Source organism: Bufo bufo, chromosome 4 (genome assembly GCF_905171765.1).
Source record: "Bufo bufo chromosome 4, aBufBuf1.1, whole genome shotgun sequence".
In the NCBI taxonomy this organism is placed as follows: domain Eukaryota; kingdom Metazoa; phylum Chordata; class Amphibia; order Anura; family Bufonidae; genus Bufo; species Bufo bufo.
The window spans coordinates 548,406,821-548,478,909 of record NC_053392.1 but is presented as its reverse complement, the minus strand read 5'-3'; positions in this window follow the sequence as shown (position 1 = coordinate 548,478,909).

Below are 72,089 nucleotides of genomic sequence, written 5' to 3'. Positions count from 1 at the left end.
ATGTACCTTTGCCAGAGCACCAGGTTGCCCCCACGCTGGGGATCAATGCATTGCTGCTCCCAATGTGCAAGGAACAGCTTTGCATAGCTGGGGGGCAAACCTGGTGCCCATGGCGGTACCTTTTACTTGTAGGTAATGATGGCCTTCAAAATAAAAATAATTATGTTCAAGAATATGTTTCACCCCTTCTACTATAAAATCAATTTGTTGCTGTTTAAAATTATCCTGAGATCACAGTATAGTTTTTAAAGCAGAGATCCCTTGACTATGATCTATTATGGTATACAATGATTGTATATCCAAAGTTGCCATTATCCAATCGGATTTTACTTCCAACTTCTCCAACATCTGGTCACTTGTGTCGTATCCTTTAAATATGATCTCATATCTTTGACTAGTGGTTGTAACCACATATCTAAATATTTGGACAAGTTGGAAGTCAGGGACCCAATCCCCGATACTATGGGACGGCCTGGGGGGTCCACTGGGTTCTTGTGAACCTTGGGCAAACAATAGAATACAGGGAGTCTCCCTGGTGTTCCCATTATAAAATCAAATTCTTGCTTAGATAAAATCCCCACTTCCAGGCCTCTATTACAATATTCTCCTAATTCCTTATTGTATTCCACAGTGGGGTCCACTTCTAATTTTTTATAGGTGGTTGTATCTAATAATTGTTTAAAACATTTGTCGTTGTATTTATTTGTATTTAAAATCACAATGGCTCCGCCTTTATCGGCGGGGCGAATGGTGATTTGTTCTTTTTTCTGAAGTTCTTTGATTGCCGTTATCTCTTTATTTGTTAAATTGTGATAACCTCTTTTTTTCTCTTTGACTCTTCTCAGATCTGTTTCAACATTTTTCTGAAAACTAGCTATTTGGATTTGTTCCTAAGGTTTGTATGTAGGAAGTTCTCGTCTTTCTGAATTTCAGTGGTAATAGGATTTTTCAAAAAAGATTTATGATTATATTTGTGTGTCAGGGTTGAAAAACTGGTGTATTGCACCAACAAAAAATCATTATTGGTCACCCACAAAACAAATAGCCAGATTCCTAACACTCTCCCTCGCTTCAGCTGCCTGCTTCCTGTCCCTGCACTACTCAGAGCTGATAGGTGGTGCTACACGTGATCCAGCTTGTATAGAGGCTGGGTCACAGAATGCACTGACCAATCTCAGCCATGACATTACTAGGCTTGGCTGTGATGGCTTCCAAGTGCCCACAGCTTAAAAGCTTGTTGATTGGCTGCCCTGCAGCCTTTCAAAAGCTTTATTTAATGCCTGAACACCGAACCCAAACTTTTCCGGCAAAGTTTGGTTTCGGATCCGGGTACCCGAACTCGCTACAGAGTTCGCTCAACACTAATCAGGACCTACAAAACATTCATAAAATCAAATAATAAATCAAAGGAAAAAAAATACAATAAGGGCAGAGCCATATCAAAATATTGCAAATATTTAACATATAATTCTGTATATAATTTAATCTTAGAGCTGGTACAAACATGGGCCAGCAACCCCAGGGTAATTTGAATTAAAACTTAACTTTTTTTTTTTATGTTGCTAATTCAATAATAAATATACACAGCAACATTAGAAGTGTGTATATCGACTAAGCGGCGTGCTATAGTAATGGAGCTGTCTTACCATCTCTGTCTATACGCAGTAGTGTGGGGTATTCCGGCACACAGAGAGAGGTAGAGGGTAGTCACAATTTGGGTCCTAGGACAAGATATCTGTCCCTAAGTTGCCCTACTTGGCCTAGTCTGAACTATAGGTCCACCTAAGTGGAGCACCTACCCCAAAAGGGTGGGTGGTAAATGTAGTGCAGGAAGCAATGATGAGACAGTGGTGCAGCAGAACAGAAGCAATTTGCAAGGGAATTGCATATTTTTTTTAGTTTTAACAATTTATGGCCCATTGTGGCGGGCGCAGCACTATGAAGTGTCTTTTGAGCTGTGGCATTAGAAGAATTTTGGTATCTCTGACTTTTAGTCTAACCAGACTGTCTATTACTCTGTAATTTCTCTAGCACCGTTCTATGGAAACAGTAGCTTTAAAGAGCACATCAAATGCTCAAAATAACTTCTTTATTAACTTCAACTTTTCTTCATATATAACACTGCCGCCTCCGCAGCAGATAGTCCATGCACATATAACACATGTTGAAAAGATATCACAAAATGGAAGTATGCATAAGATGGTGGTTCAACTGTTCAATCTTGTCATTCAACATAAAATCTTGGATATATTTCTCTCTTGAGTATCTGAACTCTCACTTTAAGTTATTTAAGCACTTTATGATCTTTCTGAGAGGTATATCTGAGGTCTAAATAATAGTTCACTTGCTGAATTTGGTCACAATTTGCAGTATGCAGTTAGCAGTAACTATTTGCAGATTGGTTGAGTATGATCTGGTATGGTTGTATGCAATTTGGATTGCAATATGGAATTGGAATTTGGATTGTGAACTTTGTAGTTTGCAATTGCATGGAATATGCAATTTAATTTGGTGGAACTGTAAGTAAACACATATAACTGGTTCAGTATACAGTTCTAATCACTATATTAACAGTAGGAACATTATATAACTGTTTTAAATACCTATTTTGGCCTCTATGCTTCCATAAAACACAGGTCTTAGTGGAGTGAATGTCTGTTCAGCTTCTCTCTGAATAATAATGATTCCAGCAGCTCCTTCTAGAGGAATTTCCCACACAAGCTGTGTGTGAGGCTGGCTGTGATGGGCCAAGACTCCTGCTGTGTGTGAGGCTGGCTGTGATTGGCCAAGACTCCTGCCCAGCAACAACAGTTTAACTCTATACTTTCTGTTGTTTCTGCTGTGTCATTGAGCATACCTCACATCCATATAATAACTCTTAAAGGCATATTATTTTTTCTGCTTCTGTGAACACAATATATATAACAGTTATATGACATTCAAACATGAAGTCACTGTAAATAACTCTGCTTTTGTCTTTAACACACAAACATAGGAACTGTATTAAGGTTATTGGCAGGTCTAGCTGTATAAACATATAAGCTATGTTAGCATCCTAGGACAGGTCTTAGCTGGCCAGCTACACACTTTTTAAAAAAAAAAATATTTCCTCTGAGAACCCCTTAACTGACATCCTTATGATAAGCCATCAATGTTAAAGTCCCATAAACCTCTTATATATTTAATTTTATAGAAACATTTGAACTAAAAACCGATGAGCAAGATTAAATATATTGTTCTGTTGATTGTATTACAAAATAAAAATATAAATTAACTGTAATATACATTTTTTTATGGAACCTGTGCAAATTTATGACAAAAAGCATTTTGTTAAGAACCCTAAAGCCACACTTGCACAGTCCCTGACAATCAGGGGATCCATAGATGTGTTAATATAGCCCAATTCTGCAGCTTGCCTTTATGGCTACATCCTTGGAAGTGATTATCATGAACTTCTTGGAAACCTTCTTGCAGCACTGAAATCCTGGACTCTTGGTTTCCAATTCTACTAATGTTTTCCTCCTGTCCAGTATGTGTGGCTTTTTCCCAGATTAACCAGTTTCCTAACTCCAAAAACATACTGTTGGATTAGTTGGCTTCCTATGAAATTAGCCCTGGGGTATTTGTCAGAGATAGGAAACTTAGGTTGTGAGACAAAATGGGGACAGTGACCAACGTGAATAGTAACAATCTCTGTACAGCGCCACAGAATATTTTGGCACTATAGAAGCGATTTAAATTAATTAAAAATAGTGAAAACCTGTGTCGAAAGGGAGTCATTGTAAAATCTGCACACATGCATAAAGAGCTTGAAATCCTGAAAAATTTCCCTGGTGGGGACCACATGGGTGAGACACTGGGGCTTCTCTGAACAATAGCTGTATTTACAGCTTTCAGGAATATAGCTTTAAAATACCGTACTTTTCGCTTTATAAGGAACATCTGATGATAAGACACAGCTAGGTTTTTGTGGAGGAAATTAATAAATAAAATATGTTGAACCAAATGGTGTGCTTTTGGTGGGTTTTGAACTAATGGGAGGTCTGTGGATGGCGTACTGTTATGGGGGATCTGTGGATGACACTGTTATGGGGATCTGTGGATGACACTGTTATGGGGATCTGTGTAGGACACTTATAGGGGGATCTGTAGAGGACACTTATAGGGGGATATGTAGAGGACACTTATAGGGGGATCTGTGGAGGACACTTATAGGGGGATCTGTGGAGGACACTTATAGGGGGATCTGTGGAGGACACTTATAGGGGGATTTGTGGAGGACACTGTTAAGGAGATCTGTGCAGGACAGTGTTATTGGGAGGATCTGTGGAGGACACGGTTATGGGGATCTGTGGAGGACAGTGTTATAGGGGGATCTTTGGAGGACACTTTTTGGGGAATCTGTGGATGACTCTGTTATGGGGGGGATCTGACCCCATTACATTGGGCTTCAGTTATAGCAGCCCAGCCATCACATATAAAGTGTATGCAGCAGTCCCTAGCAGTGCTGCTTTTCTAAACTAGCTGTAATTTCTTCTCTGCAGTACTCATTATGCACGCAGCGGGCTGGCCGGTAGCGCACCTCAATCACTCAGTCACACTCCGGCCCCGCCCACTTCATTAATGACTGCGCCAGGCCCTGCTACTACCCTAATAGCACCCCTGTTTGCATGTCACTGGCACATCGCAGGCCGCTATGCCTATGCTGCACAGCACGGCCTGCGATGTGCTGGCCATATAATACTGCTCTATACGCTTTATAAGACGCACGGCGACTTTCCCCCCACTTTTGGGGGGAAAAAAGTGCATCTTATAAAGCGAAAAATACGGTATATATAAAAAATAAATTAGATAAACATAACAAGTAATTCTAGTGATCAAGACTTGAGCAACTGAACAACTATGAAGAGGCTCATAGAATGTAAGTAATGTAACTGGAATGTAAGCGTAGATTATTGGGGGCATGGGGGAGGATTCTCATAGCTACTTTTTATCTTGTAACAGCTTGTACTACTGTTATTGCCTGTTATCAACTTGTGCTGCTAGTGGAAAGTACAAGATGCTAATCAATTCTGATGTAAAAAGAACACTATGGTAAGGTCACTGGCTGAAAAGTCCCTAATTGTAGAACTAGTGAGCAATCGGACAGAAATTATTTTATTTTTAAGAAAAGGTCCATTTTCTTGTTTATGATATTTGACTCTACTGATTTTGTTCAGAACTCTATAGTTTTTAAAAAAGTATTTAAAATATTGATCAAGATTTTTTAGTCCATATAATATTTGAGGCCAGCAGAAAAAAAAATTATTCTCGGGGCCCAAATATTATCTTATCAATAAAGCCTAAGAAGTTCTGAACCAAAGAAACAGACCCTAGAGGCAAGTAATTAGCTCCAAAGTCAGCTTCTAATGTTTTTCTCCCTTGGACCTTTGATGTCCTTCATGCTATCATAGACTTTTTTTTTCTTTTTTTTTATTGAATAATTGCAATAAACAAAGCAATACAAAGACTAATCTGGACCAAGGTCCAGAAACATGTGTGTACATGATATCCAAATATATTCCAACATAGTAATAGTAACAATTAGGACACATCATGCAGAGAAATATGCAGTAGGTCATCCTGAAAATGAAGGTCTATCTGGATGCAGCAATAATAGCATTAGTCAATATATGAGTTGAGTACAAAGTTTGTATAGAGGAGCACCATGATTCCCAGACCCCCAAGAACTTGGAGGAACATCCCCTATTTTTGAAGACTATATATTCAAATGGAATTATTTTGTTCACCAATGTTTTCCATTGACTCATGAAAGGGCTTCTATCTCCCATCCACCAAATCGCTATAGCTTTCCGTGCTAAAAATAGAGCTTCCCGCACGAAGACCCTGGTGTAATGTGAGTAGGTGGCCTCGTCTGGAATACCAAATAAGCACGTCATAGGTTCCATGGGAACAGGAAGATTCGTTATCTGAAGTGAGGCAGCCTATCAATTCTACAAAGTCGTATTGGAGAAAGATAGCTTTGGTGTATGAGGCATAATTGTATAAACTTATTGTTTATAGCAGGAGAAACTAGCGTAGGTGATTCCAAAACATCACTGTCTTCATCCCTGAGGTCCGGGATCACGGCCCTGCACTTATTAATGACTGGTAGTTGGGCAGACTGCAGTGTAGTACCTAATAAGTAAATATATATAGCGGAGATTAATCCTCGGGGGCACTGGGAACGGAATATCCCAATCAATGGATAAGTAGATATATTTATTTGATTGCCACTAAAGTGAGTATTCAGGACATGCCAAAGTTGCAGGTACTTATAAAATGCTGTTCTGGGTAAATCAAAGTGTGTACGTATGGCATCAAGTGTGCTAAAACATTATCTTGATATACATAATTCAGAGTGCAGATACCGTGTTCTTTCCAGAATTAATATCCGGATAGGGAAACCAGAGGCGGGAACATAGGGTTATCCCATAGGGGAGTCTCAGCTAAGCTGCCCTGGAGTGTATGGATTCTTTTACATTCTCCCCACACCTGTATGGCCAGCTTATGAATTGGTAGACCCAGATGTGGGAACAACTGTGGCCTTTCCAACACTGGCCACAAGGACCTGAGGTTTAAATATGTGGCTAAGTGAATCTCTGGATTAGCTATCTGGTCATAGGTAGATAACCATGTCTTCAGGTGCCACAACTGACCCGCTAAATAATATAGGTGAAAATCAGGTAAGGACAGTCCCCCTCTCACTTTGGGACGGCATAGGTTGGGCATGGACAATTTAGGTCTGTTAGAGCCCCAGATAAATGGAGATATTATCGAGTTAGGCCTCCTGCACACGACCGTTGTGTGCACCCGTGGCCGTTGTGCCGTTTTCCGTTTTTTTTCGCGGACCCATTGACTTTCAATGGGTCCGTGGAAAAATCGGAAAATGCACCGTTTTGCAGCCGCATCCGTGATCCGTGTTTCCTGGCCGTGAAAAAAATATGACCTGTCCTATTTTTTTCACGGCCAACGGTTCACGGACCCATTCAAGTCAATGGGTCCGTGAAAGAACACGGATGCACACAAGATTGGCATCCGTGTCCGTGATACGTGGCCGTAGGTTAGTTTTTATACAGACGGATCCGAAGATCCGTCTGCATAAAAGCTTTTTCAAAGCTGAGTTTTCACTTTGTGAAAACTCAGAACCGACAGTATATTCTAACACAGAAGCGATCCCATGGTGATGGGGACGCTTCTAGTTAGAATACACTATAAACTGTGTACAAGACTGCCCCCTACTGCCTGGCAGCACCCGATCTCTTACAGGGGGCCGTGATCAGCACAATTAACCCCTTCAGGTGCGGCACCTGAAGGGGTTAATTGTGCTGATCACGGCCCCCTGTAAGAGATCAGGGCTGCCAGGCAGCAGGGGGCAGACCCTCCCCCCCTCCCCAGTTTGAATATCATTGGTGGCCAGTGCGGCCCCCCCCCCCTCTATTGTAATAATAGGTTGGTGGCCAGTGCGGCCCCCCCCTCCCTCTATTGAAATAATTCATTGGTGGCACAGTGTGCGCCCCCCCCCTCCCTCCCTCTATTGTAATAATTCGTTAGTGGCACAGTGTGCGCCCCCCATCGGCCCCCCCTCCCTCTATAGCATTAACAACATTGGTGGCCAGTGTGCGGCCTCCCATCTCCCCTCTCCCCCCCCCCCATCATTGGTGGCAGCGGAGTTCCGATCGGAGTCCCAGTTTAATCGCTGGGGCTCCGATCGGTAACCATGGCAACTAGGACGCTACTACAGTCCTGGTTGCCATGGTTACTTAGCAATAGTACAATAGTAGAAGATTCATACTTACCTGCTGCTGGCTGCTGCTGCGATGTTCGTGTCCGGCCGGGAGCTCCACCTACTGGTATCATTGCTAAATGAACTGTCACTTACCAGTAGGAGGAGCTCCCGGCCGGACACAGACATCGCAGCTCCCAGGTAAGTATGAATCTTTTACTATTGTACTATTGCTAGTAACCCGCTGCCACCAATGATCGGGGGGGGGGGGGTAGATGGGAGGCCGCACACTGGCCACCAATGTTGTTAATGCTATAGAGGGAGGGGGGGCCAATGGGGGTGCACACTGTGCCACCAACGATTTATTACAATAGAGGGAGGAAGGGGGGGGCGCACACTGTGCCACCAATGAATTATTACAATAGAGGGAGGAAGGGGGGGGGGGCGGGGGGGGCACACTGTGCCACCAACGAATTATTACAATAGAGGGAGGAAGGGGGGGGGGGCGGGGGGGCACACTGTGCCACCAACGAATTATTACAATAGAGGGAGGAAGGGGGGGGCGGGGGGGGCACACTGTGCCACCAACGAATTATTACAATAGAGGGAGGAAGGGGGGGGCGGGGGGGGCACACTGTGCCACCAACTAATTATTACAATAGAGGGAGGAAGGGGGGGGGGGCCGCACTGGCCACCAATGATATTCAAACTGGGGAGGGGGGGGGGGGTCTGCCCCCTGCTGCCTGGCAGCCCTGATCTCTTACAGGGGGATATGATAGTACAATTAACCCCTTCAGCTGCGGCACCTGAGGGGTTAATTGTGCTGATCACGGCCCCCTGTAAGAGATCGGAAGCTGCTAGGCAGCAGGGGGCAGTCATGTACACAGTTTGTAGTATATTCTAACTAGAAGCGTCCCCATCACCATGGGAACGCCTCTGTGTTAGAATATACTGTCGGAAATGAGGTTTCACGATTACTCATATCCGACAGTATATTCTAACATAGAGGCGTTCCCATGGTAATGGGGACGCTTCAAGTTAAAATATACCATCGGATTGGAGAAAACTCCGATCCGATGGTATAAAAGGGACTCCAGACTTTACATTGAAAGTCAATGGGGACGGATCCGTTTGAAATGGCACCATATTGTGTCAACGTCAAACGGATCCGTCCCCATTGACTTGCATTGTAATTCAGGACGGATCCGTTTGGCTCCGCACGGCCAGGCGGACACCAAAACTACTTTTTTTTCATGTCCGTGGATCCTCCAAAAATCAAGGAAGACCCACGGACGAAAAAACGGTCACGGATCACGGAAAAACGGGACCCGTTTTTGCGGACCGCAAAAAAATACGTTCGTGTGCAGGAGGCCTTAAGTTGATGAAAAAATGCCTTAGGGACTATATATGGGGCATGCTCTTGAATATTAAGACACTTGGGTAGTATAATCAACTTGATTAAGTTGATGCGGCCTGAGACTGATAAAGGCAAGCCACTCCACACCCGGAATTTGTCCCTACTATAATCCAGAAGAGGCTGGATGTTAAGGGTGTGAAAGGATGAAGCATCTTAGGTGATGACTATGCCCAGATATTTAAAATTGGATACAACGGGTAATTCACCGCTCAGGCCTATCCAGCTAAAGTCATACAATGGGAATAAGCCAGATTTGGGCCAGTTAATCCGTAGCCCAGAATAATGGCCGAAAATATCATTAGTGGGATGGCTTGGGGGAGAGTGTCCTCCACCTCAGATATGAAGAGCACCATGTCATCAGCATAAAGTCCCATTCTATCTTCCCTCTCCCCCAGTCGGGTACTCCTGAACTGTGTCACTACGAATGTGTATGGCCAAGGGCTCTATTGCCAGAGCAAAAAGCAGTGGGGATAGCGGATATCCCTGTCTAGTCCCCGGACCCATATGGAAGTGCAGATGCCATTTAACAGAATATTGGACCTTGGGTGCTTGTATAAAATAAATACCCACTTGATGAAATTAGGTCCAAAACCAAAGCACTGAAGAGTAGATAGTAAGTATGGCCACTCCACTGAATCAAAGGCCTTAGCAGTGTCTAATGACGCCAATGCCCACCGCTGTTTCTGCCTAAGACCAATTTGAGTTATCACCTGCACTCTTCGGATGTTGTCGGTGGTGGATTTCCCTGGCATGAAGCCGGATTGGTCAGGGTGGATTATACTCAGGATATGTCTAGCCAGATGAACAGCCAGAATTTTGGCTAGAATTTTGTAGTCTAGATTCAGTAGCGAGATAGGTCTGTATGAGCCACAGTCAGTGGGATCCTTGCCTGGTTTAAGGAGAACTACAATAGTTGCATCATATAATGATGGTGGTAGAGTGTCTTTCACAAAAGCATCTTGATACATTTGAAGTAAAGGGAGAGCTTACGCATTGCATATCTGGCGTACACCTCTACCGGCATGCCATCTTGGCCAGGGGACTTACCTGTCGCCAATGAAGCAATAGCGCCAGTAATCTCAGTGGGTTTTATTAGGGCCTCCAACATTTCCACAGCCTCATGCGACAATTTGGGAAACTCAAGTTCCTAAAGGTATTCTAAAACCTCCTCTGAAGTATATACCCCCTGTGCCCTATACAAGTCCTGGTAAAACTCTCTAAATCTCTGGGCAATATCTCCATTGTATACGGATAATTGCAGTTGAGGCCTGGTTCTGGTGTACTATATGAGCCAAGAGCAACCAATAAATATTTACCCTTCTATGTATCAACGACCTAATATCAAAATAATTGGAACCAATACTCAAAAATATATGGATCAAAGTTTTCACAAACCGTAACTCCACCACTGAATATACATTCAAATAATCATAATTTTTATTAAATATTTCAAAATTACAAAAATCTGGCTTCACATAATTAAGAACATTTAAAATCTCATAGGCTTCAGGTGTATGGTAGTTTTAATTCATCTATATAGAGTGCAAGTGCAAAAATATATATCCAAGGATAGTATAATCAGTGCATGTATTGGGTGTTACTCTGACCACAGTATAACGAGATCCCAGTACCAGTATTACTGACACTTAGACCTACACGCACACAACATAACACCATGCTATATCTAACAACCATGTAAAGTTAGCATAATACACAGCAGAATGACCCAAATGTAGACCACACCACCGTCAGACCGTACCCCAACGGTACGGTCTGGCGGTGGTGTGGTCTACATTTGGGTCAGTATGCTGTGTATTATGCTAACTTTACATGGTTGTTAGGCATAGCATGGTGTTATGTTGTGTCCTATGAGATTTTAAATGTTCTTAATTATGTGAAGCCAGATTTTTGTAATTTTGAAATATTTAATAAAAATTATGATTATTTGAATGTCTATTCAGTGGTGGAGTTACGGTTTGTGAAAACTTTGATCCATATATACACTCACCTAAAGAATTATTAGGAACACCATACTAATATGGTGTTGGACCCCCTTTTGCCTTCAGAACTGCCTTAATTCTACATGGCATTGGTTCAACAAGGTGCTGATAGCATTCTTTAGAAATGTTGGCCCATATTGATAGGATAGCATCTTGCATTTGATGGAGATTTGAGGGGTGCACATCCAGGGCACGAAGCTCCCGTTCCACCACATCCCAAAGATGCTCTATTGGGTTGAGATCTGGTGACTGTGGGGGCCATTTTAGTACAGTGAACTCATTGTCATGTTCAAGAAACCAATTTGAAATGATACGAGCTTTGTGACATGGTGCATTATCCTGCTGGAAGTAGCCATCAGAGGATGGAATACATGTTCTCATTCTGTTTACGCCAAATTCGGACTCTACCATTTGAATGTTTCAACAGAAATCGAGACTCATCAGACCAGGCAACATTTTTCCAGTCTTCAACAGTCCAATTTTGGTGAGCTCGTGCAAATTGTAGCCTCTTTTTCCTATTTGTAGTGGAGATGAGTGGTACCCGGTGGGATCTTCTGCTGTTGTAGCCCATCCGCCTCAAGGTTGTGCATGTTGTGGCTTCACAAATGCTTTGCTGCATACCTCGGTTGTAACGAGTGGTTATTTCAGTCAACGTTGCTCTTCTATCAGCTTGAATCAGTCGGCCCATTCTCCTCTGACCTCTAGCATCCACATGGTATTTTTGCCCACAGGACTGCCGCATACTGGATGTTTTTCCCTTTTCACACCATTCTTTGTAAACCCTAGAAATGGTTATGTGTGAAAATCCCAGTAACTGAGCAGATTGTGAAATACTCAGACCGGCCCGTCTGGCACCAACAACCATGCCACGCTCAAAATTGCTTAAATCACCTTTCTTTCCCATTCTGACATTCAGTTTGGAGTTCAGGAGATTGTCTTGACCAGGACCACCCCCCTAAATGCATTGAAGCAACTGCCATGTGATTGGTTGACTAGAAAATTGCATTAATGAGAAATAGAACAGGTGTTCCTAATAATTCTTTAGGTGAGTGTATATATATGAGCCAAGAGTCTGCTAGATTGATTCCCTATTTCAAAATATGATTGTTTAAGAAAAAAAATTTTTTGTAGGGATTTCTCTTTTAATAGGGTGAGGTATTGGCGTCCGTTTAACAGCAAAGCCTCTTTATTTTGGTCTGTGGAATCTGCCATGTACACCCCCTCCAACCTGATGCACTCAGCTGCCAATTCCTTCTCCTGTTTAGCCATGGCCCTTTTAGTAAAGGAAATTGAGGACTTCAAACAACCCCTCAAGTATGCCTTCAGGGTCTCCCACACAAGTAATGCTTCTTCATGAGTATCATGAGTAGACATGAATACTCATAATTGGTCAGAAATACGGTCAAAAAGTGATAATAAAGTCAGCCAAAAGGGGTGAATTCTCATGGAGTGGCCAACTGGCCTAGTATTAGCCACCATAGTTTCAGAGGAGAATGGTCAGAGATCCCCCGGGTCCCATACTCTACAATATAGTCAGCAACACACATAGCTAAGTTGCCGAAGGCATAATCTATGCTGGATAGGGTATTATGACTGGCAGACTGGCGCGAATAAGCAGCAGCGTCTGAGTGTTTAATGCTCCACATGTCTATCCATTTCACCTCTTCCATAAGCCTGGCAAGTGGTGACACATAGTCACTTGATCCCCCAGGCACTCCGTTTGGATGAAATCTGTCTAAAACTGCATTGAGTGTCATATTACAATACCCCATGCACAGTATCCTGGCAGACGGGTATGCAGTTGCAAATCTCACTGCTTGATGCAGAACACATAAGGATGAGGGAGGTGGTATGTATATGCCCATGATTACATGTAAAGTACAGTTTATATAAGCCGCCACAAAAATGAATCTCTCTTCAGGGTCTATTAATAGTTTTTCAATCTCCCACCGCAGGGACCTGTGGAATAGTACAGAAACACCCCGGGATAGGCTAGTATGACACGAGTGTTGCGCCTATTGGACCCAAGGTTTATGGATCCATTTAGTTAGATCCGTTGTTAAATGTGTCTCCTGTAGGCACAGAATATGAGGAGTAAATTGCCTGACTGTTGAGAACATCACGGTGCGCTTCCTAGCACTCCCTAAGCCCCTAACATTCCAAGACATTATCCGTATATCCGCCATATCAAACAATCATGAGAGAAATGACGCAATCCCACCACCCAGTGTATTCTCAGGATCCATTAACCTATTAGGACCCACGGCACAGCAACGATCTAACCCATAGAAGAAATAACAGTGCATATTAAAGAAAAACCAAAGAACAAAAAAAAAAACATATTAAAAAGCATCTAGTGTTTGAGCGCGAAACTCAAGATTCTGTTTGAGTGCTTGAATTTTCAAACTAGGAAAAGGTAGAAAGTCCGTGGCATTAATCTCACGGGGTGTGCTATTGGCAGAATGTGCCACTTGCACAGAACAGACTGTGTAACAATATTTGAAAAAGTAAATCCTAACTTCACATTTATGCATACATCATAAACATACAGATACGGAAGAACCGGGAGCAGTCTCTAAAAATATGCCCCTTGAAAGATGACTTCCAGGGCCTATGGTACAGATCAGGCCAATATGGTATGTGAGCCGCAACTGCAGGCCTGAAATATATGGAGGGAAAGAAAAGAAGGACAGAGAGGGTCAGGGAAGGGGGGAAGAGACGGAGAGGGGATAAATGTCAGAGGGAGAAAGGGAGAGAGACGAAGAGGAAATGAGTCCAAATGAAACCTGGATAACGCTTCATTCTACACTGACAGTAGCAGCTGTAGGGCAAGTCCCCAGGTAGGTTCTCAAATTGGAGCTCTCGCCGGTCGGGGCTTGCCGTCCAGCCAGGAGGAGCCCTCCCTCGGCGTGTTGAAGAATCTGGAAACTTCACCATCCACAACCCTCAGCCTGGCAGGATAGGCCATAGAATATGGTAAGTTCAGATCTCTCAGCTGTCGTTTTACAGCGGTAAAAGTTGCCCTGCGTTTCTGGAGTTCCGCCGACAAATCAGGGAATAACATTATATTGGCATTTTCAAATTGTAGCTCTTGCTTGCGGCGAGCTAACTATAGAATATGATCTCTATCTGAAGAATTAAGTAAGCGGGCCAACAAAGGTCTCGGAGGTGCCCCCGGAGGCAGTGGTTTGGTTGGGGGACACAGTGGGCCCGTTCAACTGCAAAGGTGGAGGAAAAGATGGTGTCCGGAAAAGTAGACCACAGCCTTGTGGCCACGATCTTACATGGGTTGTTGCCCTCCGCTTTCTCTGGGAATTCGATAATGCGCAAATTGTTATGGCGTAGCCGATTTTCATAATCGTCGCACTTTTGCTGCCAAAAGTCCACTTTCTTTTCCAATGCAGACAGTTGCAGGGGAATGGGGTTGGTGCGGTCCTTCAGGGTGGACACCCGCTCCTCCGTCTCTCTGACCCGCTCCCGCAGGTTTTACATATCTTGCCTCAGGAGGCCTAAATCCACCTTTACCTCCTCCATCTTCCGGGATAGAGAGGAGCGACAGACGGCGATGGCATGGAGGAGCTGTTCAGTAACCTGTTTTAAGGTACGCTCAGGTTCCCACTCAGAGTCTTTAGCAGGGGTGGATGGAACATCCGGCATAGCCGCCACGACCGAGTACGCCTGTGAGCCGGCGCCATCTTGTTGCTCAGGTCAAACGAACTCCTGGAGCTTATCTGCTGCAGACAAGGCTTTGTTTCTGGGCATTCTCAGTTCTCGGGGCTTTCCCGATCTTCTCCCCACTGTGGAGTAAATGTTTGCGGCTGGTAAAGTTCAAGATAACTGCAGCGGAGCTCCTCTAGGCACGTCTGCTCATGTCGGCTACTGCTATCATAGACTTTGCTCACCTCAGGATCCTTTTGTACTCTGGTGAGCCAGTCCAACATTTTAGCAGAGCTCTGTACATGAGTCTTTGTCCTTGGTGGTGCTCTAAATGACCTCTCAGATATCTGCTGGAATGTTTTTGGAGTCTGAGAGGGAAACTGAGGTATCCAGAGGAAGCCCAAAGATGAGAGCATGCAAATTTCATGCAGGTGTTGTCCTGTCATAAATTGGTTTTAAGCCTAGGACCCCTTGCTTCAAGGCAACCATGCTAACCACCAAGCCATTGTGTTTCCCATTGTCCTAGAAGTATACTCAATTCCCACGTCCACATTGTGTTACATCATTGTCCACATCTGTGTAGTAGACTCTTCCGCAGATTCTGTTATATTTTCAGGAAATAATAGCACACCAGAGAGCACTGATTTTCTGGTAAAATAATGGACACTATGACTGAAACGGACAGACCCCATAATAAGTCAGTGTAGAGTGCTGTTGGTTCCACCATGTGATGGATCAGAAACTCCTTCATGTTTGTTTTTTTGCTCCTGTGATAGAACAGAAAACCGGAAATGTCAACACAAACTTATTCGATGAGTAGAGTACATCTACTGTTCTCTTCATGGTTTCACAATTTTCGTAATTTGGACAAAAATTGCAGCACATATACCGAACTGTGGCAATAATATTGAACTTTTACTATAACTCTGTATTTTTGGCACAATTATGAAAATCAGAGGAAAGAAAACAAAAAAGTGAAAAAAATAATAATATTTTGATGGCTTTGTCTGACCACTTCTTTCCTTAGGCTTACTCCATGTGAGTGATGGAGAAACTACTAATTTCATTTATATACTTGCATAGTCTTTTCTCATCCAGTTGCCGGCTCCAGGTAGTTTATTTAAAGTTTTATTCCTGACAGGAGCCTGACTTTAGTTACTTTTCACGCAGAAATGAATGGTATTGGCTGCAACAATATCAATATTTCATCCGATCTTTGTTCAGCCCCATTTTAGCTTTTCTTAATGGTGCACTTTACCAGCCGGTTTTGTCATACATCATTAAACAGAAGCTATAGTACTCGTGCACCGCTGCTGATTTACTGTAGACAGTAATGTTTAAGATCGCATTAAACACCACACATACTCTCAGCTATTTGAGCAGCATCACAGTAATGAACAGTCAATAGTCATTCTAAGTTAGTACCCTTTGGAGCTTTTATGACTGAATCAAATAAGTATCCTTTGTACTTCCAATGACGGAGGCCCTAATGTCATATAATGAATTTTGGATCTAATCTAAACTTCAAAGGATTTTTTTTTATCCATTGACTCTTGAGATGAACTGTATAAAATGTAAAATAACTCTGGAAATCTGAATATTCAGAGTCTAGCTTTTAATAAAATGCAGAAAATGAATCTTTGCTAAGGCCCCCAGCTCTGAAAGATTTACTTGGGAAAATAGATAGGAAATGTCACAGTGACACAGCCGCACTGATGGCTCTCTTCACGTATCATTCACATTGAATATTGTATGGACCATCCAGCTACATTCTCATAAGTTACCGTATATTAAAAACATAGACAGCTGTGAAAAATGTTAGGATAATCCACAAGCACTGACATGGTGAAAGAACAGACATATTATTAAATCATTTTTAGCATTTATAATAATAAAAGAGAAAAAAGAAATATGAATGTTCACAAAGGCTGACATTAAAATTTATAGTTCTGTGCTGTAATACCAGCCAGAGCCCAGAGACAAGAGTGGCACTATTTCAGTGTAATTATTATTTTTTTTTAACAGATTAACCGCTTTACGTCCTCCCATAGGATATAAACGTCCTATGGGTGGACGTCTATTTCTGAAAGCACGTTTTAGAACGTCCTTTCAGAAATAGCAGCTGCACGCTAATCGTGCAGCTGCTGATCGGGTTGCCCGCTGTCAGTGACAGCAGGGCAACCCTAAGACAAGGCAGGGACAGTGCCCAGGTGTCCCTGCCTTCCGGATCGCTTCACCGAGCGCTGTGTCTGCAGAGAAGGAAGCGCTATGCGCTTCCTGTTCCGGCCCGGCGGTCATGTGACCGCCGTGACCGGAGTGTGCAGGAGCTGTGTGAGGTCTCTCAGAGACCTCGATCAGCCCTGCTCTGAGGCTGTACAGCGCTGGATTGCTGCTGTACAGCCTCTCTAGGGGTGTATTTGTCCTGTAACTGGGGCTACTATGTCAGCCCCAGTTACAGGAGAAATCAACAGTGAAAAAAAAAAAAGTGAAGCAAATGTCCCCCAGAGGTCTTGTATGACCTTATGGGGGACGAAAAGTGTAAAATAAAAAAAATAAAAATAAAAGGTTGAAAATAAAAAAATAAAAAAAAGTTTCACATGTAAAAAAAAAAAGTCCCCAAGTAAGGAATGAAAAAAAAAAGTTAAAAATAGAAAAAAATAAAAAAAAGTATACATATTAGGTATTTCTGCGTCCGTAAAAACCAGCTCTATAAAAATATCACATGACCTAATCCCTCGGGTGAACACCGTAAAAAAAAAAAAACTGTGTCAAAACAAGCAATTTTTGTCACCTTGCATCACAAAAGGTGCAACACCAAGTGATCAAAAACGCGTATGTCCCACAAAATAGTATTAATAAAATCGTCACCTCATCCCGCAAAAAATGAGCCCCTACATAAGAAAATCTCTCAAAAAATAAAAAAACTATAGCTCTTAGAACATGGAGACACTAAAACATTATTTTTTTGGTTTCAAAAATGCTATTATTGTGTTAAAGTGAAACAAATAAAAAAGTATACGTATTAGGTATTGCCGCGTCCGTAAAAACCAGCTCTATAAAAATATCACATGACCTAACCCCTCGGGTGAACACCGTAAAAAAAAAAAAAAAAAAACTGTGTCAAAACAAGCAATTTTTGTCACCTTGCATCACAAAAGGTGCAACATCAAGTGATCAAAAACGCGTATGTCCCACAAAATAGTACCAATAAAACCGTCACCTCATCCCGCAAAAAATGAGCCCCTACATAAGAAAATCTCTAAAAAAATAAAAAAAACTATAGCTCTTAGAACATGGAGACACTAAAACATCATTTTTTTGTTTCAAAAATGCTATTATTGTGTAAAACTTTAATAAATGAGAAAAAGTATACATATTAGGTATCGCCACGTCCGTAACAATCTGCTCTATAAAAATGTCACTTGACTGAACCCCTCAGGTGAACGCTGTAAAAATAAATAAATAGAAACTGTGCTAAAACAACCAATTTTTTGGTCCCCTTGCCCCATAAAGTGTTATAATGATTGATCAAAACATTATATGTACCCAAAAATAGTACTAATAAAACTGGCACCTTATCCCCTAGTTTCCAAAATGGGGTCACTTCTTGGGAGTTTCTACTGTAAGGGTGCATCAGGGGGCTTCAAATGGGACATGGCATCTAAAAACCATGTGGAGTTCCTTTTCTTCTGCGCCCTGCCGTGTGCCCATACAGCAGTTTATGACCACATGTGGGGTGTTTCTGTAAACCGCAGAATCTGGGTAATAAATATTGAGTTTTGTTTGGCTGTTAACCATCGATGTGTTAAAGAAAAAAATTGATTAAAATGGAAAATCTGCCAAAAAAGTTAAATTTAAAAATTTGATCTCCATTTTCCTTTAATTCTTGTGGAACGCCTAAAGGGTTAACAAAGTTTGTAAAATCAATTTTGAATACCTTGAGGGGTGTAGTTTCTACAATGGGGTCACTTATGGGGGTATCCACTATGTAGGCCCCACAAAGTGACTTCAGACCTGAACTGGTCCTTAAAAAGTGGGTTTTGGCAATTTTCTTAAAAATTTGAAGAATTGCTTCTAAACTTCTAAGCCTTCTAACGTCCTAAAAAAATAAAATAACATTTCCAAAATGATGCCAACATAAAGTAGACATATGGGGAATGTTAAATAATAAATATTTTATGAGTTATCACTTTCTGTTTTAAAAGCAGAGAAATTGAAATTTAGAAAATTGCAAATTTTTCAAATTTTTGGGTAAATTTGGGATTTTTTCATAAATAAAGGTGAAATATTTTGACTCAAATTTATGACTATCATGAAGTACAATGTGTCACGAGAAAACAATCTCTGAATGACTTGGATAAATAAAGGCGTTCCAAAGTTATTACCACATAAAGTGAGATATGTCAGTTTTGCAAAATTTGGCCTGGTCAGGAAGGGGGCAAATGGCCCAGATGGCAGGTGGTTAAGAAGATATTGCAACAATGTTTTGATGGAACCAATAGGAAGTAGGGAATAAAGGAAGTAAGGAATGAGGGAAGGAAAGAAGGAGAGTCTAACGGTGTGGTTCACTGTGACAGTTTTGGCCGTGTAGGCTTGCTGCATGCTCTCTTGCGTACTGGCTGCAGGCCGAAACCTGTGTATGCTGGCTGCTTGGGGCTGCGTGCTGGCTGTGGTATCTTGTGTGAACTATGCCCAAGTTTGTGTGTACTCCCCGTGTCTGCATCCCTGTGCAGTTCCTGTCTCTGGTGCCGTGTAGGCTGGCTGCAGGCTCCCTTGCGTACTGGCTGTAGGCTGACTCCTGTGTATGGTTTGGTTGCTTGGGACTGCATGCTGGCTGCAGTGGTGTGTGTGAACTGTGTCCTGTGTTTGTGGCTTCCGTGTCTGCATCTCTGTGGCTCCTGTCTCTGGTGCCGTGCAGGCAGGCTGCATGCGCTTTGTGTACTGGCTGTGGGTGTTCCCATGTATGCTGGTTCTGTTATGCGTGTTGGCTGTGGCCTTGTGTGTGAACAGGTTCTCAGTATGGATGCATTTCTTATTGTGTCATGGGTTGTTTGTGCTCTGGTGTACTGGCTGCAGTGGACTTCGTGTATGCTGGTTGCCAGGGGCAACGTCCAGTACTGCATCCTGTGTGTTCAATTCCCTGTTCATGCAGGCTCCCCTCCCTGTTTGGTTCTGATGGGGTTAACTTCCCCTGGTCTGTTCCTGGGAGTGGCTTATCAGGTGCCCCCATTATCCAGCTATATCTATCTGTGAGCTGTGGGGGCTTGTGGTCAGTCTATCTTCGACCTTGCTGGGTGTATCACCTTGCTGCTCACTCAGGAGGTCAGTCTGTCCTGTGCCTTGCTGGGTGTAGCCCCTTGCTGCTGACCCAGTGCGTTTTACCATCTGCCCTTGTTTGTGGTGTCGCCTGGTAATGCATTGATGTTATTCCTTTGCCTGATCTTCTGTACCTGTTCTGTGTCCTGATCCTGTCTGTTTCATGTTTAGCCTAGCAGTGAATAATGCACTATAATAATAGATGCAAGCATAACATATGGACTAAGCCCTCACACTATTGAAAAAATCTGAGATACTTGGTCAATACATTTTGATAAAAACACATCTAAGCCCACCTACCATGGTTCAGCCCTCCGGGAAACCAACCCCCTTCCGGAGTACACAGCACACAGGGAAAACGTCTTACATAAATGCAGGGACAAGCACCAACAACAGCCCAGACATGTAACAACAATCAAGACGTACAACACACCCTGAACATAAGCCCACACCTAACATACAACAAGTGAGGTAGGGTGTAAGGAGCATACAAAAGGAAGACAATTTATGTCCAACAAGGTGGCCCTCAAGGACTGGGAAGAATCACCCAGGAAAGGAGCAGAGCTCCAACACCAAAGGCTGGAGTACAACTGCCCCCAGCCGGGAAGCCAAAGATAAAGTCAAGCTAGTGGCCACACCCAGGACACACCTAAATCCCCACTAGCTAGAGGATTAACCCCTCGCTCACCAAACCGCAAGGAGACACACTTTAAAGGGGAAATGCACGTGCAAACCGACAACACGTTGCAACCGGCAACCAGTCTGCACGGCAACCGCGTCACGGTCAAACAACAATATGACCGTGACATTGTAGTGCCGGAACTTCACCATACCTAGTGAATTATAACTGTGTTTGCCTGTAAATTGCCGGTGTGTCATAAAATAAAGCATCAATTTGGACTTTAATCCTGTTGTCTGCAAAGGAATCTGTCACCGCCACCCTGCTTGAGAGAGCAATCCATTACAATTTGTGGACGATGTTGGCAACAGCAAGTTGTTAGGAGCAACGGCGTGGGAGTTGATGGTTTAATGTCCTTGGTGAAAGCTGCTGAAGCTTTTCAAAGTTCATCGACTGAAATGGAGGAAATCCTGAAGCAGCTGGTACAGGCCCAGGCCCAGCAGTAGGAAACCAATTGTTTACTGGTGGAGCAGATAGCTGTATTGAGAGAGACTGTTGTAGCTCCAGCTCAATGAGTAGCAGTAAGCCCCCCAGAGACTTTTAATGTGAGGAGGGCTGTGCAGCAGGCCTTGCAAAAGCTGACACCCGATGACGACATTGAGGCCTTTCTGACCGTGTTTGAGAGAGTGGAGGAGAGAGAGAGAGACTGCCAGTAGCAGAGTGGGCAGAGGTCCTTGCGCCCTTTCTGTCCGGTGAACCAAAAAAGGCCTACTATGGCCTCAAGGAGCAGGATGTCCAGGACTATGCCAAGTTAAAAATGGAGGTCCTGGCTCGCTTGGGCATTATGCCAGCTGTTCATGCCCTGAGGATCCACACGTGGAGCTACACTATGAATGCCCTCATTCATCTCGTACGGAAGTGGCTGGAACCCGAGTCTTCTACACCGGCCCAGATCGTGGAGAAAGTAGTTGTGGATTACTATTTTAGAGTCCTCCCTGCAGAGCTACAGAGGTGAGTTGGACATGGAGACCCCAAAACTGCTGACCAGCTCGTTAGCCTGGTGGAAATATTTCTGGCAACTGAGGACTACCTCCGTGATGTCCCTGCCGCACCAACACCTCTCCGGAGTATCAGACCCGTGTCATCTGTGGGTAAGAGAGTTCCGGCTGTTAGGGTGTATGGAAGGGTGCAAGAGGGAGCAAGGCTCTAGAGGTTGGGCGTCGGCATAAGACTGTGTCCCACGGGCAGTCTGGTCCCGGAGAGGTCGTCCTACCGAGGAGACCTGGGATGCTCCAGTGCTGGAGGTGCCGTGAGTGGGGACACATTGCTGCCCATTGCCCTCTTACCTCAGAGCCCATGGAGTGTGGAGCTGGTATGCTGTGCCAGTTTGTGCGGCCTCACCAGGACTAGAGACTGAGCTGCAGATATGTACTCTGGTGGTAAATGACTTCTACGTCAGGACTCTTTTGGACTCCAGTAGTCTGGTCACTTTGGTGCGTGCCAGCTTCGTGGCTGGGAATTATGTGCCAGACAAAAGCATAAATGTGCTGAGCATCCATGGGGATGCCAAGTCTTACCCAGTGGCTCGGGTTAAGCTGGTGACTCCGGCTGGGACAGTAGCCTATGAAGTTGGGGTAGTCAAAAGACTTATGCATGATGTGATATTGGGCCGGGACTTCCCATTGTTTTGGAAATTATGGGAGAAGAAAGACTTCTGCAGCCAGTGAAAAAACTCCTGCAGAAATTGTGCCTTCCCCTTTAAATGGTTTAAGTGAAATGCACCTTGATGATCACACTTGTAGACTGGGGTCTGCGCTCCTGAACATAAATTCATAACGGCATAGGCAGGTTTAGCGTAGGACCCGCCTTAACTGAGACCACCTTTTCGCTTGGTAGGTGGGCTTAGATGTGTTTTGATCAAAATGTATTGACCAAGTGTCTCAGATTTTATCAATAGATTGAGGGCTTAGTCCATAAGTTATGCTTGCATCTATTATTATAGTGCATTATTTTCTGTGACTGTATAAATGTAGCCATGTACATCCGCAACATTCATTATCATATCGTGCAGGATGTTTTATTTTTTATTTTTTCCGTGATTTGTTTAACTTGTCTTGAAAGAGTGGCACCTTCATTTGTGAATACACTCCTATCTTTGAAATAGTATTCATGTGCACTTTTGCCCCACCTATCTAATAGGCGACCTTGATTAAGGTGGTGCATATAGTTGTGTGTGCTCCTCCTCCCACCAGTTGCTGCTGCACATGGATGTAACTAGGAGCAACACACTATATGTGTGGGGTCTGCGCTCCTGAACATAACTGCATAACGGCATAGGCAGGTTTAGCGTAGAACCCACCTGAACTGAAACCACCTTCTCGCCTGGTAGGTGGGCTTAGATGTGTTTTGATCAAAATGTATTGACCAAGTGTCTCAAATTTTATCAATAGAGTGAGGGCTTAGTCCATATGTTATGCTTGCATCTATTATTATAGTGCATTATTTTCTGTGACTGTATAAATGTAGCCATGTACATCCGCAACATTCATTATCATATCATGCAGGATGTTTTATTTAAATTTTTTTCCATGATTTGTTTAGACTAGCAGTGCTCTAACTGTGTCTGATAGATTGGCAGTGCTAAACTGCTTCTGATTCTGCCTGTCCTTTGTCCAGCCTGGCAGTGCCTACTGCTTCTGATCTAGTCCGTCCCTTGCCTGGCCTGCAGTGCCTTACTGCTTCTGTTCCTGTGTTTGTCCTGCCTTCATGAGAGGGTCCCTGGGTTCTCCAGAGAAAGAATCTCTAGTCTGTGTGCAGCTCTGCCTGTGACCGGCATGTTTCCGTTCCGCATGGGGTCCAGGCATCTGTTTCTGTGCTGGTCTGTTCTGCTGGTGCTTGCACCTGCATGGTTCTTTGCAGGTAAGGGACCAGGTGTACTGGGACCTTCCTGGATGTACAACTAGTGAGCCCTCGGCCCAGTTAATCCCCACAACCAGGGGTTCTGTGAACAATGGGGCTCACTGGCTTTCCGCCCTCTGGGTTTTGCCTCTGGTCTGCTGGTGCACTTGGTTCTGTGGTAGTTCTACTACTATTGCCTAATATTGCACTATTGCATGTCTGTACTGTCATGTTCTTTCATTACTTGTGTAATAAAGTACTCTGTTGGTCCTTGGTTTATCTTGCCTGTGTCCTGTTTGCAAGACATCCCGGAGGTCTGCCTTGGGCCCTCGGCACGTGACAGAGAGAAGGACGGAGGTCCAGAGACCACTAATTTGCAGTCTTTCCTGGCTACCTTCCAGCTGGTCTTTGAAGAGCCCAGCCGCACATCCTCCGGCTGCATCAGCTCTGCTGTGTCTACAACAGGGTTCCTTGTCTGTGGGTCAGTACATCATCCAGTTTTGCACCCTGACAGCTAAACTTGCATGGAACAATGAGGCTTAACTGGCGGTGTTCTGGGAGGGCCTTTCTGATCAGATTAAGGATGAATTAGCTGGTCGCAACCTTCCATCCACTCTAAATGACCTGATCACCTGAGCCACAAGAATAGATATGCGTTTCAGGGAACATTCCAAGGAGGTTGCATGCACCAGAAGACCACCTCATTTGACTCCATCCTTCCAGAGACCGGTTCTTCCTCTAGTGTCCACCCCATCTGAAGAGCCCATGCAAATATAGCGCCCTCAATTGTCTGACCAGGAAATCAGAGTACCTGTGTCTGTATTGTGGAGGCAATTGTAAACAGAAGCTGGGAAACGCCAATGTCTAGGATCAGTTGCAAAGGTGGTCCTAGACAAGGAGAAGTCCTCTCCGAAACTTTCAGTTCCGGTGATTCTCTCTCACAAGGGAGTCTGTGCCTGCATTCTAGGACTCTTGGTCAGCTGGTAATCAGTACCAGCTCCCTACCATCCGTATAGAAAGGCCTCTGTCTGTAGCTTCCGTAAATGCACTGCCACTTCCCGAACCTGTGCTTTTTGTTACTATGCCCTTAAGTGTCAAATAGAGGTTTTGAATTCAGAGATGATTTCCTTCTATGTTTTTCCAGTGTCCGTGAATCCGGTTATCCTCGGTCTACCCTAGCTGCATCAGCATACTCCAGTTCTGGACTGGCACTCCGGTCAGATTCTGCAGTGGGGATCATCCTGTCAATCCATCTGATTATCGGAGATCTGACCTTCTTCCTCACCTACAGTGAGGAAGACCTGCCTGGACTTCTGCAGCAGTATGCCAGTTTTGTGGATGTCTTCAGTAAGAAAGAGGCCGAGACCCTGCCTCCTCACCGTCCATATGACTGTCCAATTGACCTTCTGCCTGGTGCCACTCCTCCTCATGGTCAAATCTACCCACTCTCGCTTCCTGAGACCCAAACGATGTCTGATTACGTAAAAGAGAATGGTGGTTTATCTGGAAATCTACTTTGCCAGCCGATTCTGGGTTCTTATTTGTACAGAAGAAAGATGGATCCTTACGGCCCTGTATTGACTATCGAGGTCTGAATAAGGTCACAGTCAAGAATCAATACCCTCTTCCACTAATCTCTGAACTCTTTGACAGGATCCAGGGAGCTATGGTCTTCACTAAATGAGACCTGCGCGGTGCATACAACCTTATCTGCATTCAAATGGGCAATGAGTGGAAGACTGCTTTGAACACTCTTGACGGTCAATACGAGTATCTCGTCATGCCCTTCGGTCTGTGTAATTCTCCCACGGTATTTCAGGAGTTGGTAAACGATATCTTCCGGGACCTGCTCTATGTCTGTATGATAGTTGTACCTGGACGATATACTGATCTATTCTCCAGATCTGAACACTCCACGGAGGCATGTACATTTAATTTTACAGCGGTTGAGAGAGAATCAACTTTATGCCAAACTCAAGAAATGTAACTTTAAAACATCCACATACAGTTCCTCGGATACATCATCTCGGATGCCCGGTTGCAGATGGATCCTAGAAAAATTAATGCCCCCAGGATATTCGTGCCATACAGCCCTTCCTTGGATTTGCTCATTTCTATCGTCAGTTCATCCCGAACTTTTCATCTCTTACATCTCCACTCTGACTAAGAAAGGGGTGAATGCCAGAGTCTGGACTCCTTTCGTCCAATTAAAAAGGGCATTTGCTTCTGCACCTGTTCTGCGTCATCCCAATGTCTCCTGACAGTTCTTTTTAGAAGTGGATGCCTCCTCCATAGGAGCCGGTGCTGTTTTACTACAGAAAGGTTCCAAGGGCAAGATGTTTACATGTGGATTTTTATCCAAGCTCTTCTCCCCTGCTGAGAGGAATTACTGTATAGGAGAGCTTCTGGCCATAAAACTAGCCTTGGAGGAGTGGCGTTATCTATTGGATAATCTTCACCGACCACAAGAACCTTACATATCTGCAGACAGCCCAGCGTCTGAACCCTCGCCAAGCCAGATGGGCACTCTTCTTCTCCCTTTTTTATTTTGAGCTTCACTTTCGCCCAGCTGAGAACATCAAGGCTGATGCTCTGTCTCAGTTATTTGATTTCTCCGACCAGCAGAAGGAGCCCCAGTACATTGTAGATCCTGCTCGCTTGATAATAGTGGCTCCTGTCCTGGTCAAAGACATCCCTCCCGGGAAGACATTTGTGCCGTCTGCCAAAAGAAAACGTATTCTAGCTTGAGGGCACAACTCCAGACTGGCTGGTCACCCGGGGTATCCGCAAGACCTTAGAGCTTTTGTCTCACCGCTACTGGTGGCCCATGCTGCCAAAGATGTGCGTGATTATGTGTCTGCCTGCACCGTCTGTGCTCAAAATAAAGTTTCCAGAATCAAACCATGGCAATGTGAATTTGTTACTGATCTGCCCTCTTCTGCTGGATGTACAGCTATCTGGGTGGTTGTGGACTTATTCTCCAAGATGGTGCACTTTCTTCCTTTGGCTGGACTTCCCTCGGCTGCTGAACTTGCTAAACCAGCATTTTGTTTCGGCCCAACATGACAACTGGGTACAATTGCTACCTTGGGTTAAGTTCTCCTATAGCAACCACTCTAGTGAGTCTACTGGATCCTCTGCATTCTTTGTCATTTATGGACAACACCCACGTACTCCTCTCCCTGTTCCTGCATCATCTGGGGTACCAGCTGCCAATTCCTCTTTTAGGGATTTTTTGAAGATTTGGCATGACACCATGGACTGCATCAACAAAGCAGTGACTCGCATGAAAACGAATGCAGACAAGAGAAAAAGAAAATCGCCTCAGCTCTCATCAGGAGACAAGGTATGGCTCTCTAAAAATATCCACTTAAGGTTTTCCAGTTTCAAGTTCGCTCCTAGATTCCTTGGACCCTTTGAAGTATTGAGGAGGATCAACAAAGTGACATATAAGTTATGTCTGCCTCTCTCTCTGCGGATTTCAAATGTCTTCCACATGTCCTTACTAAAACCAGTAGTTCTTAATCGCTTCTCTACAGCTAGAGATGGCCTTGCGGTTCGCCCAGCGGTCGTTTTGCGGCGAACTTTGCTTGTTCGCTGTTCGGTGAACACATAAGGTGGTACAGGACATCCAATTGAGAGGTTTCAGCACATGGGCGTACCCCCTACCTTATAAATATACCTGATCTGGGCACCATTTTACATTCAGTCTTTTGCCAGTGTAGGTAGAGGTTGCTGTGTGGAGCAGGGACAAACTGTTAGGGACACAAAACGCTAGCTTATAGGGCCTCAAAAGTACTTTTAAGGACTGGTATAGGTGTGCTATCGATAGGTGTGACATACTGAGGGGTGTGGTATACTTATAATATACTTTTTAACATAGAAAGTATATTATAGTGCATTTGTATTGTGCAGCAGTTGTGTGCGGTTCTGCTGCTATACTGCAGCCACACAGAGTGCCAACCGCTATTGGAACAAATAATTTCTACTGGTGTGATTTACCAGTTGCCCCCCCAAAAAACTGATTGAAGCGGGGTGTTATATACCAATAATATACTTTCTATATAGTGCATTTAGGTAGTGCAGCATTTGTCTGCGGTTTTGCTGTACCGCATCTACTCAGAGTGAAAAACACTATTTGAAGAAATAATTTTTACTGGTGTGATTTACCAGTTGCTACCCAAAAAAAACAGATTGAAGCAGGGGTGTTATGTACACATATATACTTTCTATATAGTGCATTTTGGTAGTGCAGCATTTGTTTGTGGTTTTGCTGCATTACCTCAGCTCACAGAGTGACAAATGCTATTGGAACAAATAATTTCTACTGGTGTGAAATACCAGTTGCCCCCCAAAAAATCTGATTGAATCAGGGGTGTAATATACCAATAATATACTTTCTATATAGTGCATTTAGGTAGTGCAGCATTTGTTTGCGGTTTAGCTGCGTTACCTCAGCTACACAGAGTGACAAACGCCATTGGAACAAATAATTTCTAATAGTGTGATATACCAGTTGCCCCCCAAAAAAATTGATTGAAGCAGTGTGTTATTTACACTAAAATCATTTGCAGTAATTTCTTGTGATAGAGCATAGGGCGGTATTTCAGTAATACACAAAACATTTAAACGCACTGCATGGTTGCATTCATTTCTGGTGAACGAGTATAGGGGCTGATTTCATAAAAAAAATAAAAATACATACGCACTGCTGGTGAAAGCGTATAGTGGCCTATTTCATTCCAAGAAGAAATATATATTTTCAGTTCACTTTTTCAGTTATTTCTGTTGAAAGCATATAGGGATGCATTTCAGTAAACAAAGAAAAATATATTCTCAGTTCACTCTTGCAGTTAATTCAGTTGAAAGCGTATAGTGGCCTATTTGAGTCCAACAAGAAATATATATTCTCAGGTCAATTCTGCAGTTATTTCTGGTGAAAGCATATAGGGGCGTATTTCAGTACTACAAAAAAAATATATTCTCAGTTCACTGTTGCAGTTATATCTGGTAAAAGCTTTACTGGCGTATTGCAGTATAAAAAGAAATATACATTCGCCATTCGCTGGTGCACTTACTGTATCTGTAGAAAAACCTATATTGACGTATATCAGTAGAAAAAGAAACATACATTCGCTATTCGCTGCTGCACTTATATCTTGAAAAAACGTTATTCACGTATAGCAGTAGAAAAAGAAATATCCATTCGCCATTCGCTGCTGCGCTTATATCTTGAAAAACATTTATTGAAGTATATTAGTAGAAAAATAAAAATATATTCAGCGTTCACTGTTGCAGTTATATGGGGTAAAGCCTTTAGTGGCGTATTTCTGTACAAAAATCAAGATATATTCAGTGTTCAGCGCTGCAGTTATATGTGGGAAAGTCCTTTTTGCGGTATGGACCGAATTACGTTTGTTAAAATTTTGTATTTACGTTTCACACACTGCCCACTTACATGATGACGTCCATAAGAGCAGCGCACCAATACAGGTGAATACACTATGCACTAACCCTGCACAAAAATACGAAATAATTCACACCAGCCGCATTTATCTACGGTATTGCTTACTGGACACTACGGGGACTTTTCTGCAGCACAGAAATCGCACAAGGTCCGCGTCTCGCTCTTCCAGCGCGGACCTATTTCCTCCGCTACGTCCCGTTCACTTCAGAAAAAATCTTGTATTCTGAGTTAAGCGCTGAACTGATATGCGCAATTTAAAAAAAATATATATTTGGGTGGAAAAAAATCTTGTATTCGGGGTTATCCGCTTCACTGATATGCGCTAAAATCTGTTTTGAAATATTTGGGTGGAAAAAAAACTTGTATTCGGCGTTAAGCGCTGCACTGATATGCGCTAAAATCTCTTTTGAAATGTTTGGGTGGCAAAAAATCTTGTATTCAGCGTTAAGCGCTGCACTGATATGCGGTTAAATCTTTTGTGAATTATTTCACGATATTTCCACCTCCTCCATTAACTTCCTCATCTCTTCATTAACATCGGACACACTAACTTTACACCCCCCCCCACCCCCAGCTATATATCTAAGTGGTTCCTGCACCACCAAGGAGCGAATAAATGTAAATGATACTGCCTGTCTGTTAAAGGGAACTAAAGCATGATACCACAATACTTTTGATATTCAATTTAGCAAGAGTTTAAAGTGTCCACATATAGCACATAGTGGGACACTGCATCAAGATGAATCAGGAGTGGATCAGCCAGGATTTCCAACCACCAATGCCTGATGCATCAGACTAGATCATCCATGGTGCCACACCAACATTTTGACAAAAGAGACCGTTTCCTTCTGGCTACCTGCCTCAGCTACTATTCTGATGCTGTTACCCCCCTGATGCCAAACATCTGATGCCAAGTGCTCCTTCTTTCACCCACCATCTTCAGCGAATACTTGTATTGCCACCCACCTCCACACTGTCATCTTGCCAGGATAGAAGGAAGGAAGGAAAGAAAGAAGGAAAGAGGGAGGGAAGGAGGGAAGGAAGGAGAAAAGGATGAAGGGTAGAATGAGGGAAGGAGACGGAGGGAGGGAGGAAGGAAGGGTAGAAGGAGGGAGGAAGGAAGGAAAGAAAGAAAGCGGGAGGGAGGAAATTACTTTCATACACACACGGTTATGGACCCCTGTGGATAACTTACTATTCTGTATATGATCATAGACAATCTTAGTCTGTGACGTAGATGCTGACACTGCACAAGAATTGGAACCCATGATTTAATATAATTTGGGTATTGATAACTATAGTGATGTTAATTCATGACACGAGCCTATATAGTTAGTGTGTTTTCTCCAAATGTAAGTGTTTTTGCTCTGGTTTATTATTTAGAAAAATTTATTCAAATTTGATATGTCACAGTATCAGTGATCACATCAGCATGCTTCCTAAGGCCTCTCCTCCCTCTGGAGCGACACGGAGGAGGCGGTGAGGATGGGAGGAGTGGTAGTGACTGTGAAAGAGGTCATAGTACTCATAATTCATGGGGGTAATCCCCACCCTGGCTCTCCCTGGACCATGCAGTGAATGGATGGTGCACCCTTTCTTCCCTTGGGGCACACCCTGGTATTGGGCCTCCTGCCTGGTGTTGGCTGCAGTGCCCTTTGAAGGTGGATGTTTGGCAGGGTGCAAGGGAGGAATACAGATGTTTCATCCTTCAGCTGCCTCCTGAGCTGTGATATGGAGGGAGCTGCAGCAGAAAGGACACTCCCTTTGAGCTGCCAACTTGATATAAAACTAGCAGAGCAATTGGAGCAATGAATGGGGAGATCTATGGATCCATGTGAGGTACAGGGCTGATTATAGCTTTGTTAAAAAGAGATTGTCATGTACTGTATGATGTCTGATTTTCATTTTTCACATTAATCATGGGATAACCTCTTTAAAGAGAATCTGTCAGCAGGAAATTCACTGATAAACGAGACACAATGCCTTGTAGGGATAGCTCAGCCCAATATAATGATTTTGATCCGTTGCCTCATTATGCAGTAAAAGGACTTTTAATCCATATGCAAATGAGCAGCTGCGTGCACCAAAGGCGGGCCGAAGCCTTTCTGTGAACCTTTGATCTGCTCGCTCCCCTTCTTGATTGCCAAGGCCAAGCAAGATGACTATGCCGGAACCTGGATGGAGCTGTGGGAACTGTAAATGGAACTATGAATGTTGACACAATTGACAAGAAAACACATACAGCACACACAAATGTTAAATTTCACACAATATTTAATTTTTGCTATTTGGCAGAATACAGATGTGAGCAAGAAAATCTGGACCAAATAGAAAAGATATGTAAATATAGGAGCATATCTTTAAATCTTACCTGGTTAACATGGAAACTGTAGGTAGTGTACGGAACAAAGAACATCCCACAGACGCATTAATCTTCCCTGACAGTTGTTCTGTTGTGCGGCTTTTTAATTAGGATACAAATATGCCAGCTGATATAAATAAAAAGAAGACTTTGCGAGAAATGCCGCCTCTCTGAATTTAGCTGAATACATTTAAATGTTTATTGCTCTTTTGGATTATGCTGAACACTCAGCAAAACACAATCTAAGAAATATGTATTCATCTAACTTACAGGGACTCGTTCAGTTAATATTGTCAGAACGAGCTGAGAACGTGCTATGTTATATTTAAATATTTCATATTATATTTAAATATTAGATAAGTTATATTTACTTTTTAGGCAGATTTAAAAATATAAGTAAAAAATAACAGTCAGGACTAGAGATGAGCAAATCGATGAGCAAATGCCAAATGTGAAATTGTGCGAGACTTCGGTGATTTAGTATGGTAATCCTATCTACGTATTTAAAAACATTTTAAAATAGGAATCCAAAGTGGGTTTTGGTATCTAGATACACAGTTGGTGTACACTGAGCCAATACATTTTAACGATCTACGGAAACAACATTAAAAACTAAGGGGCAGATTTATTAAGACCGGCCAGTGGCGTAGCTATAGGGGAAGCGGCTGCTTTGGGGCCCAAACTCAAAAGGGACCCACCTTGGAGTAGGACTAAAAGATTTTATTGTCAGGGCCCCCTCAACAGTATTATATAATGACATCATATACAGTGACACTGTAGGAAATAGACAGAGCAGCTTCCGGGCCTGGTGTGAGAGAGTGATTTTGACTAGCCTCAGGAATGGGGGGTTGCATGGGAGGAGGGAGTTGCAAAGAAGTTGCTTGTTGGGGGGGGTGGCATTCAAAAATTTGCTGTGGGGCCCAGTCACTTCTAGTAACGCCACTGAGACCGGCGTTTTAGATGCCCTAAGCTGGCGGCAGGACTCTCCATAACTTCGGTGCATCTAGCGCCAGTTCTAAATGTAAGACAGCATCCAAGCTGTCTTAAATTTAGACCTTTTTTCTATGCCTGAAACAGGTGTAGAAAATGGTAAATGAGACAGGCCTACCAGACAATCCCCTTCCACACCCACACCATGCCCAAAATTTTAGACCTGGCGTGAGCAGGGCGAAGTCTCCTGAAATATGCCAAATATAGGCATATTTCAGTATATTAAATGACCATCTAAGTTTTTGAATGAATCGACTTCGGATCTATGATCTGAAGATCCCAGGTTGTAACCCCCTAAAAGTTATTATGTAAAAAAAAAATTTCAAAAAAATTCATATAACCCCCCTTTCCCAATTTTACATATAAAAATAAATTAACAATACAAAAATAAACATACCAGGTATCAAAGCATCCGAAAAAATATTAAAATAGGAAAATATTTATTCTGGGTGGTATACACTTTAACAGAAAAAAAATTAAAACATATGATTTTTTAGTCACCTCTTCCCCCCAAAAAATTGAATAACAATGATCAAAAATCATACATAACCTAAAAATGGCACCAGTGAAAACCACAGTTTGTCCCACCAAAAAACAAGCCCTCATACAGCTCTGTAGGTAGAAATATAAAAAAGTTAGGAAAACTTTGATTTGCAACAAAGCCAAATTTCTTTGTGCTTCATGGTAACGAATCAGGCTTTCCTAAAATAACAGCTAAACATGATAGGAAGTGAAAGTAAGAAGCCCAGGAACGCGTGCAGCCAGCCAAAATCAGCAGATAGACATCCTGTGATGTCACAGCACTATAAAAGCCTCATCCCGCGCAGTCTCCGCCATTGTCCTGTGAGCTGAGCATAGTGCTCATGTGCTAGGGACAGTGTTGCTGCAATAATCCAGCGGCCATGTGTAATCCATCCACCATGTTGTCTTAACTCTAATCATTTTAAAAGGAAAATACCACTAGGTTAATAGTAGTGAGGGATCGTGGACCTTATGGAAGGATCCACATGGGATTATGGTCATCCCTGTTGTGGATCCCTCAACTTTTTTGCTTTGAACAAGGTTTTCCCACTATAATACTGTGTACCATCTCTGGTACCATCACAACACGAGTCGGTAGATATTAGTGCCGGGTGTCTGCTCTTTAAAACAGCAGACACCAGGCAATCATGGCATCTGCTGCACATGCCAGCGGGCGCCATTTTAAAATTCCCGGCTGTCCACGTCAATTTAATGTCAGCTGTATGGAAAAGGTTAACCTACAAGCCTTCACACTGAGATTAGGCCACCAAGTGAGAAGAATATGATTAGGCAAAGTGGCCTGAGCATACCTGGTTTATAGCGATTTGTGAGAAATTAATTTGTAACAAATCTAATTTCTTGGCAAACTTCGGTGCAGCTGCGGAATCGTATTCTTCAAAACTTCACTCATCTCTACCTATACTCTGAGAGTGGAGACCAGAGCGGCTGCCCTGATGTGCTGCTGGCCATCATAACAGTCCCTCTCCTCACTCCATTCAAAGATAGCTGCTTTCTCCTTTTAGGATACATATTGTGCTATATCATTAAATGTTTAAAGGGTTTGGCCCATCTCAGACACTGATGAAATATCGCTAAGACATGCCACCAAGGTCAGATAGGTGCCGGTCCTACCTCTTGCTCCAGTCCTATGTCAAGAATGGGACCCCTGAAGTGAAGAACATCATACCGTGCACATGGGGACGCTCTCCATTCATTGGTATGGGAGTTTCAAAAACAGCCAAGTGAGAATGCTTGGCTCTTTTCAAAAGTCCCATAGTGGTGAATGGAATGCACACTACGCAAGCACGACCACTGCTCCATTCCCCATTATGGGACTTCCGGAAATAGCTGAGCCAACGTTTGGGTATTTTCAGAACTCCCGTAACGGTGAATAGAGGGTGGATGCTCACAAGCAGCTGCTTTCCATTCACTTTGAGTGCACCGTTCTGCAGAGAAGAGTGCTGGGACCAGAACCTATTTCTTAGGCCGAGTTCACACGAACGTGTGTGACCCGTGCCTGTGCTGTGGCCCGCAAATAGCGGGCCGCAATGCACGATCGCCGGCCGTAGGTCTGCCGCATCGGATCGCGGACCCATTCACTTTAATGGGTCCGCGATCCGGACGTTCCGCTAAAATATAGGACTTGTTCTATCTTTTTGCGGAATGGAAGTACGGGACGTAACCCCACGGAGGCATACGAGGGGTCCCGTCCCGTGCGACCGTTCCGCGATTCCGGATTTGCAGACCCATTGAAGTGAATGGGTCCGCATCCGTGATGCGGAATTCACACTGAACTGTGGCCGTGTATTGCGGCCCGCGGTTTGCGGGCCGCAATACGGCCATGGATCACACACGTTCGTGTGAACTTAGCCTTAGCAATATGTCATCAATGTCTGAGATGAGAAAACCCCTTTAAATGTATCATTAAGTCATTGCATGTATTGGTAATGTTATTCTAAGCATCCACATATTTATATTTATCATTCATCTTTTGTTCCTCTCTCAGAAAATTATTCCAAAGAAGGATGCACAACATATTCCATATTGCGGATCATAGCCTTTGGGTTGCTTTGTAATATGCTGTCACTTTTTACATTCTCTGATTTAGTTGTTTTTACTCACTGAACTGAATTCATAAGCTTTCCCAGCTTCTAGAAAGGCTGTTATGAAATTAAAGGGGAAATCTACCTGAAACAAAAGATCTTCATATTCAAAATGTATTTGTAAAGGGCTATTCCCATCTTAGACATTCGTAGTAGGTGCGGTTCCCACCTGCACCTATACTTAGAACAAAGCCTGCAAAGTTCCGGAGGGTGCACTGTGCATATGTGACCTCCCTCCATTAATTCCCATGGAAGAGCCAAATATAACCAAGAGCTGGCTCGGCTATTTCCGTAAGCCCCATAGAAATGCATGTAGCGGTGGTCACACTTGTGCGGTGCGCTTCCCATTTATTTCAGTGGGACTTCCAAAAATAGTCGAGCATGCTGAACGGCTATTTTTGCCACTCCCGTAGGAATGAATGGAGGGTAGTCGCGCATGCACAGTGTGCCTTCCGGCATTTTGCGGGCTCCGTTCTAAGTATATCAGACAATAGGGGCATATCCTATCAATAAGCCCCCCAATGTCTAAGATGGAAATACCCCTTTAAATTTAAAGTGAATGTCTACCCTTTATCTCCATATTTATGATTGATTTTATTATTACTTTATTATTACTTTGTAATATATATTATATTTTTGAAATACGCCTTTCTCCACTTATCAGACTGTTCTCCTCCCGAGCTACTTGCACTGATGATTCACAATCAGTCCACTGCTAAACTCTGCACACAAGTCCATACACTAAGGCCTCTTTCACACGGGGGAGTTTTCCGCGCGGGTGCAATGCGTGAGGTGAACGCATTGCACCCGCACTGAATCCGGACCAATTCATTTCTATGGGGCTGTGCACATGAGCGGTGATTTTCACGCATCACTTGTGCGTTGCGTGAAAATCACAGCATGCTCTATATTGTGCGTTTTTCACGCAATGCAGGCCCCATAGAAGTGAATGGGGCTGCGTGAAAATCGCAAGCATCCGCAAGCAAGTGCGGATGCGGTGCGATTTTCACGCATGGTTTCTAAGTGACAATCAGGATGGGGACTCGATCATTATTATTTTCCCTTATTACATGGTTATAAGGGAAAATAATAGCATTCTTAATACAAAATGCTAAGTAAATTAGGGATGGAAGGGTTAAAAAATTAAAATTAAAATTAAACTCACCTCATCCACTTGTTCGCGCAGCCCAGCTTGTCTTCTTTCTTCTTCTTTTATGACCTGGGAGGAAAAGGACCTTTGGTGACGTCACTGCGCTCATCACATGGTCCATCACATGGTCCATCACCATGGTGATGGACCATGTGATGAGCGCAGTGATGTCATCAAAGGTCCTTTTCCTCCCAGGTCATCAAAGAAGAAGAAAGAAAGTGGATGAGGTGAGTAAAAATTTATTTTTTTAACTCCTCCATCCCTAATTTACTTAGCATTCTGTATTTAGAATGCTATTATTTTCACTTATAGCCATGTTATAAGGGAAAATATTAAAATCTACAGAATATCTAACCCAAACCCAAACTTCAGTGAAGAATTCCGGGTTTGGGTCTTGGTACGACATTCGGTTTTTTCTCACGAGCGTGCATAATGCATTGCACTCGCGTGGAAAAAACTGAATAACGCAACGCAATCGCATACAAAACTCACCCCACTCGCAGGCAAAAACGCACAATTTTTCCGCGATGCACCCGCATCCTATCCGGCCCTTACACGCGACGCCTGTGTGAAAGAGACCTAAGAGATCAGGTGATATGTTTAGAGCGATACAGAAGGAGGAGGTCACAGCTGCAGAGAGAGAGAGGGTAACGTTTATTCTCACCCAAGTGCTGGATACACAGGAACACTGTTCAGATCAGTACTGCTGTATAATGTCTTCCATGTTCCATGATACAAATTGGATTTAGGGATCTCCCTGATCCCCTTTAATGGAATCTTCTTTATGCAGCAGTCATCATTATTAAAAAATGCAAACAGGTATTTATTCACCCATGTGGATGCAACATTTCGGCTCAACACTAGAGCCTTTCTCAAGCCTTTTTCTTTATTTATTTGAGTGTGCTGCCTGTTTGCATTTTTTACCTTTTGGGCAATAGTCTAGTTCCATTAGGCTTGCACCTGTTTAACTTTTATCTTGTTTTTGTTCTGGTGCTGCCATTTTTCTGCTTTATTATTTGTCATCATAATTAGAGATAAGACAATACTTGAATGTCACTGTAAGTACATCAGGCCGCATGATCTATATTTCAAGTATGGCCTTTCTATGATATAATTGCTATAGTGGACTAATATGGAGTTACCATAATTCGCCCTATAAAACACACCTGCCCATGAGACACACCTACTTTTTAGAGGAGGAAAATAAGAAAAAAGAAATTTTTTCATCAGACCTCAGCTCAGACTCCCAATGTTAATAAGTCCCTCAATCAGACCTCAGATCAGAACTCCATAAGTGCTCCAATCAGACCACCATGTGAATGAACCCTATTCAGACCTCAAATCAGTTCTCAGTAAGTCCCCAGTCAGACCTCAGATCAGACCTCCATGTAAATGACCCCCATGCTCAGATCAGACAACTTACCTCTGATGCTGCCGACACTGCTCACCTCCAGTGCTCTTCTTCTTCTTTCTACCGCATGAGATCACAGCACACCAACGTCCTCACGCTGTGCGCAGTCACAGCACAGAGAGCGGCCGAGGACCAGGAAGCGGTGAGTATAGAGCCTGGGGGGGCACTGCATTCACCGTTTTACGGTTCTCCTGTACTAATGAGTGCTTCCATAATGAAATTCCATAGTATTTACCCCATAAGACACACTGACATTTTCCCTCCACTTTGGGTGGAAGAAAGTGAGTCTTATAGGACGAAAGATATGGTAATTTTAGTCAATTGTCTTATTAATATATACAGTCAGGTCCATAAATATTGGGACATCGACACAATTCTAAAATTTTGGGCTCTATACACCACCACAATGGATTTGAAATGAAACGAACAAGATGTGCTTTAACTGCAGACTGTCAGCTTTAATTTGAGGGTACTGTATATTTAGGCTCCATTTGTTGCAAAAGAAAGGTATTGGCTTTCCCATGAATTGTTATGGAGTTACAAATTTTGTTAGTCCTTTTGTCCCAAGAGGACCAGAGAACAGCACAGGAAGCAGCAAGGGAAAAAAAGGCATAAGTATTGCTTTTTTTTTGTTATTTTTTGTTTAAACTTGGACAACCTCCTGAACATACTGTGAGAGAAAAGTAAGTAGCTAGCTTGGTCATATAAAAATTGATCTAAATCAGGCAGGGCTGCCATCAGAAATTTTGGGGCCCCTTACACAGCTCAAGGCCTGGGCCCCCCAACCCCCCCTCCCCCCCTAGTCTAAAGCTAATTTTGCTGCCCCCCCCCCCCTTGATTCAGCCCATTGACCACACCCTTTAACCCGCTCCTTTTTGTCGGCCACCTATTTAATGATTGTTTCATGCATCTTTTTACTTGACCAGCTAATGTTAGATATTCTAGATATTCTTGGTGGTCATCTGTGCCATTTTGGCCTCAAAACATTACTTGGCCCCCTACACTACATTACATTATTGACAACTGTAAGTTTTTACCTTGACTGGTGGTGGCCTAGGTGTGTTTATCAGCAGGTCTGCTCCAGTCACTGTTATGGGGGGATCTGTGGATGACACTGCTATGGGGGGTCTGTGGATGACACACTGTTATGGGTGATCTGTGGATGACACACTGTTATGGGGGATCTGTGGATGACACTGTTATGGGGGATCTGTGGATGACACTATTATGGGGGATCTGTGGATGACACTGTTATGGGGGATCTGTGGATGACACTGTTATGGGGGATCTGTGGATGACACTGTTATGGGGGATCTGTGGATGACACTGTTATGGGGGATCTGTGGATAACAATGTTATGGGGGATCTGTGGATGGCACTGTTATGGAGGGGGATCTGTGGATGACACATACCGTATATAGCATCTTATGCTATGTGTCATCCACAGATCCCCCTCCATAACAGTGTCATCCACAGATCCCCCATAAGTTTCATCCACAGATCCCCCTCCCCATAACAGTGCACAGATCACCCTCCATAACAGTGTCATCCACAGATCCCCCCATAAGTGTCATCCACAGACCCCCCCATAACAGTGTCACCCACGGATCCCCCTCCCTATGACAGTGCCGTCATCCATAGATCCCCCTCCCCGCCGCTCACAGTAGTATACATTTATAAACTGTAATCGGTATCCTGCAGACAGTAACTTTAACTTTAAAGGGACACGGTCAGGCCCAATAAGCATTTTTAGCTATATATATGCAGGCATAGGTCTTCTAATGTGTATTAAAAACATATAAGTATACCCCCTGTCTACCTTATAAATACAGTAAAATCATGTTTGATAACCTGATAGAATCGCTCTCCTTTGCGCCCAAGGGGCTGCGTTTCAACCGCCGGCGCAGCTTTCAAGCGCCGCCCAGCTCATCAATATTCACTTCGCTGGGCGGCTTCTGCTGTCCCCGACGCAGGCGCTTTTTCACACATATCTGCAGCAAGACATGTAGTGGCTGTGATCACAAAGCCGGCGCAGCTGAAGCCGCCTCGGCGATGTTTATGGGACGCAGGCGCAGTATCATTGTGGCCACTGGGAGTGCCGGGCAAGGTATCCCGTGCATGCCCAGAAGCTGCAAGTGAGGCGGATGCCCATAGCTTTCTATTGGGCACAGCAGAAGCCGCCCAGCGAAGTGAATATTAATGAGCTGGGCGGTGCTTAAAAATGCAAAGTTAACACACTGACACATAAAAAAAAAATGGCTCGGGACCGGCCGGGGTCTGGGCCCCTTACTGGGGTATCGGCTTTACCCCCCTAAAGCGGGCCTGAGATCAGAAATAGTCTTCTCTAAGTGAGCTTTTTTCAATGTACATAACCATATCCTATTGGTAGGTAATAGAACAATGCACTGGAAAACCCCTTGTTAAAGAGACTCTGTCACCCCGACAATTAGCTACAGTAATACAGTATATGAGTAGTACTGTGGATTTGAAGTCAGATCAGTTTTTTTCATTTTCCTACTGCCCCCCATTCCCCTGCTGTCAGAGCTCAGAGGTGCGTTGAAATACATTGTCAGGACTGCTGAGCATGTGCACGAGTCCTCTCCACTATATTAGAACAGCACAACAGTCCTGACTGCAGTTCAGTGTTGCCTTGAGTGCTGACAGTGGGAAAACAAGGGGGCAATAGGAAAAGAAAAAATATTGATCCAACATGTATTACTGTAGATAACAATCCAAAATCGGGAAAACAGAATCCCTTTAAGGTTTACCGCCAAGTGAAGGTGACTTCATTGCTTCCTGTATGGGATGATGAGACCTCAAGAGTTCGTTATGACATCCTTGTGACATTTTTAGATTATCTGTTACAACTTTGTGCTATGCCATCCTCAATTATAGGCCCTCGAAATGGCGTATTGCACGTATTCCTAGAGAAAACAATTCTTGTAGGAAGATTGGATGGAAAATAACTATTACCATAGAGTAACAGAGCAGGCTGGTTCAATGTACAGAAACCAGATGGGTATATTAAGGACATGAATTAATGTAGTGTATTATTAATATTATCAGGGCTAATTACACTGTAATAAAATTGTAATAAATTCCGCCCCATCATAACTATTTTAAAGCTGCTTCGTTTCGTACATCTATAGCCCTTTATACACATATTTGTACAAAATGTTGTCTGTAATGTTAAAGATTTCAGCCTCAGGGAGGTTTCATTTTTCCATTGAAGTCCCCTTGATTTACAGTACGCAATATGTTACAGCTTCCTTATTTGCTCTTTTGGGACAGTTACTGACAGTAAATCTCTATTAAAATATTCTTCCATATGGTTGCATGAAAATTTTATTGCACTGTGCCTGAGGCTGAAGGTCACAGATGAGTAGCTGCAGTTAAGTATTGCAGTCTATGGACTCTGAGGTACATCTGCTCCGGGAGATGAAGAAAAATTTAAATTTTACTGTCAATATCAGTACTTAGGAACAAGCTCCGTTTGTTTGATGCAGAAAGCCCATATCGGAGCGTGGTTATTTGCTAGATTTATCATGGAGCCTAGATGTGTAGACTTTAGCCATGGTTACTTTGACCGTAAAAGATGGTAGAATTTCAGGTCACTCGAGAGCTTCCCCTAATGTATTTTTCATTTATGAAACATGAAAAATTTATATTGTCTGGTACGATCAGACGTTAGCGAAGTTATATGATTTCCGACATGCTCCTTTTTGTTCTCCAAAGTGTTTTCTGGACATCAAATCAGACATTTGTAAGTGATATAAGCTTGAACAGGAAAGAAGAGCATTTTATAGAAATGGTTATGTTTCCCGTACCACAGAGGCATAGAAAACATGGGAAAATTGGGGGGGGGCGCTACTAATGGCCGCAGCAAACGTTATCCAAATATTTTCAGACAGGGTTTTATTTCCAATGTAAACTGTCAAGATGGTGTCTGAATGGTTAACAAAGTCAAATCATGTATAATGTGTTCATTTCAGCAGTTATACAGTAAAAACTTCCTGTCCCCGTCTCGCCTCTGTTCCGCTGGATTACGATCCTCACTGAATAAAGTAAGCTCATTTGGTCCACTTTCCTCAAAAGCCACAAGTGTATTTTGCAGCAGTTACAGACAAAAAAAAATACCACAAGTGGAATATTTCTATGAAGCCTTTTCATAGGGCAAGAAAAAAACATTAGAACAAGAATATTTCTTTACTGCTGTTTGCTTTGCTTTTCACCATATAGTTTCATCAGTTATTGCTACTGTGGATGGGGTTCAGAAGGGAATTATTGTACCCCTCGGGACATGATAAGGAGTGTGGAGTTCTGCACACAGAATAGTTAAAGAAGCACTCCACTGTTTACATCAAGCTGGCTCGGGATTCAGTGATGATGTGGCCATATATTTAATGATCGGGCCTGAAAAGGCCTTAATAACCAGACACTTTTTTTGTGATTTAGTGGACATGGTTCAAACGGTTCTAACTTTTTTATTTGTTGGACTACCAAAATAATTTTTGCAACATTTTTTACATGACACATATGGCTTTATAATACATTTTTAAGTTTTATTTGGGGAAACTACAAAACATTTTTAAAGTATTTTTTTCTTTCCTTGTTCTATAAATATGTAAACTGAAATAAATTAAATGATTTTGTTTTTATGATTTTCTTTTGTAATTTTTTAAAATATATTTTTGCCACACAAAATGTCCTCCAAGAGTACTTTAAAAGACTTCTGAGGGACAATAACTTTTTTTCTTTTTCATAATTTTTTTAGCTTATTTTTTTATATATTTTTCCACAAATTTGTCTCCAAAAGGTCACTGAAAGGTCTTTTGGGAGACAATTAGACTTTTTTTTTGCATCCAAGGGAGCGGGGAAACCAGTTTGCTATGGGGGCTTTGTACAAGGCAAAGCTGATCAAGGTCTACTGACCCTTCAGCTCTGCGCTCCTCTACTCCCAAGACGCCTGGCATTCACGTGATCACCGGCTTCAAACTGCATAGCGCTCATTGAGGATATTCTCCTCAACTCCCCTGCTGTCACTGACAGCCGGGGATCCATCCTGATCATGCTACAGTGCAGGAGCTGTCATCCTGCGGCATGCGGCACTCTGGACAGAAACCTCAGGTGGCAGACCCGCTCCTCTCTGTGCCAACATCAACATCCGTCGATAGAGGATACGTGACCGCTGCAGCCAATCACAGACAAATGAAGAAAAGGGAGCAAATCACAGGCTGCTGCCAATCACAGGCCACACATCACATACAGTGAGGAACAGAAGTATTTGAACACCCTGCGATTTTGCAAGTTCTCCCACTTAGAAATCATGGTGGGGTCTGAAATTCACATTGTAGGTGCATTTCCACTCTGAGAGACAGAATAAAAATAAATTTCAGGAAATCACATTGTATGATTTTTAAAGAATTTATTTGTCTTGCACTGCTGAACATAAGTATTTGAACACCTGAGAAACAGCAAGAATTCTGGCTCTCAAAGACCTGTTACTGTGCCACTTTTACTCCACTCATTAATCTAACTTAGTAGCACCTGTCTGAGCTCTTTAAAGACTCCTGTCCACCCCACAGTCAGTCAGACGCCAACTACTACCATGGGCAAGACAAAAGAGCTGTCCAAAGATACCAGAGACAAAATTGTGAACCTCCACAAGGCTGGAAAAGGCTACGGGGCAATTGCCAAGCAGCTTGGTGAAAATAGATCAACTGTTGGAGCAATTGTTAGAAAATGGAAGAGGCTAAAGACGACTATCAGTCTCCCTCAGACTGGGGCTCCATGCAAGATTTTACCTCGTGGGGTATCACTGATGATAAGAAAGGTGAGGAATCAGCCTAGAACTACAAGGGAGGAGCTGGTCAATGACATGAAGAGAGCTAGGACCACAGTTTCAATGGTCACTTTCGGTAGAACACTACGCCATCATGGTTTCAAATCATGCATTGCACGGAAGGTTCCCCTGCTCAAGTCATCACATGTCCAGGCCGATCTGTAGTTTGACAATGACCATCTGGATGATCCAGAGGAGGCATGGGAGAACGTCATGTGGTCAGATGAGACCAAAGTAGAACTTTTTGGTCTAAACTTCACTCGTCGTGTTTGATGGAAAAAGAAGGATGAGTTGCATCCCAAGAACACCATCCCTACTGTGAAGTATGGGGGTGGTAACATCATGCTTTAGGGGTGCTTTTCTGTGAAGGGGACAGGAAGACTGCACTGTATTAAGGAGAGGATGAATGGGGCCATTTATTGTGAGATTTTGAGCAACAACCTCCTTCCCTCAGTCAGAGCATTCAAGATGGGTCGTGGCTGGGTCTTCCAACATGACGACGACCTAAAGAACACAGCCAGGATAGCCAAGGAGTGGCTCCGTAGGAAGCATATCAAGGTTCTGGAGTGGCCTAGCCAGTCTCCAGACCTTAATCCAGTGACAGCCCCAAAACCTGACAGATCTAGAGGAGATCTGTGTGGAGGAGTGGGACAAAATCCCTGTTGCAGTGTGTGCAAACCTGGTCAAGAACTACAGGAAACGTTTGACCTCTGTAAATGCAAACAAAGGCTTCTGTACCAAATATTAACACTGATTTTCTCAGGTGTTCAAATACTTATGTTCAGCAGTGCAAGACAAATAAATTCTTTAAAAATCATACAATGTGATTTCCTGATTTTTATTTTTTTATTCTGTCTCTCAGAGTGGGAATGCACCTACAATGTGAATTTCAGAACCCTCTATGATTTCTAAGTGGGAGTACTTGCAAAATTGCAGGGTGTTCAAATACTTCTGTTCCTCACTGTACCACCATCGACGGATGTTGATGTCGGTGCAGAGGGGAGCAGAAGTGCCTGTTTGGGAGCCACGTCGACTGAAACCAGCAGTGGGGACCAGGTGAGTATCATGACCATTGCGGGTATGATACGACCGCAGGTCTGTTTGTATCCCAGATAACCCCTTTGAGGAAATATTGACAATGTAGTTATGTCTGCTAAGGCATCTTAATTTGTTTATATGTGTTGATTATAATGGCCCAAAGCACCACCTTATTAGATAGCATATGGACCATGATAGAGATCCTGAATGCGATCTTTCCCATATTCAATCACTTGCATGCTCATATTGTCTGCACCTCAAGAACATCTGTAGAATCCGCCCTTTTTTCACAGTACAAACGGCCAAAACCTCCTTCCCTCAGTCAGGGCATTCAAGATGGGTCGTGGCTGGGTCTTCCAACATGACGACGACCTAAAGAACACAGCCAGGATAGCCAAGGAGTGGCTCCGTAGGAAGCATATCAAGGTTCTGGAGTGGCCTAGCCAGTCTCCAGACCTTAATCAGCGACAGCCTCAAAACCTGACAGATCTAGAGGAGATCTGTGTGGAGGAGTGGGACAAAATCCCTGTTGCAGTGTGTGCAAACCTGGTCAAGAACTACAGGAAACGTTTGACCTCTGTAAATGCAAACAAAGGCTTCGTCGACTGAAACCAGCAGTGGGGACCAGGTGAGTATCATCACCATTGCGGGTATGATACGACCGCAGGTCTGTTTGTATCCCTGATAATCCCTTTAAGGAAATATTGACAATGTAGTTATGTCTGCTAAGGCATCTTAATTTGTTTATATGTGTTGATTTTAATGGCCCAAAGCACCACCTTATTAGATAGCATATGGACCATGATAGAGATCCTGAATGCGATCTTTCTCAATGGGGTTATGGTCTGGACTCTGTGGTGGACAATCCATGTGTGAAAATTATGTCTCATGCTCCCTGAACAACTCTTTCACAATTTGAGCCCGATGAATCCTGACATTGTCATCTTGGAATATGCCCGTGCCATCAGGGAAGAAAAAATCCATTGATGGAATAACCTGGTCATTCAGTATGTTCAGGTAGTCAACTGACCTCATTCTTGGAGCACACACTGTTGCTGAACCTAGACCTGACCAACTGCAGCAACCCCAGATGATAACACTGCCCCCACAGGCTTGTACAGTAGGCACTAGGCATGATGGGTGCATCACTTCATCTGCCTCTCTTCTTACCCTGATGCGCCCATCACTCTAGAACAGGGTAAATCTGGACTCATCAGACCACATGACCTTCTTCCATTGCTCCAGAGTCCAATCGTTATGCTCCCTAGCAAATTAAAGCCTTTTTCTCTGGTTTGCCTCACTGATTAGTGGTTTTCTTACGGCTACACAGCTGTTCAGTCGCAGTCCCTTGAGTTGTCTTCACATTTGCATGTGGAAATGCTCTTACTTTCACTATTAAACATAACCCTGAGTTCTACTGTTTTTTTTTCTTCAATTTGATTTCACCAAACGTTTAAGTGATCGCTGATCACGATCATTCAGGATTTTTTTCACGCCAAATATCTTCCTCGAATACGATGGGTCCCCCCTATCCTTCCAGTTTTTAATAATGTGTTGGACAGTTCTTAACCCAATGTTAGTAGTTTCTGCAATCTCTTTAGATGTTTTCTCTGCTTGATGCATGCCAATGATTTGACCCTTCTCAAAAAGACTAACATATTTTCCACGACCACGAGATGTGTCTTTCTACATGGTTGTTTAAGAAATAAAAAGCAACTCATTGCACTAGTTGGGGTTAAATAACTTATTGCCAGCTGAAACATAATCGCCCATGCAGTAATTATCCAATAGGAGACTCATAACTATTTGCTTAGTTAAATCCAGGTGGCGACTTTTTTTTTGGACAGGCAGTGCATATGCTAAGTTCCCATCTGCATTGCACTCCACTGGGAGCCTTTGTCACATATCTAGGCAAAAATGCACCATTTTGTCCAGTAAAATGCCAGGCCCCATGACGAAAACTTGATGGACCCCCTTATAGTCAATGAGATCCATAAGGCGCAGTTATGTGCTGAATATGCACCTCCATGATCTTCATTGTTCAACTCCTATAACAGACCAGAACAAAAATGACATGCATGGATGATAAATTCCAACCACTGTATTAATTCAAAAGGAGACCAAAAAGACCATAATGTTTTTTCACAACTACCCCTGTCCTCCTTGCCCAATTGTGTTACCATAGAGAAGCTCTATCTACATGCAGTTGTGATATTAAGCAGTCACCTCCATCCTGGATGGTAGGTATTAGAGATGAGCGAAGCGAGCTTTGGATGCTTTATCAGAAGCGGCTTTGCTAAAATATTCATTATAATACTGTATGGAGATTCGTCTCCGTACAGTATTAGAATGTATGGGCTCCGATGAGCTGAAGTAAGTTATTTACGAAGTCACGTGGGGCTTTGTTGAATAACTTCGGTAACTGATTATTACAGTGAAAAACCACTTTAAAACTTGAAACCAAATTTAACTTCGGTTGCAAGTGGTATCTTGGAACCGAAGCAGAGTTCAGTTCCAAGGTTTTTCACTGTAATAATTAATTACCGAAGTTATTCAAAGAAGTCACGCAACTTCATGAATAATGGACAGCAGGACATTCTAATGCTGTACGGAGAAGGATCCTCGTACATTATTATAACAAAATTTTTTTGCAAAGCAAGTTCGGATGTAGCATGTGAGATCTAGCCCCATGGATCTCACAGGCAGGAAGCTGTAAGTGTATTACAGTGTGTAATATACTTACAGCCAATGCATTACAATACAAAAGTATTGTAATGCATTGTAAAGGGGATCAGACCCCCAAAAGTTGAAGTTGAAGACAAAAAATAATGTGAAAAAAGAAGTTAAAAAAAGAAAGTTTAAAAAAACAAAAAAACTTTCAAGTAAAAAAAAAAAGCGTCCTTTTCCCAAAATAAAGTAAAAAAAAATAGTAAAAAATAGGGAAAAAAAGAAAAGTAGACATATTAAGTATCGTCACGTCCGTATCAACCGGCTCTATAAAAATATCACATGACCTAACCCCACAGGTGAACACCGTCAAAAAATTTAAGTAAAGACTGTGCTAAAAAAACTTTTTTTTGTCACCTTACATCACTAAAAGTGCAACACCAAGCGATCAAAAAGGCGTTATGCCCCCCAAAATAGTACCAATCTAACTACTAAGGTCACCTCATCCCACAAAAAATTAGCCCCTACCTAAAACATTCACCCAAAAAGTAAAAAGCACTATGGCTCCTAGACTATAGAGACACTAAAACATGATTTTTTTTGTTTCAAAAATTATATTATTGTGTAAAACTTAAATAAAAAACAGTATACATATTAGGTATTACCAAGTCCAAAATGACCTGCTCTATAAAAATATCACATGACCTAACCCCTCAGTTATACACCGTAATAAACTAAAAAAAAAACGGTGTCAAAAAAGCCATTTTTTGTCACCTTACATCACAAAAAGTGTAATAGCAAGCGATCAAAAAGTCATATGCACCCCAAAATAGTGCCAATCAAACCGTCATCTCATCCCACAAATATGATACTCTACCTAAGACAATCACACAAAAAATTAAAAAAAACTATGGCTCTCAGACTATGGAGACACATGACCCTCAGATGAACACCGTAAAAAAAAATAAAAAAGTTGTAAAAAAAATGCAATTTTTTTGTCACCTTACATCACAAAAAGTGTGATCAAAAAGCCATACACACCCCAAAATTATACAAATCAAATCGTCATCTCATCCTGCAAAAAATTAGACCCCACCAAGTATAATCGCTTAAAAAATATAAAAACTATGGCTCTCAGAATATGGAGACACAAAAACATGATTTTTTTTTTGTTTCAGTAATGCTGTTATTGTGTAAAACTTAAATAAATTAAAAAAAAAGTATACATATTAGGTATCTCCGCATCCGTAAGAACCTGCTGTATAAAAATATCACATGACCTAACCCCTCAGGTGAACACCGTAAAAAAATTTAAATAAAAAGTGCGTGAAAAAAGCCATTTTTGTCACCTTACATCACAAAAAGTGTAATACCAAGAAATCAAAAAAACAACCAAAGAAAGTAGTCATATTTGGTATTTTCGCGTCCGTAACAACCTGCTATATAAAAATACCACAGGATTTAACCTGTCAGATGAACACTGTAAATACCAAAAAACAAAAAAGATGCCAAAACAGCAATTTTTTTTCCTTGCCTCACAATAAGTGTAATATAGAGCAACCAGAAATCACCTAAAATAGTACCAACAAAACTGCCACCTTATCCCGCAGTTTCCAAAATGGGATCTTTTTTTGGAGTTTCTACTCTAGGGGTGCATCAGGGGGTTTTCAAATTAGACATGGCAACTTAAAATTATCCCAGTGAAATCTGCCCTTTAAAAACCATATAGCATTCATTTTCTTCTGCGCAATGCCGTGTGCCCGTAAAGCAGTTTACGACCACATATGGATTTTTTCTCTAAACTACAGAATCAGGGTAATAAATATTGTGTTTTGTTTGGCTGTTAACCCTTGCTTTGTTAGTGGAAAAAATAGATTAAAATGGAAAATCTGCCAAAAATGGGAAATTCTGAAATTTCATATACATTTTCCTTAAATTCTTGTGGAACACCTAAAGGGTTAACAAAGTTTGTAAAATCAGTTTTGAATATCTTGAGTGGTGTATTTTCCAAAATGGGGTCACTTTTTAGAAGTTTCTACTCTAGGGGTGCATCAGGGGGTCTTCAAATGTGATATGGCAACTTAAAATTATCCCAGTGAAATCTGCCTTCCAAAAACCATATGGTATTTCTTTCTTTCTGCGCCCTGCCGTGTGCCCGTACAGCAGTTTACGACCACATATGGCGTGTTTCTGTAAACGAAAGAATCAGGGCAATAAATAATGCGTTTTGTTTGGCTGTCAACCCTTGCTTTGTTAGTGGGAAAAAATGGATTAAAATGGAAAATCTGCCAAAAAAGTGAAATTCTCAAATTTCATCTACATTTTCCTTTAATTCTTGTGGAACACCTAAAGGGTTAAGAAAGTTTGTAAAATCAGTTTTGAATACCTTGAGGGGTGTAGTTTCTATAATGGGGCCATTTATGGTTTCTATTATCTTAGCCTCGCAAAGTGACTTCAGACCTCAACTGGTCCTTAAAAAGTGGGTTTTGAAAATTTTCTGAAAAATTTCAAGATTTGCTTCTAAACTTCTAATGTCCCAAAAAAAGAAAATGTAATTTACTAAATGATCCAAACATGAAGTAGACATATGGGAAATGTAAAGTAATAACTATTTTGTGAGGTATCACTATCTGTTTTAAAAGCAGAGAAATTGGAATTTTGAAAATTGCTAATTTTTTCAAATGTTTGGTATTTTTTTTATAAATAAAAATGAAATATTTTGACTCAAATTTACCACTGTTATGAAGTACAATATGTGACGAGAAAACAAACTCAGAATGGCTTGGATAAGTAAAAGCGTTTTAAAGTTATCACCACATAAAGTGACATATATCAGATTTGCAAAAAATAGCCTGGTCCTTAATGTAAAAAATGGCAGGGTCCTGAAGGGGTTTTCCAGTAATATTTATGTTTATGGAATGCCCCCAGCCGCAATGGTCCTCCGCTGTCCTCCGTGGTCTTCTGCTCCCCGCAGTGTTTACATCCAGCTGACCATAGGCATGGTTACATGCACTGCTCCAGCCCAGTGACTGGCTTCAGTGGTGATGTTACCGTGCCATAACCATCCAAATGTAAACAGCGCCAGGACTGGAAGATGGAGAGAGCAGAGGCAGCACGGAGGACCGTTGTTGCAAAGGAACAGGTAGGTATGAATCTTGTGCCATACTGCGGGCATTGATAAAAAAATAATTTTGACTGGAAACCCCCTTTAAACAAAAAATAAAGAATAATAGTTGGAGCTATAGCTTCCCTTTATAATAAAACTCATGTCACCCTGCTGGATCCATTTTCTGATGGATCCACCAAGCAGACGGTAAATTCCTCTGATTGAGAATGAATCCATTTGGCTTCTGACGAGGCTTCAGTCATTTCCATCACAGATCATCTGATGGAGGCTCCTAAAACCTATGTGAACACAGCTTTAAATTTTAAAGAGGACCTGCCCCCCTCCTGACATGTGAGCTTTAGTAACTACTTGCCTTCTCCAGGTAATAACAATTATGGAGCATCTATTCTTATGGCTCTATGCTGTGCCTTTCTCTATTATTCCTAAAAATGAATTTCCATTAGTATGCAATGAAGGTCCAGATGGGTGTTACCTGGAAGGCTACTATTGATACACCCTCAACTGGTAACATCCAGACAGACCTTTATTGCAGACAGCTGGCAATTCATGAATAACTTCTAGTAGAAATAATATAGGAACCACACAACATGAAGTCATAAAAATAGATGCTCCATGATTGTAATAACATGGGGGATGTCAGTAGTTACTAAAGCTGACACGTCAGGAGAGGGGACAAGTCATTTTGAAACTTGTCATGAAAATTGAGAGTTATATTTAACAGTAACTCACCCTGTGTGCTCTATTACATGAAGTGTTTAAACATGGCTTTTTTAATGATATTCTGTTGTGGCAGCAGTGTATTCCTGTTTTGTTTACCTGTTTCTATTGACCAAATGATATAAATCCATTAGTCTCAGCAATGTTCTAAAGAAAAAAAAAGGCAAACACGATAATGAACTGTAATTGCATTAAACATCTGGTTCCCAACTCCTTGGTGAATTTGCCACCTGATGACTCGCACTGATGTGCTTAGATATAGGCGATGCCTCCAGCTTCCTAATCATCTGGCACTTATTACAAAACACATTGAGCACCAACTTCCTTTCATTAATTGGCTCTGGGTTACTGGCACTGGAAAGATTTTTCAGGTATGTACTGTGCATACAGAGGGGATTACACGTAGGATGGAATATGGGAAGTGAATCATACTACAGTTTTACTATTAATTATATTCAAAACTAGAGATCTTTGCTAAATTGAATGTAGATTTAATAGTGTAATAACAATAATAACCTCCCTTCTTAATGATCTCAAAATAAATGTTGTGCCACAACAGTAGTGTGTGTGAGTATATCTATAGATGTATATATATATATATATATATATATATATATATCAGGGTTCAGCAAATCAAAGTATCCAAAGTGGACTTCGATCTGAATTTCAGGTAAAATTTTAATTCACTGAATTTCTTTGTGCTTTGTGGTAACAAATCAATTTTCCCTGAAATGTAAAGGTTAAAACAGAAATCGTACATACTCACCTCATCCATTTGAGCGCAAAGAGGCTGCCACGGCTATCTTATAATGAAGGAACTGCTATACTGGAACTTTGTACCCGCTGCCTCACTCCTTCCATTGGGTACAACTGCTGGAGCACTTACCTGCTCTCCCCTGCTGTCTCTCTGGTGGCCTATGACTGTGGACTTCTTGATGCTTCCTCCTGGTGGTCCCGGCTGCCGGAGCAGTGCTGCTGTGTACTCCAAACAGGCTGAGACTAGACTCTGGCTTGCTTTGCCTTTCACTGCCAATAGGGAGTGCCCAAGCGCACTCTCCAGCACTTATGGTGACAGCGTGTGCACATTTTAATTACCCCCAGCCTATGGCTGGCCACTTCAAGGTATTCAAGGCACCTTCCCGTTTGGAAGGGTGCCTGAACAATAGATTCTAGGTAGCTAGTTTCTTGCAAGGAGCCTCCATTGTCTTATTTGCATGCTTGGGTACTGATCTCTGCCTGCTTTCCCATTTAATCCTTGGCTGTTTGACCTGACCCCTGACTGTTCCTAATTTTGACCATGTGATGCCCACCTTGACCATTGTACTTTTTACTGGATTGCTAACATACTGCCTATCCTCACCTCAGCTTGTTTCCTGACTACATTTTGCCTGATCCTTAGGTGCTACACGCTAGTGTCTCTTCATCCCTGAGGGTAGGCCGCCACTTAACAGAGACTGCTCCAAGAGGTAGCAGACTGGTTATTCCCCTACAACAGAGTCTACAACCCTGTGTAAGGGTTAAAGGGTAAAGACCAGAGGGTCTGCTTAGATAATGCCCTTAGAAGTAGCCCAAAATCAAATCTGTTCAGTGGCACAGCATATCCACATCTGTTACTGTAACAAAAGCCCTGTCACCTATGGAGATTGAGCCCTTTTCTTTGCCAGACAGAGGCAGTGCCCCCTTATCTTTTAAGGGGATTTTACATGGGACAGCTTTTCATCATATTTTCTGTAAGAGCTATTTATATAAGTTAATCATGTCTCCCTTACAACCCAGTTAGACTTGTAATGATCCTTTCCTCTGCACCGTAGATTGTTCTCTTGACTCACCAAGTAGCTTCACTGCAGCAGTGATGGTTCCCATGAAAGCGTCCCCTTGGTAATACTCTGTGAAACATTTTAGGATATGTTAGTATGATTGACAAAACACTGTAAACTTATACTGTAAACAATAAAGGGGTTGTCTCATCTGAGACACTGGTGCCATATCGCAAGGATATGACATCAATGTCAAATACAGTAGGTGCAGGGCCCCATTCTAGAGACAGGTGTGGGTCCCAGAGGTGGGACCTGCAGCTATATGACATTAGTGGGATATCCTAGCCATATGTCACCAGTGTCTTAGATGACACAACCTCAATTGCATTAGAATGTTTGTGAAATCAAAATGGTCCAGAATTAAATATATTTGTTGAAAATATGTGAAACTTATTTTAGTAAGGGCTCATGCACACAACTGTATGTATTTTGCTCTCCGCAAAACACGGATCTGCAAAAAATACAGAGGATGTCCGTGTAAATTCCGTATGTTGTGGAACGGAACAGCTGGCCCCTAATAGAACAGTACTATACTTGTCCATAATGCGGATAATAATAGTACATGTTCTATTTTTTGGCGGAACGGACATGCGGACAAACAGAGACGGAATGCACACGGAGTAACTTCCGTTTTTTTGCGGACCCATTGAAATGAATGGGTCCTCATACGTTCACACTTCAGTTATTTGATCAGTTATTTCCATCAGTTATTGTAAGCCAAAACCAGTAGTGAAGCTACTCAGAAATAAGGAATAATAGAATTCTGTAATCTAGACCCGTACCTGGAAATAACTGACCAAATAAGGCTGAGTTTACATCACCATTTAGCTTTCTGATCCGTCAGAAGAAGAGAAACAAAAAGATCCTGTAAAAAAATGGTTCCTGTTGCATCAGTTGTCATCTGTTTGAGCCTTTAGATAGAAAAACAGTACTGTATGCAGGGCTTTTTTCCCCCATCTAATAAAACAGCAATTAGGGCAAAAGAGAAAAGGGAGAGGCGCTCATAGGGTAGTAAGCGATGATACGCAGATAACGTGATGGATAGAATGTGCTCACCTTTAGGTGTTGTGCAGGTGTAAGCGCACAACAGGTTTAGACACACAATAGGTTGGGAGGGTGAGGGAGGTCCGTGCTGCCGGTACCCGTTCAGTCCCTTTGGATGGAGTTGCCAAAAACTCCTAGGGATTGTTAGGGGTGACGCCAGATACAGCAGCAGCACACATCAGAAGGAATCCCCAGCCACCCGGCCACCTTCTGCCTGTTGCCCCTTGCTGTTGGCGCCCCCAAGACTTGAAAAAGGAGTTATAAACTCCGAAACGCGTTGTCAACTGAACAATAAATAAGTATCTTTACCTAAAAACCTGAAACTGTGGTCGTCCCTGTGCGCCAAAGAGGTACCCTATCGTGTGTTTTCGGACACAAATCACTTTTCTCACCATCTAATAAAACGGATCTCAGACGGAAATTTGAACAAACGGGTGACAACCAATGCAACAGGATCCTTTTTTCACAGGATCCTGTGTTTTGTTTTTTTCTCTCTTTTTCTGATGGATTAGAATAATGGAAAGCTAAACGGTGATGTGAAGTCAGACTAACTAGTGTGAGCAAAATACATTTTGGTTACTGTTTATCTTTCCTTAAAATATTGTCTTATGGATTTTGGTAAAACATTTTTAACTAATACCCCATGGCGCAAAAAGTGTATTTAGAGTCAGTTCTGGATTTGACCTTCCTTTAGTAGACTGAGTTTTCTGTTTTTGGTTGTTTTGTATGAAGTTATTTTTTTCCATTGGGCCAAATAGGCCAAACCATCATACTGCCTACCATCTGCCCCATGCTTTTTTTTTTTTGCTATAGTTGATATTTCTTATACGATATAAGCAAACAGCTCCACTTGGGACTGATCAGTAGTCTGTGCATTGCTAAGTTTGTCCTAAGCAAAACTAAACTTCAGCAATTACTGAAATCATTAAGACATCAGATTTTCCATTCATCCTTTTGAACATTCAAGTCAAAATAATGGAGTGAAAAAGTCAAAATTTTTTGTGCAATCGCTAAAACTGCGCAAAAATTTGCGACTTTTATTAGCTCTGCACTATGCTCGCCAGTCTTCTGAAAGTGGATGTGTTTTCTTATGTAAATGAATCTCTAGACAGATTTACTATTGCGACAATTTAAAAAGTTGCAAAAAATTGCGCAATTTCATACCAGTGAGGACCATGCTTATCTTATGCGACTTTTTAATAGAACATGCAACTTTTTCGTAAAGACGTGCGACTTTTATAAAGCCGCTTACTGAAGGATAAACTGCTACAATCAAACCACATACAGTATATCACAGTATTAAAGGACCATTAATAAATCTGACTTAGCCAAAAGTGACTTTAGACATATGTAAAAGTGGAGTAAGATGTAAGTGTAATGATGAATCCGGCCCATTGGGTTTTTGTTATGACAGTTAAAAAAAATTAATATCCTTGACATTCATTGCTTTCTATCTAATCAGTCGAATCATAACTGCTGCATTTTTTTTATCAACACAATATCCGATTTAAATCAATAGGGGTCAATTTCCGCCTCAACACTTTAATGTATTTTTGTCGAAAAAGATTTTGGAAATGGACTGAAGGAACTGATAGCCATGAGTAGACCTTAGAGTTACATATAACAGTATAGTGCACAGTAGCATTCAGTCATGTATGTTGCTTTTCCATTTGTTCATAACTCCACTTTTTTGTACCAGAAATCTTATGCATTGTGTTAGGTCAGTTACCCTCAGTAATAATGCCTTGACCTGCTGATATGGGTTCCCAGAGGTATCCTTACTCCTTTAATGGATCACTCCTTCCTGTAAAGTGAGTTAAGTTTGATAACATCTGCATGTTAGAGAATTTATATTCATGCAACTCCATCCGCCGGTTCTCCACATCGTGTAAATATCATGCTGTTTAACAAGCCTATAAATCTGCATCAAAATCTATTATCTTATCCCCATGTTACATATGGATTTTATTGCAGATTGTGGTGCAAATTTAGCCTCATTGCTAAATGCAATGGAGAAAACCTGCTGCATTTCTTGAATCTGCAGATTTTTTTTTTTACTCTGCAAGAGGATGAGGTTTGTTAAAATCTCATTCACTTAAGCCTCATGCACACGTCTGTGGAACACGGACCATGAGATACCGGCCTGGATTCCTGCTGAGTGCAGAAGCGCACGGCGTCATTGGTTGCTATGACGCTGTGCGCTTCGTGCCGCCACTGCTGTACAGTAATACACTCGTATAGATCATATAAGTGTATTACTGTACATCAGCGGAGTCACGAAGCGCACAGCGTCATAGCAACCAATGACGCCGTGAGCTCCTGCATTCAGCAGGATTTCAGGCCGGTATCTCACGGTCCGTGTTCCACGGACGTGTGCATGAGGCTTTACACTGTACTGTATTTACTATTGCATTTTGGTGCATATTCGACAATCTACCGTATTTTTTCGCCTCATAAGACGCACTTCCCCCCCCCCCGCAAAAGTGGGGGAGAAATGCCCCTGCGTCTTATGGGGCGAATGCTGCTATTTTACATCGCAGTCGGCGATGCTGCAGCATCGCAGACTGCGATGTATCAGCTGGAGGGAGGAGGGGGCGGTGTCATGCAAATGCGGCAGGGCTGGTGCAGTCACTGTACTCCGGCCCCGCCGCTCACTCACTGCTTTATTGACTAAACCTTTTATATTAATAATCTTAATTTAAGTTCCGATCCCCAGCCCCATTTGTACTACTTACTAAATGTCCCGTAGCAGGCAGAGCAGGGCGGGCGGCCGGCCGGAACTCACTGATGTCACGTGCCTGTGCCGCCTACTTCATTCATAAAGTAGGCGGCGCAGGCATGTCACGTGACATCAGTGAGTTCCGGCCGGTCGCCCGCCCTGCTCTGCCTGCTACAGGACATTTAGTAAGTATAGAAAAGTAGAGGGGCACTCAAATATCGAGGAGCCTATGGTGGCAGGTGAACAAGCAGTATTATTTATTAAACATTAAGAAAAATTACATATAAAATTAGCTTATAAAAAGACTTCTAAATATGGCTCACATAGATATATAACACATCCAGATGGTGGCTGGTGCACCACAGAGTATCAAATCTTCACCTAATAAGAGACAATGATGTGGTAAACATACACTGTGTTCTAATGTCCCATATAGGTGAACAGAGGTGTGCCGCTGCTGTAATAAGTAAGAAGGATGTATGTCGGTCCGTATCTATTAGGCCAAATGGGTGACCATCTAACACATCGCCATAGAGTCCATTAGCACTTGCCCTTGAACACCGAAATTCAAAAGAATCTTACCACCGGATAATGTATCGGGTGTCTCCTGTCTTGTGTGTACCTGCTACTGGCGTCCCGTGTAGTCTCGCGGTACCAACGTTGCGTCCCACATGACTTGCGGCGTCCCACATGACTTGCGGCGATGCCTCGTAATAGACAGTCCACGTGATCAGGAAGTTGTAAGTGCTATGTCCAGGGTCTTCCAGTGGATATTTCTATGCGGTGTGTATTAGATACCGCTGATGGCCTCAACCATAATCATTGGTTGCTTGCTACTCCGTCCAAATGTACCATACGCGTTTCGGGGAACCTCCCCTTCTTCAGTGGCGGTATTATGCAAGCAGGAAATGCAGTGTTTAAATACTCCATTTTGGACATGGAATGATGGGGAAATAATCCATCTGAAGTTGTGGCACGGAGTAGTGGCAGTGGAATGAAGAAACGCATATGCGTTTGTAGTGTATCTTTGTTTAGAATTGTACCAGACTCGATGTGCAATGTGAGCAATCACCTACTTATTGTTAAAAACATATAAAAACTTAAAACAACATATATAATAAAAGTATATATATATATATATATATATATATATAATAAAAAAAACGCATATGCGTTTTCATTGGGTTTTTTGTATAAAATTACAACAAAATAGATGTATCATATGAGCAATCGTGGTTAACACTTAATAGATATTTAAACTTACACAATAGGACCATATACTGTAGTATTTTTGTCAGAAAGTATATTCTGACCTTCTGAGAGGTGAAAAGTATATTCTGACATTCTGAGAGGTGGAAATGTTGGGAAGGGAAGGGCATTCTGATAGGGAGGGGGGATCCAAATGCTGATAAACAGCCAGACTTGGATCCCTCATCACCACCAGACATCCCCCCAGATCTATAAAAATCCAAACAGCTCCATCTCTGCATTAAGTCCCTTAGGTATGAGGCTATTAAATTCAAAGATCCAGCGGGATTCCTGTCTGGACATGTTCATGATGTGATTCCCTCCTCTCCATGATCTCCTAACCTTCTCAATAGCCATGAAGGTGAGGGTAGAAGGATCACAATCATGACTGTCTTTGAAGTGTTTAGACAGAGAATGAAGTTCATAACCCTTACGGATGTTTGAGACATGTTTCCTCACTCTTTCTTTTAAGGTTCTCTTTGTTCGACCTAAATATTGTCTATGACACCCACATTCTAATATATAAATGACATCCTTTGAATCACAGGTTAATGTTTCCTGGATGTCCAGATAGAAACTATTCTGTGTCGATACCGCTCTTGTGGTTTTCTTGGCAAAAGAGGTAGCTTTACAGTTGAGGCATCTACCACACCTAAAGAAACCCTTAATTTGAAGCCAATCAGAACCTGTACTCCTATCGCGGGCTGTCTTGACAGTTGGTGCTACTTTAGAGGCAAGGTTAGCTGCTTTAGTGTATGTGATTTGAGAAGTTGTCAAGAGCGGTCCTATATTTCTGTCGTCGCGCAAGAAGTGCCAATGGCGCTTAATAATTGTCTGGACCCGTCGATATTGAGAGTGGAATGGCAATATCATACGTATAGTCTCATCTACTGGCGTCAGTTTACTCGGTCCAAAGAAATCTGCCCTATTCATATCCCGAACCTTATGTAATGCTTCTTCTATAGTTGTGGTAGGTTATTCTCTGTCTTTGAATAATTGACTACGTTTCTGGGCCTCTTCCTCAAATTGTTCATTGACTGTGCAGTTGCGCTTAAGTCTCCAAAATTGGCTTACGGGTATATTCGTAAGCCACCTTGAAAAGCGTATGTAGCTATTTCGTGCTACTTTTTTAGTATGTGTTTTTTTAGTGCTACTTTTTTAGTATTATTCGTGATGTTTCTATAGTAATGTTGAGATCTAAGAACGCAACCCCACCTGCATATAATGTCAGGGTGAATTGTAAGTTCCTAGTATTTTGGTTAATCTCAGCCAAAATATAATCTAAATCCTCTCTACTGTCTGCAAAATAAAAATAATGTCATCAATATACCGGCGCCAGAGCACCAGACTCATCCCCAGCCGAGGACGGATGACCTCATCCTCCCAATGCGCCAGAAATAAATTGGCGTAGCTGGGGGCAAATCTGGTGCCCATGGCCGTACCGGTTAACTGTAAGTAAAATAGATTTTCAAACATAAAATTATTGTGGGACAGTATATATCTTACTGTCTCCACTAGAAACTGTATTTGTTCCACCTTTAGTTCTCCTTTCTTAGTTAGATGGTCCTCCAAAGTTAACAAACCCTTATTGTGCTCTATTATAGTATATAGAGAACTAACATCTAGAGTTCCTATGATGTACTGCTCTTCCCATTGTATTTGTTCCAAAACCTTGACTATTTCAGTTGTGTCTTTGATATAAGATGGGGTCTCCTTAACCAATGGTTGTAGCCATTGGTCTATATATTTTGACAGATTGGAGGAAATACTATCTATACCTGAGACAATCGGTCTTCCTGGTGGGGATCTTAGATTCTTGTGTATCTTGGGGACGCAGTAGAAAGCTGGTATTCTTTTCTGCGTGCCCAAGATGAATCTAGTCTCCTTCTCAACCAAGAAACCTTCTTTTAACCCTCTATTACATATTAGGACTAGTTGTTTATAATATTCATCCGTAGGGTCTGATATCAGTCGTCTATATGTCGTTATATCAGTGAGCTGTCTCAGGCACTCCTCTCTGTATGAATCGGTGTCTAAAATCACCACTGCCCCGCCCTTATCTGCAGGGCGTATTGTTACATCATGCATCTCTTGAAATTGTTGAATGGCCTCTATTTCTCTTTGGCTGAGGTTATTAAGGACTCTATTTCTCTTTCGACATTTTTCTTAAATGTTGCTCACCTGTCTCTTGTTTGGGATAATTTTTTGATTTTTCTCTAAGAGTGGTGTGTGGATATTTATTTGTATGTTGTTCTTCCTTATAGTTGGAGAGGATAGGGTTTTTTATAAAGTATTTTTTGAGACATAGTCTCCTTACAAATTTCTCTACTCCGATGTATGTGGAAAATTTGCCAATTTTTTTTGATAGGAGCAAATTTAAGTCCTTTATTCAAAAGTGCCATTTGTGAATCAGTGAGTTGTGATTTACTTATATTTATCACGTTCGACGTGTCCCGTGATAGTTGTGATTGTACCTTCTTGTGTGAATGCCTTCCTCTCTGTATCTTTTTTGTCGTGTTTGTGTATTGTCGTATGCTGTGTTGTTGAATTGTTGGTTGTGATCTATCTGAATAGTGCCTGTTCGTGGTGTGATTCACGTGTTTGTTCTCGTTTTCCCCATGTCGATTCCTCACATTGTAATCGTGTTGTTGAGTGTGCATGTGATGTACTCGATTCCTCGTATGTCTCGGTGTACTGGGTGGTGTCGGTGACCGTCTTATCCTCACTTTGTGATGTGGGGGGGTAAAATCTAAAAAAGAAGGTGAAGAAAGTGCCTCATACCTATTAGATGTAGACACCTGAGGTTGTTCTTTGGTGTTACCTTTTTTTGGGGGTTCTCTGTTTGTATTGGAATTTTCCTCTATTTCTTCTATCGTATGTCTCAATTTATCATTACCTTTATCTATATTGCTAAATTTTTGGGTTTTATTTTGTATAATTTCCTTCTCCAAGTTATCTAAATTACGACTTATTCGATGCTGCCATCTCTGTATGTCTTCAGTATCTGGAAATTGCTGTATCTCAATCTTAATGTTAGCTATTTGTTCAGTCAGTTTGTCCAAAATCTGTGAACGTCTGTCAATGATCATCCGTATTAGACTCTCTGACTGAATGTCTGGTGGTGATGAGGGATCCAAGTCTGGCTGTTTATCAGCATTTGGATCCCCCCTCCCTATCAGACTGCCCTTTCCTTCCCAACATTTCCACCTCTCAGAATGTCAGAATATACTTTCTGACAAACATACTACAGTATATGGTTCTATTGTGTACGTTTAAATATCTATTTGTAACGGGGTGCCGAAGGCGCACTCGGTCTCCCATTAGCCGCAGACCTGCTGCTTAGCTTCGGGAGCGAGGATCTGTGTTTGACCTCGTTCCCAGGGCGGCTTTGCTAGCTGGAAGGCTCCCTGCTCCTGATTTAAAAAGCTTGAAATCATTGCCCGTGGCAGGGCGAATCAATTTAATAAAAATGATCATACTACCCAGGGCTCTATACGTTTCCCAGCACTCGGAAGTCCCCATACCGAGGTCGGTGTTCAGGGAACTGGATTCTATGACTAGGATCTTCATCTGGGGCTGCTCGTGCTCTAAGCTGAATTTAGACTCATTTAAGACGTCTCAAAACGGAAGGGGTAATGGCGTTACCAGACTATTTTATATATTATCTAGCAGGGCAGTTACTCCTCATTCATACTTGGTACACCACAGAAGAACTCCCCACATCTGAATATTTTTTGAAACACTACCTGAATGTTCACACTCTGTGGTCAGTATTGGAGATGCATCCTAGATTTTTGAAACCATTTGTAACGGGGTGCCAAAGGCGCACTCGGTCTCCCATCAGCCGCAGACCTGCTGCTTAGCTTTGGGAGCGAGGATCTGTGTTTGACCTTGTTCCCAGGGCGGCTTTGCTAGCTGGAAGGCTCACTGCTCCTCGGTCTGCCTTGAGCACCGAGCTGATCACTCGGTGCTCGACTGGTTGGTCTGTCGGTCATGTGACGCTGGCCACGTCACATGACCCTCACTCCCCACTATAAATACAGGCAGGCTGCTGGCCACAGGTTGCCTGTTAATTTAGGTTCCTGGCAGTTGTTGGATACCTGTGTACTTACCTGATCCTGTTCCCTGACGATCCTTTGCCTGCTCCTTCTGTACTGCGCATCCTTCCTAGTATATTGACCTCTGCTTCCACCTGACTATTCTTTACGGACTCCTTTGGTACTTCTCGACTCTCCTGGTATTTATGACCCTGGCTTCTCCTGACCTTTCTTTGCTTATCCCTCTGTACTGCGTTGTCCTCTTGGTTTTGACCCAGTCCGTTCACTATCCGTTATTTGTCTTGTCTGTCCTTCCCGCACGTATCCTAAGTTAGGGAATGCCGTCCAGTTGTCCCCTGTCATCAGGACTCGTAAGGCAAGTAGGCAGGGCCAGGGGTGAGGGTGGAGCGCAGTGGTCACTATCCTCCCCCCTGTGTGTGTGTGTACGTGACCGTTACAGATTAACAGGCCCAATAACCACTGTATAATGAATCCTCTGGTGACCCTGACTGACCATGTCTCTAATCTGATGCAGATGGTGCAGGAGCTAGGGGAAAAACTCTGTTCTTTTGAGTTAGGGCAAGGTTCTTCCATTCCTCAGGCCTCCAGTCCGCATTTTGAGCCCCAAATTAAGCTCCCAGAACCCTTTTCTGGAGACCGGAAGAAGTTTCTCTCTTTTAAGGAGAGTTGCAGACTTTACTTCCGTTTGCGCCCCGTGTCCTCTGGCCCCGAGAGTCAACGCGTAGGCATTATCATTTCCCGACTACAGGGTGATCCCCAGGACTGGGCGTTCTCTTTACCTGCTGGCACCAGTTGTTTAAGTTCTGTGGAGGGGTTCTTTCAGGCTCTGGGTACCCTCTATGATGAATCAGACAGGGCTCTAGTAGCCGAGATGGCTCTAAAGGCACTGGTTCAGGGCAATCTACCTGCGGAGGATTATTGCACCCAATTCAGAAGGTGGTGTGTCCCCTCAGGATGGAACGAACCAGCCCTGAAGAGTCAGTTCAGGTCAGGTCTGTCTGATAATTTAAAGGATCTTCTGGTCAGTTATCAACTTCCAGAGACCTTAGAGGAGATGATGACCCTTGTTGTCCGACTTGACCGACGGGTTAGAGAGAGACGACAGGAACAACAGTTCTCTTCCCAGATGGTGGACCAGCCAGAGGTCTATCCCAGAGACAATGCTGAGGTCTCCACCGAGGAACCCATGCAGGTTGGCATGACCCGAGGGAATCTTCGCCGCAGACGTGGAGAATGCTTTTACTGTGGAGATCCTGACCATTGGATCAACCTGTGTCCTAAGAAGGTCCTCTCTGTCAAGTCTCCTAAGGCAAGGCAACCTAAAGACCAGGTACACCCTGAGCTTTTGGTACCCATTACGATTTCTCTGGGGGTAGATAAATGGCCGGGTAAGGCCTTTATTGATTCCTGCTCAGCGGCCAGCTTTATTGACTCTGAGTATGCTGTTAGATTGGGTATTCCAATGTTTGCTTTATTAACTCCTATCTATGTCATGGCTATTGATGCTACTCCTCTCATTTTCGTGGTACGGTGAACTCATGTACCTCAGAGATTTCTCTAACCGTGGGTGTGTGCCACTCAGAGAGATGTTCCCTTTTAGTCCTGGAGAACCTACCGGCTGAGGTGGTACTAGGGTTGCCTTGGCTCCGACTACATAACCCCACTATAGATTGCTCCAAGGGGGAGTTGGTGAGATGGGGGCCTAAGTGTGACTCGTGCTTGTCCGTGGTACACGCTGGGGTCTCAGTCTGATACTTTACCCACTCTTGTTAGGGAATATTCTGATGTATTCTCATCACCAACCCCGGAGGTTCTACCCCCCCATAGACCTTATGATTGTACTATAGAGCTAGTAGAGGGGGCCAAGTTTCCTAAGGGGCAAATTTATAATCTTTCTAAGCCCGAACGCAAGGCCATGGAAGATTATATTAAGGAGAGCCTTGGTAAAGGGCATATTAGACCTTCTGTCTCTCCTATGGGGGCGGGGTTTTTCTTCGTTAAGAAAAAAGATGGTGGCCTTAGGTCATGTATCGATTACCGGAGATTAAATAAAATCACTGTCTAGAATAGATACTCCCTCTCATTGATTCCGGATTTATTTAACCAGGTTCTGGGGGCAACCTGGTTTTCCAAGATTGACCTGAAAGGGGCATACAATCTAATCCGAATCAAGGAGGGAGACGAATGGAAGACGGCGTTCAATACTCCGGCAGGACACTTTGAATATCAGGTGATGCCTTTTGGACTCAGCAATGCCCCAGCTGTGTCCCAAAACTTCATGAATGACATTCTTAGGGAGTTCTTAGGTAAATTTGTTATTGTCTATCTTGACAACATTTTAATATTCTCTCCTGACTTCGAATCCCATGTGTCTCATGTTAAACAAGTATTAGAGGTGTTAAGGGAGAATCAGCTATCCGCCAAGCAAGAGAAATGTGTCTTTGGTGTACAGGAGATTCTGTTTCTAGAGCATGTTCTGACTCCTCACGCCTCTCAGATGGATCTGGGTAAGGTACTAGCAATTAAGGAATGGGTAAGACCTTCATCCTTAAAGGCCTTGCAACAGTTCTTAGGTTTTGCCAATTACTATCGTAAATTTATTATGAATTTTTCCGTAATTGCTAAACCTTACTATGAAAGGGGCGGATTTGGAGAATTGGTCTACTGAGGCCATTTCTTCATTTGAAAAATTAAAAAAGGCATTCAGTAGCGCTCCCATTCTGATCCAGCCTGATCAGGAGAGAGCTTTTATTGTGGAGGTGGATGCATCCGAGGACGGCGCAGGAGCAGTCCTTTCACAAGGTCCTGCTAGCCTCACTAACCTGAGACCATGTGCCTTCTTCTCCAGGAAATTCTCTCCCATGGAGAGAAACTACGACATAGGGAATAGGGAGCTGCTGGCCATTAAATGGGCATTTGAGGAGTGGAGGCATTTTCTGGAGGGGGCAAGGCATGTGTAACTGTTGTCACTGACCATAAAAACCTTATGTTTCTCGAGTCTGCTAAGAGGTTGAATCCCCATCAAGCCAGATGGGCTCTGTTTTTTACTCGTTTTGATTTTTCCATTAGGTTCAGGCCGGGAAGTAAAAATGTGAAGGCGGACGCATTATCTCGGAGCTTCCATGCTTTTCAACCTACTGGGGTACCACCTGAATCCATCCTACCAGCAAAAATCTTCATAGCAGCTCTAAACCAGGATATCTCGGCTCGCATTAGGTCTGAACAACATCTGGCACCGGTATCCACCCCAACAGATAAGTTGTTTGTTCCCGTACAATTTCGTCTCCAGCTGTTGGGTGAGTGTCACGATTCTGCCTTTTGTGGACATCCGGGTGTTGAGGGCACTAAGGATATGGTTTCTAGATCTTATTGGTGGCCCACTCTAACTAGGGATGTCAAGTCCTACGTGTCAGCCTGTGAGGTTTGTGTCAGGTCCAAGACACCTAGGACTCACCCTGCTGGTAACCTACGACCCCTACCCATTCCCAGTAGACCCTGGTCCCATATCTCGATGGACTTTATAACTGACCTACCACCGGCGGAGGGTAAGACTGTAGTTTGGGTAGTGGTCGATAGGTTTAGCAAGATGGTCCATTTCATTCCCCTGTCTAAACTCCTGAATGCCAAAAACCCTGGCGTCTATTTTTGTGAAAGAAATAGTTCGATTGCATGGTATCCCGGAAAATATTGTTTCTGACAGGGGTGTGCAGTTTGTGTCCAAATTCTGGACGGCCTTCTGTCAAAAATGTAAAATTTCATTGTCTTTTTCCTCTGCCTACCACCCTGAGAGTAATGGGCAGACTGAACGCCTTAATCAGTCTGTGGAACAATTCTTGAGGTTGTATGTTGCTGATGACCAGCAATTATGGGTGAAATTTCTTCCATTCGCTGAATTTGCTTTGAATAACCGTGTCAATTCTTTTACTGGGGTTTCACCTTTCTTTTGTAACCATGGTTTCCATCCCCGTTTTCATTCTGGGTCATCCGTCTCCTCCTCTAACCCTGAGGCGGATAGGCTCTCCTCTGAACTGTGCACAGTTTGGGCCCGGGTTCAATCGAACTTAGAAAAGGCTCAAAGTTCTCAGAAACTCAAGGCCGATAGGAGACGTTCAAGGGGGGTGAATTTTCAGGTTGGGGATAAGGTATGGTTGTCCTCCAAGAATCTCTCTCTTGAGGTAGATTCTAAAAAGTTTGCTCCTCGTTTTATTGGACCATATAAGATCACGGAGGTGATTAACCCGGTATCATTTAGGTTGGAGCTGCCCGAGTCATTCCACATTCATAATGTGTTCCATAAATCTCTACTTAAAAAATATTTTGAACCGGTAGTAACATCGAAAGCCTCACCTCTGCCGGTTCTTGTTAATAATGCTGTCGAGTATGTGGTGTCTAAAATAGTGGATGTCAGGAAGGTGCGTAATTCCTTGCAGTACCTGATTCACTGGAAGGGGTATGGACCTGAAGAGAAATCTTGGGTACCTGCCAGGAAGGTTCATGCTCCTAGACTTGTTAGAAAATTTCATTTAGAACACCCTGAAAGGCCATCGCCTGAAGTCTTGGGTCCGGTGGCCCCTCGTAAAAGGGGGGGTACTGTAATGGGGTGCCGAAGGCGCACTCGGTCTCCCATCAGCCGCAGACCTGCTGCTTAGCTTCGGGAGCAAGGATCTGTGTTTGACCTCGTTCCCAGGGCAGCTTTGCTAGCTGGAAGGCTCCCTGCTCCTAGGTCTGCCTTGAGCGCCGAGCTGATCACTCGGTGCTCGACTGGTTGGTCTGTCGGTCATGTGACGCTGGCCACGTCACATGACCCTCACTCCCCGTTATAAATACAGGCAGCCTGCTGGCCACAGGTTTCCTGTTAATTTAGGTTCCTGGCAGTTGTTGGATACCTGTGTACTTACCTGATCCTGTTCCCTGACGATCCTTTGCCTGCTCCTCCTGTACTGCGCATCCTTCCTGGTATATTGACCTCGGCTTCCACCTGACTATTCTTTGCGGACTCCTTTGGTACTTCTCGACTCTCCTGGTATTTATGACCCCGGCTTCTCCTGACCTTTCTTTGCTTATCCCTCTGTACTGCGTTGTCCTCTTGGTTTTGACCCGGTCCGTTCACTATCCGTTATTTGTCTTGTCTGTCCTTCCCGCACGTATCCTAAGTTAGGGAATGACGTCCAGTTGTCCCCAGTCATCAGGACTCGTGAGAAAAGTAGGCAGGGCCAGGGGTGAGGGTGGAGCGCAGTGGTCACTATCCTCCCCCCTGTGTGTGTGTGTACGTGACCGTTACACCATTGCTCCCACTGCACAGATTGGCTCAGGTGGTTTGGAGGGAGGCTAAGTCGGTGACCCAGTTTACCAATATTATATCTGAAACACCTCTATGGGACAACCAAATGTATTGCCTTGCAGTGGTACAGTCCTAACGTGCCAACTTTAAGCATGTGGAAAACACAGATAAATCAAATCTTACCTTATGTAGCCCTAGTATTTAAACATCACAATCAACCCCAAAAATGTGATAGGGTCTGGGTCTTATGGTACAGTTCGCCTCATACCTTATATTCTGTTCCAAGAATGCGGAGGACCTTATCATCTGCCCACAGCACCTCTAATCAATGAATGCTGCCAGCTCAGATGGGACGATAGACCTTATGCAACAGCGCACTAATTAGTGAATAATCATTGTACAGCAATTACTTTGACTATTGTATTCTTTATTGTAAAACTATTTACAATTTGTGAGTTCTTACTTGTACTAATAAACGAGTTAAAAAAAAAAAATACTTATCAAATGCTGAATTTTGAATGAGGCCTTAGGGTGCCTTCACGCATGGCAGATTTATAGTAGAAAATGTTCTGTAACTGAAAATCGGCTCTATTCACTTGAATAGAGTTGTTTTGGTGGGAAGCACTAGTATTTCTGCAAGCCACAATCAGATGAATGAAACTGATTTTCGGTCTCAGAAAATTTTCTGCAACAATAACTGCTGCATGTGAAGGTGCGGTTAGAGTAACTTCACATGCAGCACAGTTTGTTGCAGAACTTTCTATAACTGAAAATCAGTTCCTTTCATCTGTATAGGATTTTTTGGACATGGATTTTTGCAAGCCTCATTCAGATGAATGGAACTAATTTTCAGTTGCAGAAATTTCTGAAACAAAATCATCCATTTGTGAAGGCACCCTTAAAGGTTTTTTGGGATTTTTATATTAATCAATATCAAATCATTGTGTGTCCAAATCCCAACACCCCGCCAATTAGCTGTACTCCTGTAGGTCCGGTACTAGAACTATACAGCTTTGTCCACTTTGTAAGGGCTCATGCACACAACCATATCCATTATACTGTCTGTAAAGAGCGGATCCACAAAACACTGATCCCAGCCATGTGCATTCCACCATTTTTTCAATGTTTTATCCTTGTTGGACAAGAATAGGACATGTTCTATCCATGTTCTATCTTTTTTGCGGGGCTGCGGAATGGATGTACGATGCGAACACCTCTTTTCCGGCCCCATTGAAAGGAATGGGTCCGCATACGATTTGTAAAAAATGCTGATTGGACCAAACATATGGTCAAGTGCATGAGCCCTAATAGATGGAGCTGGTTACTGAAGTGCTTACTCCTTTTAGTGGACTGAGCTTTGCAGTTCCAGTACCTATTTCCAGAGTCGGAGCAATTGCAGAACAGCTAATTTGGAGTTGGGAGTCAGACTACTACCGATCTGATAAGGATGGCCTATCTTAAAGGTTATGCACACCTTTGGGGGAAGTTTTTTTTTGTTATTATTGCATTGTACTCATTTTGAGCTAAAATAATTTTTTAATTGGTCTTTATTAAAAATATGGCATCCTTTTTTCTGTACAGAGCTGACATGATTTAGTAGCACCCTTTGGATTTTCTGCTCTTTCTGAGGCTTGCTCTACTAAGTGGCTTCTTATTAAGTGGAGTTAAAAAATAAGGAGTTCTAGAGCTGTGTGTGGTTTTGTGGGAGTGATTGCAGGTGGCTGAGTGTGGATTGCAGCAGAGATCATTGAAAGTTAAGTGTTTGTATTTTTGTACTTGCATTTAAAATCGTTTTTTTTTTCTCTGCTTAATTAAGGCGAGTGCCTGGGGCAACCAGGTGCTATAAATTGAGCCACTTATACTCTTCAGAGCCTGCTCTTTCTGAGGCTTGCTCTACTAAGTGGCTTCTTATTAAGTGGAGTTAAAAAATAAGGAGTTCTAGAGCTGTGTGTGGTTTTGTGGGAGTGATTGCAGGTGGCTGAGTGTGGATTGCAGCAGAGATCATTGAAAGTTAAGTGTTTGTATTTTTGTACTTGCATTTAAAATCGTTTTTTTTTTTTTTTTTTTCTCTGCTTAATTAAGGCGAGTGCCTGGGGCAACCAGGTGCTATAAATTGAGCCACTTATACTCTTCAGAGCCTGCTCTTGCTGAGGCTTGCTCTACTAAGTGGCTTCTTATTAAGTGGAGTTAAAAAATAAGGATTCTAGAGCTGTGTGTGGTTTTGTGGGAGTGATTGCAGGTGGCTGAGTGTGGATTGCAGCAGAGATCATTGAAAGTTAAGTGTTTGTATTTTTGTACTTGCATTTAAAATCGTTTTTTTTTTTTTTTTTTTTTTTTTCTCTGCTTAATTAAGGCGAGTGCCTGGGGCAACCAGGTGCTATAAATTGAGCCACTTATACTCTTCAGAGCCTGCTCTTGCTGAGGCTTGCTCTACTAAGTGGCTTCTTATTAAGTGGAGTTAAAAAATAAGGAGTTTAAGAAAAGGAGTTTGGAAACTAAGGTTGGATATAATTTCCTTGTGTGTTGTTGGCTTAATTCTACGTGGTCCTTCAACTACAGCAGACAGGGTCTAAATCTAAATCATTTATACTGTTTTACTTTTTTACTGTTGTAATCCCCATTTAGTATGTGTTGCACAATTTACAACGCAGTCCAGTGCACATCTTGCATGATGTATGCAGTCCTGGAACAGCCGTTCGAGGGTGTATATTTTTGTTCTAGATGTGAGCAAATTACCCGTTTGGAATCGCAGATCGAGTCTCTAAATGGGCAAGTTGCAACACTGAGAGGCATTGATAATTTGCAAAAGAGTTTGCTTCTCACCGAGCAAGCACTCTTTGGGGTAGATGAGGGGGAGGGTGACAGAGAGGAGGCTGAGGAAAGTGAGGTAGCTAGCTGGGTAAAAGTTAGAAAGCGGGGTAGAGGGAAGAGTGCCAGGGAGGCTAGCCCTGATCTGACACACCCCAACAAGTTTGCACGTTTGGCAGATGAGGGGGATGTCAGTTCGGGGACGGCACTGCTGCAGCCAGACACTTCCTCTGCCAGTCAGGGGAATGTCAGCTCCAGTAAGCAGGGAACCAGGAGAGCAGGGCAGGCCAGACAGGTGCTGGTAGTGGGAGACTCCATTATTAGGGGAACAGATAGGGAAATCTGTCACAAAGACCGTGATCGCCGAACAGTGTGCTGTCTTCCTGGCGCTAGAGTTCGACACATCGCGGATCGGGTTGACAGATTACTGGGAGGGGCTGGAGACGATCCAGCGGTCATGGTCCATATCGGAACCAATGACAAAGTTAGAGGTAGGTGGAGAGTCCTTAAAAATGATTTCAGGGATTTAGGTCAAAAGCTGAGGGCAAGGACCTCTAAGGTAGTATTTTCCGAAATACTGCCTGTACCACGAGCCACACAAGAAAGGCAATGGGAGATTAGGGAGATTAACAAGTGGCTCAAGAACTGGTGTAGGATGGAGGGGTTTGGGTTCCTGGAGAACTGGGCCGATTTTTCTATCGGCAACAGGCTCTATCGTAGGGACGGGCTGCACCTCAATGGGGAAGGGGCAGCTGTGCTGGGGAGAAAGATGGCTAGAAGGTTGGAGGAGTGTTTAAACTAGGGACTGGGGGGGAGGGTAATTACGTTATAGGAGGGGAAGATAGTGCAGATAGAGACCGGGGGCAAGGTAATAAGAATGGGGGAGGAATGGAAGGAGGGACTATAACAATTCAGAAGGAAAGGTGTAGGGTAAAAAATATACATAAACCTCGCAAATGTATGTATACTAATGCCAGAAGCCTGACTAATAAAACTGGTGAACTGGAATTAGTGATGTGTGAGGAGGACTATGACATAGTGGGAATAACTGAGACATGGCTGGATGATAGCTATGACTGGGCAGTTAATGTACAAGGTTACAGTCTGTTTAGAAAGGATCGTCAAAACCGGAGAGGGGGAGGGGTCTGCCTTTATATAAAGTCCTGTCTAAAGCCCACAGTCCGAGAAGATATAAGTGAGGGACATGAACATGTGGAGTCACTATGGGTAGAGATACATGGAGCTAAAAACAACAATAAATTACTAATAGGAGTTTACTATAAACCACCTAATATACCAGAGTCCACAGAAAATCTACTACTAAACGAGATAGACGAGGCGGCAAATCATAATGAGGTGGTTATTATGGGGGACTTCAACTACCCAGATATAGACTGGGAAACTGAAACTTGTATATCTCATAAGGGAAACAGGTTCGTGGCTATAACCAAAGACAATTACCTCTCCCAACTGGTTCAGGACCCGACTAGAGGGACGGCCATACTGGACTTAGTATTAACCAATAGACCTGACAGAACAACAGACGTGCAGGTCGGGGGACACCTGGAAATAGTGACCATAAAGTAATAACCTTCCAATTATCATTCAAAAGAGCGTTTCTACAGGGAGGAACAAAAATACCAAACTTCAAAAAAGCTAAATTTAGCCAACTAAGAGAGGCCATAGGGCAAACTAACTGGGACAAAGTCCTCACAAATACAGACACAAAATGGGATATCTTTAAAAACATCCTAAAAACTCATTGTCAGAGGTACATACCGTATGGTAATAAAAGGTTAAGGAACAAAAAGAAACCAATGTGGATAAATAGAACTGTAAAGAAAGCAATAAATGACAAAAAGAAAGCATATAAAACACTAAAACAGGAGGGTTGCATGGAAGCACTGAAAAACTATAAGGAAAAAAATAGAACATGTAAAAAACAAATAAAAGCGGCCAAACTAGAGACCGAGAGATTAATTGCCAAAGAGAGTAAAACCAACCCTAAAATGTTCTTCAATTATATAAATGTTAAAAAGTATAAAGC